The 72,089-nt window shown below is 39.6% G+C and overlaps 1 protein-coding gene and 1 pseudogene across 1 annotated transcript; both read right to left on the reverse strand.

Annotated features, from left to right (window-relative positions):
• Nucleotides 1-6,166: 6,166 nt before the first annotated feature.
• PIK3CG (phosphatidylinositol-4,5-bisphosphate 3-kinase catalytic subunit gamma) lies at nt 6,167-35,912 on the reverse strand. Its single transcript, XM_016204753.2, has 10 exons — nt 33,906-35,912; nt 31,144-31,209; nt 30,810-31,035; nt 29,297-29,400; nt 27,375-27,521; nt 25,531-25,621; nt 24,513-24,643; nt 23,421-23,532; nt 22,043-22,200; nt 6,167-8,423 (listed from the first exon to the last, which is right to left on the reverse strand). The coding sequence occupies exons 1-10, from the start codon at nt 35,898-35,900 to the stop codon at nt 8,145-8,147; spliced, it is 3,309 nt and encodes a 1,102-aa protein (XP_016060239.1). The 5' UTR covers nt 35,901-35,912; the 3' UTR covers nt 6,167-8,144.
• Nucleotides 35,913-46,480: 10,568 nt separating this feature from the next.
• On the reverse strand, nt 46,481-55,725 carry LOC107530831 (glyceraldehyde-3-phosphate dehydrogenase-like; annotated as a pseudogene).
• Between the last annotated feature and the right edge of the window lie 16,364 nt (nt 55,726-72,089).

Below are 72,089 nucleotides of genomic sequence, written 5' to 3' on the forward strand. Positions count from 1 at the left end.
GTTGAGCCTTGGCATCACTGGGAGGAATTGACTTCCAGGCCAATTGGCTGTGAGGACCAGCTGCAACTACAGCTAAAGAGCTGCTGTGCTGGAGACACCCCTATGGAGCAGGATTTACTTCAGTGGAGCTTTGGTGTTCACCAAGTGCACCCCTTGAGTGTGTCACTCATGGATGTAGTAGAGTTGTAATCCAGTGTGGTCGAGTCTGACCACCAGGTGCACTGTGTCTGGGGCCTCCTGGGAGGTGCAAAGTCAGTCTCTGCCAGTGCCTTACCCAGGGCCACCCAGCATGAGCTACATAGCAAATTGTAGTTGTGTCCTACTTGTGCTGGGCTTGACATTGTCCAGGGGAGGCCAAGCTATGAACCAATGCAGGCTGCCACTAGTGCCAGGCCTGGGGACCACTTATTGAGAGGTTTGGGGCATTCTGACACCAGCTGCTGATTGAGAGATTTTAAGAAAGTCCTAAGCATGAGACTCGAGAGGCCACTTGCATAGAAAAGCCACTGGAAATGGCTTGGATGAAATTGCAAGTACGGAGGGGCAAGGGCTCCAGGAATCACCAGGGCAGAGCCAAAGGTGTGAGTCAGGTGCTGGCGATTCAAATATGGCACTTGCCTGCCAACTCTGTTGGGGGAGGGCTCATCAAAGGAGCAATGGCCTCTGCCAGCTCTTCTCTCTGGGAGAAAACTGCCCCTCCATGTCTTGCCCCAATTTCAGGCAAGTTAGTTCCTCCCCAAATGTCTCAGGTTCTTTTGAAGCTGCTGCCCAACACTGGAGCTCACAGGGAGCACATCTGAGTGATTCTGTGCGTCAGCCCTTTCAGAGGAGCTGCCTGGGACTCCTGCAGGTTCTGCATCACTTAGTGACAGTCCCCCTGGTTTTCACAGCCTGAAGTTGTGGGGACTTCTCTTCCTGGCTCTGGAGCCCTGGGCTGGGGGGACTGATGTGGTGCTGGGACCTCGCCCCTGGGAAACCTCCACTGGCGAGATATCCCTCCCTGCTTTAACCTGCAGCACTGGGTGTGAGACCACAGCCTTGTCTTCACAGTTCAGCCCCAATTAGCGTGCCGGTCTCGTTGCTTCTTTAGTTCCCTGGTTGTAGGGCTTCTGTTCAGCTAGATTTCAGGAGATTCTGAGTAATGGTTGTTCTGTACTTTAGTTGTAATTTTGATGTGGTTGTGGGAGGGCAGGTACCACAGTTACCTACACTGCATCTTGTTGTCTCTGTGACTCTGTTGTTGTTAGATTCAACTAATATTGCTAAGTAGCTACTCTGTGCTAGGCACTATACTAAGTTCTTTCACATATATTAATTTCTTTCTCTTTTGAAATCTTCAAAATAACTCTAAAATGTATTACTTTTCTATTGCTACATAACTAATCACTCCAAAACTTTGTGGCTTAAAATCATAACATTCATTGTCTCACAGTGTCCATGGATCAAGAATCTGGGTATGGCTTATGTAGGTCCTCCAGATCTGGGTCTCTCAAAAGGCTGAACTTGAAAAGATACATTTCCCAACTCACTTACTTGGTTGCTGGCAAAATTCAGTTCCTTACATGCTGTTGGTCTGAGACCTTCCCAGATTCCTTGTACCATAGACTTCTTCATAGAGCAGCTCATGACATGGCAAGTGGCTTTACTAAGCTGAGCAGGTGAGAAAGAAAGAGCTAGAGAATGCTAGTTGCTTCCAAAATGAGGAATTGTCTTCTCTGGTTTCCAGAACCATGGGTTGGAGAGAGCAGATAGAGCCTGGGACAGGACAGGGATTTGGGAATGGTTTGTGACCAGAGGATTTCCCCAGTGAAAACCTCACTCCTTACAAGGCCATTTGTTTTGTAGCACAGATGCTTGGTGATCATGGAAGGGAAAGGTACCAGGTGGGAGGTGCTAGGGACCAGTATTGCTTTGGCTACCAAACACATCTGGTGATTAGAGGTGCTATTCAGCCACAAACCTTGCACATGGCTGGAAATAGTGGGGGTAATGGTGGGTGCATCTCTGCAGAGTAGGGACCCATTTGAACTCTGAAGCATAATCAAAAGACTTCTGATTTTGATTCTCTGAGTAGAAAACTCCTTAGATGGCTGTTCATATGCTGTGATATAAGGGAAGCACTGCTGAGATGTTGCAGTGGATTCTCCATTCCTTAGTATGTCCCTGTCCCCATTATTTTCTCCAGGTCAGATCCACAAGTGCTTATGGACCCAGACTCAGAGCCCAGCTCCCAGAAGGAAAAGTTCTTAGCAAAGCAGCAGGCAGTAAGATTTAATCTGTACTAATGAGTGAATACTTAGAAAAAAATCTAACATTCAGTAGAAGTGAAAATGAGGCAGTTTGCACCTTCAAGGGGGATCTTAACTGTCACCACAGGGGCAGTAGGAAGTTTGCAGAGCTAAGAAGAACTGGACCAGGCAGGGATCCCTCAATGGCTGATTAGACAGCAGCCATGGAGGCCCTCCTTCTCCAAAAGCATTGTCATCTTAGGGGACAGATTGGGCCAGCCTCAGGTATAACAGATCACAGTCAGGCAGGGTCAGCTAGAGCAGGAAGCTTTGACACGGTCATTTTTATGCCAAGAAGTTCCAACAATGGCTTTGATGCCAGTACTTGATAATTATTGACTTCATGTGATGAATTTCTTTTTGAGAAACAAAATTTCTGAGCTTTTGAGACTTGTTGGAAGCTAAAGGATACAGTTATCATGCAGACTGCATCCTCCCTTCCCACCCACCCCCATCCAAATAAAAATACTTCATTTTTTCCCTTGGTAAGAAATTCAAATAATAGAAAGTCAAGTGCCCCAAAACCCAGAGAAAAAAATAAATGCAACGTAAAAAATCACTATGAAGAGTTTGGTGTAAATACATTCTCGCAGCCTTTTAATACATATACAAACCTACATTTTAACTTGAGTGTGACTATAATGTAATACTGTCCTGTAAGCACCTTGTGTCACTCCTTGATAGGTCATAGATCTATATGGTTGTCATCACATTTTGATGTGCCTTACCTTACCAAGGGTTTCATTGCAGTTCATGGTATAGATGTGATTTAATTAACCAGTCTCCTATTGAGGGACTTTTAGGCTGTTTCCAAGTTTTAGTTATTACAAAGAATGCTGGTAACTTTTTGCTCATAAGTCTTTGCACTCTTGTCCAATAATCTTTGAGGAAAAATTCTTGAATGTGGACTTGCTGGATTAGAGAATAGATACCTTCTTAATTTTGATAAAATTTGACAAAATGCCATGTATGAATTTACCAATTTGCTCTGCTTTCATTGGTGTATTAGGCTGCTATTTCTCTCAAATTATTACCAACTCTGGAATCACCAATCTTTGCTAACCTGAAGGTGAAAGGAACATAAGTTATTTTAATTAGCATTTCTTAAATCAATAGTGATTTGGGGGTCTGCTGTCATATACTTATTGGCCACATTTTTTTTTTTTTTTTGTGGGAATTCAGTATTCTGATGAGGTATTTCTTTTTCTTACTGAATTATAGAGCTTTTTATATAGTAAGAATATTAGCAGTTTGTCACATATTTTGCATGCAATTAAATCTTTTTGATAACAGCAGAAAATATCAAATAGGTTTACTGACAAAAACTGTGTGATCCCCCAATGCTGCTGCCCCCAAAAGAACCCCACAACACTTTTGGTTATGACACTATATTAATTTCCTAAGGATGCCATAACAAAGTATCACAAACCAGGTGTCTTAAAACAATAAAAATTTGTTCTCTCACAGTTCAGGAGGTTAGAAGTCTGAAAACAAGGTGTTGGTAGGGCTTTGATCCCTTGGAAGTTTTTGGTAAAGATCCTTCCTTCCCTGTTCCAGCTTCTGGTAGCCCCAGGTGTTCTCTATAGACTTGTAGACATCATTATATCTCTACCTCCGTCACATGGCATTCTACATCACTTTCTGTTAAGTATAACAGTTGTATTGGACTGGGGTCCACATCATGATTTCATCTTAGCTTAATTACAGGCATACTTCATAGATATTGTGGGTTCAGTTCCAGACCACCACTATAAATTGAGTTTCCCAATAAAGCAAGACATAATGTTTTAGCTGGTGGAGGGTCTTGCCTTTAATTAGTAAAAAAATGCAGCATCAGCCCTGGCTGGGTGGCTCAGCTGGTTAGAGCATCCTCCTGTAAACCAAAAGGTTATGGGTTTGATCCCTGGTTGGGGCACATACGGGAGGCAACCAATTGATATTACTCTCACATTGATGTTTCTCTCTCTCCCTCTCTCTCTACCATTGATTCAGAATCAATGAAAACATCCTCGGTAAGGATTAAAAAAATGCAACATCTGTGAAACACAGTAAAATGAAGTACATCTGTACATCTCTAGAACCTATTTCCAAATAAGATTACATTCACATATACTATGGGCTAGAATTTCAACATATCTTTTGGGGGTACACAGTTTAATCCACAGCAGCCCGCATTATGAAGTGTCTGCTATCACCAGCAAACTATACTCTAACAACTGGGACTAGGTCAGTCTTGTTCCATATTCTGACCTGCAGCACTTTGACCAATGTCTGGTAGGTAGTGGACCCTCAATAAAGATTCTTAAAAGAAAAAATTTGAGTTTCAGGAGTATCTGGCCTTTCAGACATTAAAAGATGTGTACTAGAGAACACAAGATATCAGATTCTTTCTTTTATTTAAATTTACATTTAATAATTTGTAATTAATATAGAAATGTAAGTGGGGACAATTGGACTGTCCAGAAGAGTGAATGTCTCAGCTTTTTGAATGGGTACTTTAGCCAGGTGTGTGCTTTAGGTTCCCCAGAACCTGTCCTGAAAACAAATCTAAGAATATGCAGACACACTCCCAGACTAGAACCAAATTTATTAGCCAGAATTATTAGGTTGGATTAAATAGAAAATAAGACAGCAGAACCTTTAACAATCTAAATTTATTTTATTTCTTATTCATATTGTAAAATACAATTGACAATTTATTTCATAGTAAAATAGAGCCTAGCTTACCGAATAAAGGTCAGAATTTGCTTCAGAAACTTACTTTCTAAATTATTTAGGACTAACAGCATCCAAATGATGCTGAATTCCTATATGTAACCTTTTAAAAAAAATAATTCATCTCCTGTAAATGATATATATAATAAATTTATTATTATTTATTTATTTATTCATCTTTATTGATTTCAGAGAGGAAGGGGGAGAGAGCGAGAGAGAGAAACATCAATGATAAGAGAGTCATTGATTGGCTGCCTCCTGCATGCCCCCGACTGGGGGTTGAGCCTGCAACCCAGGCATGTGCCCTGACCAGGAATTGTACTGCTATCTCCAGAATCCTAGGTCAATGCTCAACTGCTGAGCCACACCCAGCAAGGCGATAAAGTTAATATTTTAAATTCAAGAGCTTTCTCTAGGAGTTGATACATTTTGACTCTAAATGTCTTCATACTTTCACCAAACTATCACCAGAGCCAGACAAATGCAGTCATAGGGACAAGGTCTAAAAATCTATTTTGCTTTACTTTTACTGGCCATAGTTCCCATCCAAAAGCAATGAGCCAGTGTTTTAGGTCCTGATGCACAGCCATAGAGAAGCAAATTTTGATCCAGGCACTTTATCTGCACTCATATAGATATGGTCTAAATGCAAAACTGAGCACCAAAGTCATTATTTGGATACACACAGAGCCAGCTTCATGGGCTTGTGACCTGTGCAGTGACCCATGCTCTCAGAAGGGCTCTGTGCTTGGTTTAATGTTCTCCTGTTGCCATCATAAATTTCTTACCAATTTTTGAATGACAGGCCTGGCATTTACATTTTCCCCTGGGCTCTGAAACTTATGTAGCCAATTCTAGATATGCATAAAAGCTGCTTTGATCTGAGTCATCTGACTTGTGATTTCTGTTTTCGTTTGGCATTGAAGATAGAGTTGTAGGTAGATTCCCAACATCTCCTCTCAAGAGCAAGAGGGCCCTAGTTCTAGAACACTTTCAAAGGTATAAAAGGTGGGTCATGTGGATCACTGGGAACAATGAAGGAGGCACGCAGGTGATTCTTGTTTATCTGCAAGTGTAAAGAGTTAAAATTATGCCTTCATTGGTAAAATCTGAAGAATTGGTGTACGCGATCTTCAAGTTCATTTGAAGATCACGTACACCAATTAGCTAGATATAAGTACATCCCTCTGTGATTCTTCTGTTATCAAGATAATTAGTTCAGCAATTCAAATAAAAAGTAGAATGCGTGCAAGGTCTAGCTTGGCTATTTTTTGTAAGAACAATGAAAACATCCTCTTCTGAATCAGAAAGCATCACTCTTCCTGTTCATCTTCGAAAGAATGGAAGGAATAGTTGCTCCAAAACTGCCATAAAACATCTACCCTTCATTACCACAGAGGACTATACATTCCATTAGAGGGCATGGCCCTCCGCACAGGGAGATACGGCATGATTTTAAAAGAGGAGTTGTCAAGCAAAAGTGTTTCTAGATACCTTATGAGTCAGGGGAAAGGCTCAGTGGGCAAGGAAGCAGCGCTGCCTATACCTTCAAAGGCCACGCAGGGCTTTCGAGCCCTGTATGTTAGAATCGCCCAGAGTATTTAGAAAAAAACTGATATCTGGGCGTCATCCCAAAAGAATTAACTTATAACCTGAGGTTGGTGCTCAGTCAGTATATTTTTAAAAGTGTCCCTGGTGATTCTTATTTACACCCAGGGTTAAGAACCACTGAGCTACACCAAACCAGGTATCTACTTAGAAAAACTGAAATTTAATATATGTTTATACCTAATATAAATATAGACACTGTTAACAGAGTTATTCCTTTGTAAAGTATTAACTATAGGTAATTTTAAAATATTTTATAAATAACGATCTTTCTCTAAGGTTAAACAACACTTCCAATAAATAGCAAAATAATTAAGAGATGAAAGTAGTTTTTTAAAAAGACATTTCAATTATTTTTAGAAAATCTGCCGAATGTGTCAAAGTTTTAAAATTCTTTAAACTGAGAGGTTGGTAGGGCAAGTAGTGTTCTTCCTAACTTGAGTATTTTTTAGATAGCAAATCCCTTCTTCCATTAAAAAGTAAAGAAAAAGCTGCTCAGACCAAAATTTAAAATTAAAGCACTTGGAAACTAATCCATAATTTCTAGAATGTCTCCTTTAATAATATACTTAAAAAAAAAAACACAAAAAACTCCTCCAAGCATATTTACAAATAAATGCTTAAAATTCTAGTAACCCTAGAGGAGAAATTCTTTTTCAACTAATTTTTGAATCTAGGGTAAAGGGGTCCTTGAAGATTTCACAAGTTTGGGTAAAGAGTTGTGAGAGGGTGGCATGGAGAAAGGGAGGGAGAAAAATATAAAGGCAAAAACGAGTCCTTTTAGTTACTTCTTGTTTCTAAACTGCTGGAAAAGGCTGTAACAGTTGTACTTAATAACTCATCCCGTGGACAGAGTGAGAACACATGGTCTCATCTCTATTTTCCCTATTCATAATCTTGGAACCAGACGAACAGAGAAGGGCCAAGGCACAAAGGTTCAGATTTTCCATTTTGTGTTTGCACGTCTCAGTTGTACACTGTAAAAGAGCCTAATTGCAAAGGACACTGAAAAGAGTAACTCGCTTTCCTTTCTTTCAGCCCATCACTGACATCTGCAGACACCAAGGGGATGTTTGAAAATATTGTTTAAGGTATGAGACAAAGAATGAGTACGTTCTTTTCTGTAAAGAGCTTGAGGAACACAAGCATAACTAAAATTGAGAGTAAACCCAGATGAAAATAGATGTCACCAATTATTCTAAAGAATTTCCAAAAACACTCAATAATAGGATAGTCAAAACATCAGGCACAACAAGCAACTGATTAGTCTGTTTAAACTTAGAATATTCTCCAAAATCACTGAGACAAATGAGAAAGAAGCAAATCTGCAAATAGGCCTGGAACTGAACATTATTTAACCAATCAGACATGCCAATATTTCTCTCCAGTGAAGAATTCAGCTAGGAAAAGAGCTATATTTCTGAAGTGCCAGCTTTCATAATGTCCTATTATAATTTAAACCAAAGATGGATGATTGACATGCTAAATTAAAGCTTTGGAACACTAACTTGTTTAGAATTCTAGCCTAAAGCATTAGGCTGAATGTTTCTCTCCTTGTTTGATGCCAAGAACAAGATGTAGGAACCAGTTAAACTGCACGGTCCATCCTTTGTCTCTGCAAACTTCAATCTGATCAAGAAAATACTTTTTAGCATCCTCCTCATTTTTCCCCACTGTTAGGGCATCCCGAATATATTCAATATCTTCTTTGCTTGTTAACTGCGGCATTCCTGTCATCAGCATCATGGAGAACAAGATGATCAGTAGGTTTGTGTGATGACGAAGGGCTAGATAAGCCTTAGTGCAGACATCCTGGATAAAGAAAAAAATGCTGTTACTGCTGTTACGGTAACTAAATTGGCTGGAGACTACGGGGCTGTACTGAAATTTATATGGCATTATTCTGTCTGTGAGAAGAAACCATCACAAACAAGGGAGGGCTCCTGTCTCAGATGAAAAGTTTGATGAGAACAGAAACTGTTTTTGCAATCTCTTAAGCACTTTAGTGCAGTTGCATATATCCAGGTGTGCTCAGGGTAAACTAATTGATACAGTTAAGGTTCATCTTATTTCTTACTCTACATTTTTACTTCAGTTCTTTCCTAGGAAATTGAGGGTCAAAATTTCTGTAATTTCTGAAGAGTAATGAGTCAGTTTTTGAACACAATACTGGAATCAATTAACTTTATATAAGCATAAATGATCTTTGCCAAGAACTAATGGAATCCAAAGAAATGATGGAAACATAGTGTTTGACATTTATACTGTTCATCTTTAACAATTCATCCTATTCTAAGAGAACTGATGAATTAGCTTTTTATTGTCCAACTCTCAAAATTGTTGAATGAACTTTGGAATTTTAATACACATTCTGAATACTGAGTGAAAGAGAGGGCTTTAAACAATGCTATTGCAAGTGATACAGGTGAGTGAGATGATACAGGTGAGTTAAATCCACTTATTAAGCAACAGGTATGCTTATGCCAATTAAGTTGTTCCAAAGAGTAGAAAAAGATGTAAGTTTCCCAATTTTTAACATTAGAATAACCCAACCTTAATATCATAACTTGGCAAAGATAGAGTATTAAAGAAAACTGAATCTAACAATAAATATATTTCAAATAAAATACTGAATAAAATGTTAAAAGAATGACACACCATAGCCAAACAGCGCTTATTCCAAAATTGCAAGAGTAGTTCATTGCAAATGACTATATTAAAATCCACTTTTGACTTTATGAAAGTAACATGTAACAATATGTAACTAAAATGTAATGATGTGAAGGTCCTGGCCGGTGTGGCTCAGTTGGTTGGAACATCATCCCACACACCAAAAGGTCTCGGGTCTGATTCCCAGTCACGGCACATACCCAGGTTGTGGGTTTTGATCCCCAGTCTGAACGCCTGCAGGAGGCAACCGACTGACATTTTTCTCTCTCTCTCCCTCTCTCTCTTCCTCTCTCTAAAATCAATTTTAAAAATGCAAAAATACTATACTGTTAAAAAAATAAAATGTAATGATGTGAAGAATTATCTGAAATTATCAGTCACAATCATTCTGAATAAGGTGTTTAGGAAAAAGAAATGAAGTATAAAATCAGAAAAGTGAAGGTAAAATTGTTAGTATTTACAAATAACTTAATCATCTTCTTAGAACACTAAAGGAGGAGAAAAACTAAAATACTATTGTAACTGGTTTTTATTAAACTAGACCTTTATAAAATTAACAAATAGAATGCTACATGTAGGAGCTACCAGTTAGAAAGTATAGTGAGAAGACAGATGCTGTGAATAATGGTAATAAAAAGTCATGATTTCTGGCATAAACTCATACACAAAACATACAGAACCCATATTTAGAACTAAAAATTTACTGAGGCACATAAAAGAAAACCTGAACACGTGGAGCAGCAGAGTATGCTCCTCAGAGATGACTGACTGCTTATTTTAAGTTTTAAAGTCTTTTCAGATTAATCTATAAATATAAAGAAATTTCAATAAAAGTTTCTACTGAACATTTAGATTCAGTAATAGTTTTGATTTCATGTGAAACAACTGGGGCCTGAGAGAACATTTTGAAAAAGTATAGTAATGAAAAACAGTGCTTGCCATATTGATTTTTAAAACATATTTTAAAACTATAATATTTTAAACTGTGTGAAACAGTACCTATTCTTTTCCAAAAAGGTAAGAAATGTAGAACAGAATGGAAAGTTCAGAGACATATCTAAGTATATAATAAATATAAGATATAGTAAAGGTGACTTTTCAGATTAGTAGGGAAAAGATCTATTATTTGACAAAAGGGGTTTGGGACAACTGGCTCATCATTTGGGGGGAAACTAAAGTTTATCCCATGTGATATAGCAAAATAAAATCCAGATGAATTAAAAATTTAAATGTAAAATGGGCAAATATTTAAATAATCATGAATGGGAAGGGACTTTATGAAGATGACTTCCAAGTGGAATCTATAAGGAATAGCTGGAAAGATTACAGAAACTTCAAACTTTTGAGAAAATAAGCCATAACAAAATTAAAAGAGGCAAAAAACAAGAGAAAACATATTTGCAACATGACAGATCACTTCTTCACCCCAACCCCCAATAGCTCTTACAAATCAGTAAGCAAGAGATAAATAGTTGGCTTGAAATACAGGCCAAGGATATAAATTAGAATTCATACTATAAGACATAAAACAGAGAAACATATGAAAAATATGCAACCTCATTAATAATCAAATAAATGTAACTTAAAAATTGGAAAATCTTTTTTATTAAAAAAAATTTTAAGGACAATACCCAGTGTTCACCTTTCATAGGCTGATGGTAGATGGGAATGGCTATAATTTTACCAGCAGATAATTTGATAACATGCATCAAAAGCTTTAAAATACTTATAAATGTTATATAAATTAATTGTGGTGGTGTTTATATGTATTTGTCAAACACATGTATTTGTCAAAATTCAAGGACCTGTACACCTAAAATGGTCCAATTCTGCTGTATATAATTACATCTCAGTAAACTTGACTTTAAAAATATCTATATCCTTTTGCCTAGAAATTTCCATGCTGGTAATTTAACTTTTAAAAAAAATTGGCTAATTTTGCAGTGACTTATCTGCAAGAATGTTAATTAGAACAGTGTTTAAAATTGTGGAAACTTGAAAGCAACCTAAATATCCTACCATTGGGGATTGATAAAAAGGATTTATGAAGGTACCTACAACTGCGTTCTTTGTAACTACTAGGATGATATTGTAGAACAATACTTAATCATGTAAAAATGTTTGAATAAAGAGCAGGCATGAAACAACATGTAGTATAATCCCATTTGGGTAATTAAAAACAAAATATTAAAAAAAATAATATAAGTTTACAGGTCAAAATGTTAATAGTGATTTTTCTTTTTGCTTTTAGATGATATTTGCTGTGTCATTTGCATGTGGCAGGGTAACTGCAGTGACAATGGTGGTCATGCCAGTGTCAGTCTGTATGTTAAGGCTGGACTATGTATGTATCACCCTATCCAAAGACAAAAACTCATGGAACATTCTGGCATTTTTAAAGTGAGACAATATGTATATATATAAAATGCCTGGTACAGAGGATGGCACATAGCAAGGGTTCAAGAAATGTTAGTCCTCTCCCTTCCCTAACTGGAGGGTAGATGGGCTCCGTGGGAGGCTCCAAAGACACAAAAGACTGAGCTCTTCCTGCTGCAGCCCAGGCATCACTTGTCCCCTAGAAATGGCCCCAGTGCATTATGCTCTTGCATTCTTAATGATTCCACTTAACCAGGAAATCATCTCTTGCTCATCTATAAGACCCACTGAGGTCTCTCTAATTTTTTGCTAATTACACAGGTTAAGGGCAGACTTCACCCCAGGTAACAGTCTCATTAATTTGCCAACTCGTACAATTTTCACAAGGCATAGGTGAGAGTGCCTTGTGATTTTGAATTAAATTACATTTTGATTTTTAATTATTTTCTATCCTTCTGTACACCAGGGGCTCCAGGCAATCCTCCTCCCCTCGCCCAAACACAACATACTCACTACTGTCTGAGACCACTGTGTGGACAACTCTTTAGCAGAAATTTTTTGAGGAGGAAAATTAATCTGGAGCCAACTTATTATAATACCAATCTATAGGTGTTCAGTAAGTATGTGTTAAGTGCAACACAGTGATTCACCAATTGCCGTAGTACACCAAGAGACGTTACAAAAAGGAACTTTCCTGCTTCTCTTGAAGGCCATCTTACCTAGATAAGGAATTTCTGCTGGCTCTAATTTATCTGGTTAGTTCTGCTTTTTATATACAAGAGTCACTCCTATGAGAAAGAAATGTCATCCCCAAATTTAACCACATGCCCATACTTGTCAGGTGCAATGTCTAAATTCTGACTGGCTGTGCAAACTTATCAATACTTGGTGAAGATTTAATTATGTTTTGTTTAAAGGTACTGTGGAGCAGGTGTTAAAAGCACGGGTTCACACCTCACTTCCTGGATTCAAAGCTGGGCTTTATTACTGACAAGCTGCTTGTCACAGGAGAGGTTACTTAACCTCTCCGGACATCAGTTTCCTCATCTGTGGAATAATAATAATAATACCCCTTTCATACAGTTGTGGTGAGATTTAAGTGCTATGTAAATAGTTGGCTATTATTAATAATGTGAGAAGTTGCATTATTGATCACATACTTCTCACTGCTGAGGGGGTCACCTTCCCATCTAGACCACCTGTACAAAATGTCTCCTCAGACAGTAAGACCTAGGTGGTGAGGCGGGTTGGAGTAGGAGACAAGCCTCACTCCAACCAGTGACAAGGGGGAAGGTTGTGCTCGTGCCAGCCACTGAGGTGGGTAGGGAGATGGGAGCACACGGCACAAAGTACATATGCAGGTGGTTCTCTTGCTATGCGGGGCATAGTGAGTGCTTGCTCCACCCACTCAAGTCCCTGAGGTTTCGTTTCTGCTCTTTGTGCTCAGCCATCATTCTGTGAGAGCGTCCTGACCATGCTGCCTCAGCCCAGAGGCCTGTGGTTTGAGGGACTGTGAGGGCGTGGCTTGGGGAGCTCAGGGGAAAGCAAGAACACAGAAGTTACTGGCTGTCGCAACGGACTTTTTCCTTCTGCCTGAGCTGCTGAGCACTGACTTCAAACAGCTTCCTTTCTGTCCTTCTCAGATGCCTGCTGAAGGCTTTCTGTTACTGAGTGGAAAAGAAGGGGTAAGGGAAGAATCTGACTGCAGGGATTTGGTCACCGTACTTGTTAATGGGTGTGAGCGTGGGGAACACTGTCGTGTTTGAGTGTCATTAGCTGGAACACTGTCCTTTTGTAGCTAATAGATAGATTGAGCCTACATAGTATATTTGCTCTTAATTTCATAGTTGATTCAACTGCCTTAATAATAGCATATAGTACCAAAGGAATGATTGCTTTTACAAAACTACCATGTCCATCCTTCTTGGGACCAAAGGCATTCGTTACCATTTCAGGGTCAAAACTTTGACTTCATTTGTTAACTGGCTCAACTTATCAGTCCACTAAACTAAAAAGAAACTAAACATTGAGAGATTGTACTTTTTATGTACAATCTACTCATTTCCTAACCACCAATGAGCTATGGCTGCTTTAGCCTGTCCAAGGTCATGTAGAATAGGTCTACTTTTTCTTTTTTTTTTTTTTTGGCCTACTTTTTCTTTAAACTCCTCCATCCTCATCTCAAAACAAATTACTGTATATATGCACAAAAATGAGGAAGTAATCTCAAAACCATAAAACAGAAACTCCCGGAGCAGAATCTAGGGCTGAAGTGAGCGAGAAGAAAAACAATTATTCATCAATAAAAGAAATGTTCTCACCCACTGACTTTTCCTAAATAATTGTGTTGCCTCTGTCTGCTAGAGGAAGGAGAGAGTGGAGAAAAATAATATTTCAGTCAAAGACAGGATTTTATTTTGTTTTCATAAAAATCAATGAATTGGCTAGGCAGTGTCTTTAGAAGTTATTTTGGCAAAACAGAATAGGTCACTATTAGTAGACCTAAGGATGCAGGAAGAAACATTTTTTGATAAACCTGAAGCAAGAGTGTGTCCAACACTTGGCCATGCATTTGTTCAGTTAGAATTAGGATTCTTATCTTTAAAGACTTCTTAAAAATGATGCTCAGACCAGCTCTGTCTACTAGAGGAAGGGCTATACTGCCATCTTCTCAAATATTTAGCTAGAGGCTCATTATAAAGGTAAAGGTTACAATTAAACTGTTCTATTTTAGTAAAATATTCTAACTAGACTAGACTTTTTGTAGAGGTGTGTTATTTATCTTCTAGCCTTGTTCCAAAAGGGATTGAAGATGGACTGTTTTGATACACCAAAGTCAAAACAACATTAATTAGAAGTGGGTAGGAAAAGGAAAGGGACTTTCAAAGGAAATGACCCACAATGAGTCTGGGAAAGAGAACAAGCCTGCATATCACAAATCCTATACACTTGCTATGAGTGGTCTTTAAATATATCTGTAGCCAAAAGGAAACTTGAATGTGTTACTTTATCCAATGTACAGAAGATTTTAAAAAGCTATTTGTTTAGGAGAAACACAGCTTTTCTAGAAACTAAGACCTGAGAGAAATTTCACAAGAGGATCTTCAAAAGAGTACACTTTGTACTGTGGTGAATAGTGTCCTCAATAATATTCTTATGGTAGACAAAACAATTATCTCAAAGAAACTAAACATTGAGAGAATGATGCCAGTTGGAAAGTTATTCTCGATAAGTGTTTAAAAGTAACAGGGGTCTAATATCTTAGGCACTGACACTGCATGATGGTGGATCAACACATAACCAGACCAAGGCCATCATTCAGTGGTATTTTTGTCTTTCCAGAAAAGTGATAAAACTCAGCAAGCTCATCCAAGTCCTAACAATTCTACAACCACACACAAGTCTGCATCAGGTGAGATGTCACATAAACATATTTGAACTCCTACACACGGCTGATGCTGGATCCTTGTCTGAACACATCTTCTAATGGTAGCACAGACAGACAGTGAAGTACTGAGAGTCTCAGACCTGGATAGAGAAGGCTGGGCTCAACCTCATTAGTGGGCCAGGGTACAAATCCCAAGAGAGAATCCTTTATCAAGTCAGTATGTTATAGGCATTTTGACAAATAAACTCGTCATCTCCCTGTTGACCTGTAATAGGCCTTTATTACAATAACTTGTGATTAATTAATTGAGCTCCAAAGAACTTCTTCACTTTGTTCTCTAACCCCCCCCCCCCCCCAAATACAGCCCAGGCACTGCTTCAAATTGGACCCACATTTCCTTTCTTGACTCAAATTCCACTACACACTCCCTTGTATGCCTATGTTCCATCCACACTGGACAACTGTGCTTTTGTTCCTTAATATTAATACTAAATACTAACTTCATGCCCTTGTTCATGTTACTGTCATGATCCAGAGCTGGGAAGGAACATCCAGGCAGAAAGAATAACATGAGCAAGGGCATGAAGTTAGGACATGTGGTATATACCTATAGTATGCATTCAATATAGGACAAAATAAAACTGAACTCAGCTCTTAAGGCCTAATATAACACTTCTTGCACTCCACAGCCCTTTTCTATGCCCCAGGATTTAACTGCTTCCTCTACATACCATTGTTGAAATCTTTAGTATGAAGTTGTATATGTATCTCTTCTGCTGGGCCCTGGGGCTGTGCCTCTGCTTTGTGTCACCTGAGCCCAGCATAGTGTCTGGCACACTGTAGACAGTGTGCAGAATGCTTAAAGTGCAGAAGCCAAGTACAGTGTTGGGAAAGATTCATTGCTTTAAAATCACTATGAATTAGGGAACAATCATACTTGAGAAGGATTAAATTGTGAAGACATCTTGCCTTGCTAAGAGCAGTACTTGAGCCTTCTTTGTGCCTGCACAGTATCTGAAATGTTGTGTGTATTTAATAAGTGTGTGTTGAATATGTGTATTATCTTGGATATGGAAGAACAGGGCGTGGTGACTATAACAGGATGGAGTAGGAGGCTGAGATAGCCCGCCTGGTAGGTTACAGGTATAAACAGTTAAGGTGTAGACAAGTGCAGGGGATACCACACAAGGACAGGGAACCAGAGAACAGGAATGGGGAATAATGGGAGTGTCGGGTCGTGAGGTCTTGGCCTTGGTGGTCCCTGTGGCTAGGCTTAAGAAGAGTGCTTGAGTCTCCAGCAAGACAGATGGCAGGAGGGAGTGGGGCCCCAGTGCTAGAAGCAGGTTAACAGGCAGGGCCCTGGTGGAGAAACTGAGGCAGAAGTAGTTAAAACAACCTGGGGTCTGAGATGAGAGCTAAATGAAAACAGAGATGGACTTTGAATAAAGAAAGATTCTTAAAAACCCAAGCCAGAACTCTGTACAGAGGCTGGGACCAGGGCTGGGCCTGTAGGTTGAGGGGCCTGGGTATGCCCTGGGCATGGGGACAACACAGCCAGGAGTGGAAACCCAGCAAGAACTGATAAAACTGGCATTCTAGATTAACATAACATACAGAATAAATGGATTCGACTTCTCTCCTATAAACGCTTCTTAAGAGTGACATCTAGGGGCAAGGGCCTTTTCAGTACATGCATCAAGCTGCCTGCTGTGCACAGATGAGCAGGTGAAGATGCTCCCTTGACTTCTTCAGCTTTAGCTGACATACATTTGCTTAGTGCCTACTATGTGAAAGAACATCTTCAAAATGCTTGGCCTATACAAGGCCAAGTTGTTTATGTTCCTTGGAAACTGTTCTATATTGAAGGTATATATACCATAGGTCTTACCCTCTTGGCATGGACTACTGCTCTGACTGAGAAAAAACATGTAATGTTTATATCAGTAAAGAAATCTTCACAAAAATGTGAATGGGCACCATATGACCCATATTTGTATTATTTAATATTAGATGTCATAATTAGGTTTACTTCTTCTCATGTACAGATGCTTAACCTGCACCTTGAAGGCTTATTAGTGCTCCTGTGATGGCAGTTTGGCAATCTTTTGCCTCAGTTACTACTTCATAAATTCATGTAATACAGTGTATTATAGGGAAGGAAGAAACCAAGAGTCTCTCTAGTCTCATCCACGTCCCACGGATGCAGGAATTGCCCCTCCACTATTCACTTCTTCACTTCCTAAATAACCTCTTGAGTGCTTAGTGTTTATATGTCGCAGGCCCCATGTGAGGGATGCAGGTCAGAGGTGGCCCTGTTGCACAGAATTTACTCTGGAAAGGGAGAGGCAAAGAGCAGGCTAGTACAAATAATTATATGCTGTGATAGATGCTATGAAAGCAACATGCAGGGGCTTTGGCAAAGAGTAACACGAGGGGCCTAATTTAGAAGACTGCTCTGATGAATAACATTTAAGCTGGGCCCTTAAGGGCAGTGAGGGCACTCCAGGGAGAAGGTTCGTGGTGGAACTGCGGGATGGGGAAGATGTGCTGGAAGGCCACTGCAACCCGCGTGAATGCAGGGAGGTGCCATGGCGCACAGCCCTGTAGGGCAAGATTAGATACTTAGATTTTACTTCAAGTGAGATAAGAAGTCACTGACCAGTTTACAGCAAGGGAGTAACATGGTATCTATTTCTCAAGTTCAGTTTTTAACCAAATTCTGATTAATGTACAACCTTCTAAAACACCAAATACTTAATAGAATGAAAGAAAAACACTAAAATGTTGCCAGTGTTATTTTTGGAAGGAGGGATCATGGTTTTTCTTTTTGTTTGTTTGTTTGTTTTTAAATATCCTCCTGATATTTTCAATCTTGTGCAGGGTTTGGGTTTTTTTTGTTTTTTTGTGTGTTTTTTTAAAGAAGCAGTTACTACTTTTAAAATTAGAAAACCCCCCACATTCTTATATAAAAATAAATGGGAAGCTAAATTTTATTTGCCAATGATATAAATGTATTTGTAATGTAATATGTGTTCTATAACTGTTCAGTGAAATTTAAAACAAAATGGTTCTAAAATAAATTACCAGTGGGTAAAACATTGTTTTCTTTTCTCTCTTTTTTTTTCTTTTCTTTTCTCTCCTTTCCTCTCCTTTCCTTTCCTCTCCTCTCCTCTTTTCTTTTCCCTTTCCTTCCCTTTCCCTTTCCCTTTCCCTTTCCCTTTCCCTTTCCCTTTCCCTTTCCCTTTCCCTTTCCCTTTCCTTTCCACTTCAGTAAGGGAGATATTTTTCTAAGGAGAATTTATTTTTTCAAAATTGTCATTAATTGAATTATATCTATTTAGCACCCTGTATGTAGGCTGCTGCTCCAAACGCTAACAGACATTCTTTGGTTCAAACAGTAGGCCTTGTTTTTGTGTCTTTTTGTATGAATATTATAGTTGTTCCTGAACTCTCCACTATTCTGGAAATAACTTATGAATATGGTCCTCGGCCAAACTGGCTACCTTGGAAAGAAGAAGTGAAATAAAGGAGCACCTTCATCTGTCAGCTCCCCTGACTTCCACCCTCTGGCCACTTGCTAGGTATATTTTTAAGACTTTGTGGAGAAGGTTCCCCTCACCCTTAACAAAAAGTGGGTCAACTATTTTCCACCCTCTCTAACAGGTTATTCAAATGTGCTGCATGCATTAATAAATCCTGTCAATTCAAAATTAGTGATTCAATGGAAATGAGGACACCTTTAATTCAAATGTAAATATATACAGCATTTCCCAGCTTACCTAAAAATGGCAACTTTATTATACAAGGTCCTAAGATGCTATTTAGAGAGTTTAGAAATGTGCTTCCTGAGCTTGAAGGACCTCATCTCAAAAGGGAACACCAAACTAAGAAACAGAAAATCTTCTGAAAGGCTTAGTAGTATGTAAAACAACAACAAAAAACTGTCAAAGGGTCTGAGTTAAATGATGAAAAAACTTGCTGCTCATCTTTGCCAGGCTGGAAACTTTAGAAATTCTGCATATGTATAACTCTACACATACACAGGGAGGGGCAAAAGTAGGTTTACAGTTTGAGTATGTAAAACACAGAGTTTATTCTTCTGTTAATATTTAATAATTATTGTATTATTTTTCATATGAGCAACTGTAAACCTACTTTTGCCCCACCCTGTATGTGTATGGGTTCAGCTTTTTTCCTATTGTGAGTGAGGATGGTGGGGACAAGTGCACAGAGGAGGAGCAGGCAAGGGGGCAGGCAGAACTTGGACCCTCACTTGCTCTTTAACCAGAACAATGCTACTTTTTCAAGTTTTATATATGTCATTTCAGAAAGGGCTTAACTTGAAAGTGTTCAAAGTGTGAAGACCTGTTGTGATGTGTTTGAGTTCCTTCTATAGTCTAGGCACTAGGCTAAGCATTCTACACACTTCTTTTAAATAATCCCTAAAAAATAGCGTGATGTAGGTCCTAGTCTTCCCACTTTACAGATGAGAAAATGGAGGTTCTGAAAGGATAATTTGTATCACGTATATAGCTATTAAGTAGCAGGGCCAGGATTCAAACTCAAGTTTGTCTGCTCTAAAGCCCATACTTTCAACCACAATGCCATACTGGATCTGTGTTTAAGGCTCAAAGTGCATGTATGCACAGGCACTTAAATAGTATGTCAGTACTCCAAAGCACAGATCTCTCTATACAAGTACAATAAACTTATGAAGGTGTGTTTTCAGTGGTGCACACTGCCTCGATATCACTTTAGTTAAAGAGGTTTTAATGGCTTAAGAAACAAGCTTTGGCCACAAGGATGGAGACATGCTTCCAGACTCAGAAGGTAGCTGGTGCAAAGTCTCCCTGCAGAGATTTCTTGCTTTGTGTGGAAGCTGCCTGGAGGGGAGGCAACCTCTCCTGGCCTCCCCATACTCCAAATCTTTTCATTAAATAATATTTTAAAACTTAAAACAACAATGCAGAAGACTAAAAGAGAAGTTCTCCTGGGATTTTTAGGGTTGACATGGACACTTCCGGATCTATGGAATGTTGTCAGCAACAGGACAGACAGATGGACAGTCATTCTGGGGGAAACCACTAGCAAAAAGGGAGAGAACGTATACACAGGAACAAGGAAAGCCTGTTAGTGAGCTCATATTCCTTGTGTCTGATTCTTTAAATGGCACTATTGCTGCTTTGTTTGTTCAAAGCTAGTCAGATGAACCTCTTCCAGGAGAGGAGAACTGAGTGTTTTCCCTCCTTTAAATGGTAAAATTCTTCCAGGTGTTTTTTCTTTTCTTTGTTTTATGTGTGTGTGTGTGACCATTTTTTTCTCTTCTAGGAAGTTGTCAAAACATATGATTTTTTAACTTTAAAGAAAAACAGGACTGAAATGTGTCAAATCCCTGGAAATAGTCTGAAACCCAGCTGAGTTTACACAGAAAAACACACACTAAAACTCCTAAGATCATATGGCCACAGAGATCTCAGTTTCTCTGATGACGCTGCTAGAGCTGTAAGAGGGCAAGTCCTGTGATGACTGAAGTGAAAATCAGGCAGGAGAACAAACAAGGACAGACAGGTTTCAAAACAACACATTCTAGTTCCTGTTCTACTGAGCTTCAGACCATGTCACCTCCCAAGGAGAACATGGGACTGGAGGAAACTTGTTCCTAAATGCCAAGTATAGATCAAGCCACGTTTAAGAGGCACTAAGGGAGGGGGCTATTTAAAGGGAACCCAAGGAAAATGCACCTATAAAGTGATCACTCCTTGCCTCTATTGGTCTGTTTTGTGTTTGTATGGCTATAAAATTGGTATATTACAGTAGTAATTACAATTTCTCTGAGTTACATTCATTCACAGTTATTAAATTTGCAAGCATGAAAATTTTACTTCTCATGTATTTACAATATTTGATAGTCAAATGTGGATGTAGACCAGGAAGGAGTAGAAAAGAAGGTAGAATATGAGTGCTCCCAGGGAGCTGGGCAGACCCATGCAGGAGCTTGTTTATAGGTCAGCAGGACAAGCCAGAGCTCTTTGCAGAAACTGTAGTCAAGTTGACAGGATTTCAAATGAGAGAAGGGACTATCTTTTATAAAAATGAGATAAGTACACTGTGGTGCAACAGGAATTCTTATGTTAGTAATTTGATAAATATTCACATGTAGTAAAAATCAAGAGAAGTCCACAATCGCCCTGGCTGGGTAGCTCAGTTGGTTAGAGCATCGTCCCCATACATGAAGATTGCAGGTTTGATCCCCAGTCAGTGCACATACAAGAATCAACTAATGGCCCTGGCTGGTGTGGCTCATTTGGTTGAGTGTTGTCCCATGCACTGAAAGACTGCCAGTTCGATTCTCAGTCAGGGCACATGCCCAGGCGGGAGGTTTGGTCCCCAGGTCCAGGTGCATATGAGAGGCAACTGATTGATGTTTCTCTTTCACATTGATGTCTCTCTTTTCCTCTCCCTTCCTCTATCTAAAATCTATAAAAACATTACAAACAAAAACAGCCAATGGATGCATGAATGCATAAATACGTGGAACAACAAATCGATGTTTCTCCCTTTTTCTCTCTCTAAAAAAATCAATAAATTAAAAAGAAAGAGAAGCCCACAATCATTTTGAGAGTCCTGAAAAATCTATGTAAAATTTGGATCTTCTAGGCAATAAGTCTTGGATAGATAAATATTCAAAAGCTAAACCTGCTTGCCAGGTGCTCTTTCTTAAAGCCCCCTCTTCAGTTCCCGTGTTACCCTGATGTTCTAGAATTGCCGGTCCAGTGATTGTGGAATACTTTCACTTGCTGTTTGGTTTTAGGTACGAGGATTACTGAGAAGCATCATTTTGCACTTGGGGAATGAATGGAGGAGGTGGGGTTTCATGCCAGAAGGGGGTGGGCAGAGGAGAGGAGCCTTAAAATGGAGGAAGAGGTGAGAGCAGCTGTGTACTGCAGGCACCACCTGGTTGGTGTTCACAGTAGGTGATCATCATGAGGTCAATTACCTGAAATTTCTGGAAGTGTAGGCTTGTCTTCTTTCCAGAAGTTCCCATCACGAACAGGAAGTCTGGGGTTAGCACAAATGGCACTCTCTCTTTATTAATGCCCAGGAAACTTTTGTAATTCCCAAGAATATGCCCAAAGTCAATATGAAATAGATTTCCTTAAAAGAAGAAAATGTCTGACATCATTACACTGGCATAAGTGCTTATAATAATACTCTGGTTTGTTTATTTCTTGAAACATTTTTTTAAGTTGTCTGACAATGAACTCTCTTGGGTGACAGCTATTTTTACCCTGTTTCATCAGCTGGTGATATTTTTCGTTTTAGCAGGTGTGTGTAGTAATAACCACAAAGCACTCTTTGAACCACATGTGTTTTCTATATCCTTCCAGTGTTCTTTACATGAGAGTCAAATGTCATTAAAAAATTCTCGCCTCAGAATTATTCTTAGAAATAGAAATAAAAACTCTGGCTCATATGTCATCATTATACCCTAGACTCTCTTATGCCCTTTCTGTAACTCAAGATAGACTGTTTTAGTCTGTTTGGGTGAGGGGCATTTATCTTTTACCTTTGAGTAGCACAATAGAAATAAATCATTTGAATCTCCTTTGGGTCAATTTCTACCATTGTCACCATCACCACCACAGTTACTACCCTCTCTTCTCATTTGTACAGCTCTTTTTCATATGTGTGGTCTATAAATGCATTATCTCTTTTGATTCTCATAGAGAGTAAAGTGTTTTACCCAAATATGCTATTTTTCCAGACTCTACTCTTAAATAGGTCCAAATTTCTTAGACAAAAATGTCTTGGCATGGTAGCCAATACTGACCACTGTCAGAGTGGACAGCGAACCAGTGAGGAGGGTAGGTTAGGAAGGCACAACATTTCAGATTTAAAGATCGATATCTGTGAGTTCTTTTTGTTGCTTTTCTATAACATGACACTGTTGATCATGCCCACCTTCACTAGCTTCTGGGATTTGATCCTATCCTAGCTTTTGGCTACTCTCTGATTTATGCTTCTTAAGTCTCATTTCCTACATCATCTTCCATTACTCACTCCTGGGTGATCCAGGGTGATCACAGAATCTGTGTCCCTATGTAATAATGACTTCTAGATATGTGGTTCAGCCTTGAACTCCATTTAAAAATTACTCTGTTCTGGGTGAGGAAAAGTTATGCTCAATGGGTACAGAGTTTCAGTTGGGGAACATGAAAAAGTTTGGGAAATGAATGGTGGTGATGGCTACACAACAATGTGAATGTACTTAATGCCACTGAACTATACATTTATAACTGGTTAAAAGGGTAAATTTTATGTTATGTGTATTTTTCCACAATAATAAAAAATCACTCTACGATAAATAAACTCACCTGTCTCTGTAATCATAATGTTGTCATTGTGCCGGTCACCTATTCCAAGAACAAAGGTTGCCACACAGTAGCCGGCACAGGAATAAACAAATCTCTCCACTGCAGCCTGAAACTAATTAAAATGCATCTGAATATTAGTTGTTTTCTAACTACAAAGGGCAGCATGAATCTATGACAAATGGCTTTCAAAAAGACCTTATTCTGGGAACCATTTTCAGAGAACAAATTAGTTGTGTGTGGTTCCATTAACATTATATCTGTTCAGTGCCAACTTTCTCATTGCTCTACTTACATTTTGGGCAAAGATTCAGTGAATCACAATAGCAGGAGGAGGAAACAAGAGTCAAAGGGCAACATCAATTTAATCAAAGGGTTCACTTTCCCTCCATGTGTCACTTACCAACAACTATACAGAACCCATGATAATTTCTTCGTCATTGGTGAACATGTGTTTTGCTTGTGACCACTTAAAATGTGATGGGGTCACAATCCACATGTGTAACAGACTTATAAATGCTACTAATTATATTGCCTCCCCAAAAGGCTGCTAACCATGTAAATGAGAAGTGCTAATCCTGTGCAGAACTTTAAATGACAGCCCACAGCTTGTGAAGGATTCAGCAAGTATACTTTAGGAGGATGGTGAAACTGACATTTTCAGCATCCATAATTTACCATTTAGATTAGAGGGAAGTGGTAAATGAGAAATTACTATACAGGGTATGTGGTGTTTCCCAGGTAGGAAGAAACTTATACATGGTAACTAAATTTTTCTGCTGAACAACAAAGATAGACCGTCATAAAAAGTGCTAACAAATTATTTCCCAGAACCAAATTTTATGCAAAGCATGCCTGATAATCAAAAGAGAAGCAAATGCTCATGGAGTTCTGAACTGAGCACCTCTGTTTTACAGAAATGCTAGGTCTCCACAGGAAGGTGCCTAAAACCCTCATAATTTGATGAATAAAGGGCTTCCCCAAATACATCAGGAAGCATGGCATTGGTAGACAGCTTGAAAATGTGAAACCGATATTACAATGTAAATGACAACTATTAAGGAACCTTGGGAGTGGGGAAAAGCAGGAGCTCACCTTCTCTTCAATAGGGCATTTTTCTTTGAGCCAGTGATTCAGTACTTCATCTTTAAATGCACCTGTGTTGCCCACTGTGCTTTGCTGAATTTTGGCAATTGTTGTGGCATCTTTCACAATCTCGATCATTCCTGCAGGAGGATGCACACAGTTTGATGTAGATTGGGGCCTAGTGCCTAACCCAGGGCAGGAATGGTTATGCCTTTGTTGAGTGGAGGGCAGAAAGCTATTTTTCAGGTTCATGCTGTTGGTTGTCTTAGGAGTAAGAGAAACAAAAGAGGAGAATATGGAAGTTGTGTGGGACATGCTTTCAATATCTCTGAATGAAAAGAGGAAACTTTTTTGTTTTTGTTTTTAAAAAAATATCTTCTATTGATTTCAGAGAGAGTAAGGGAGAGGGAGAGAGAAATAGAAACATCAATGATGAGAGAGTCTCATTGGCTGCCTCGTGCACATCCCCTGCTGGGGATCGAGCCCGAAACCCAGGCATGTGCCCTGACTGGCAATCGAACTGCCATCTCCTGGATCCTAGGTCGATGCTGAACTGCTGAGCCATGCCCAGCTGGGCATGAGGGTTGGTTTTGAAAGGTAATCGATGTTTCTCTCTGTCTTTCTCACCCTTCCAGGCTCTTGAAAAGCAATGGAAAAAATCTCCTCAGGTGAGGATTAACAAAAAATAATAAAATAAAATAAAATAAAATAAAATGTTATTTGTGAGGGACAAGTTTAATGTGCAATGAAAGAGTTAAAGTTTAGAGATGGAAAAGTAAAGAGGAGGGAACAAGTTGTTACTAGAATGATTTCCATGTATAGTAACGAGGATTTGAATCATGCATTCACTTATCTTCAACATATTCATATTAAATTGGGAGTCACATTCACCAGCCTTGGAACATTTTCCTCCTTTTTATACAGATTATGATTGTAATTTGTCAGTTAGTCAATGCCTACACTGAGGGAATAATGATCCTGTAAAACTAACTGAGTGGTATATCTATCTTCTGAGGTAACCACATACCTATTTTGTCACCAGTTGAAATGCAACCGTATGGCAGGAGGCATAGATCCAAAGATTCAGTTTCCCAAATGGACTCCATGATTCGTAGAATCTGGGCATTAAAACACAAAATGTTTCCATTATAAATGTATATATTTCTTCTTCTGAAAAAAATCTAATCTGGTAACAAAATATATAAGAAAACATAAAATATATAACTAACAACTATACTTTTATTTATCAACTTGATACTCTAAAGTTTCAAATCCTTGGAAACCTGTCAATTTTGGTCCCTGAGACTGACCTTGGGGAAGAAGATAAATGAATTTATTTTGAGATAGGTTTTAGCCATGATTCATCTATTCCACTCTAGTTATGTATACTTTACCACAATAAAAAAAGTTCCACTCTATCATCCTTACAAATTTTTATCCATAAGTCACTCGGGGGCTGCAACCAAGACAACAATAGCAACGATCATAATGATAGCTAACCAACATTTACTGAGTGCTGTTTTATGTTGATCCTTTGCATTTACCCTATGGTGTGGCTATAATTATCACATTCTGCAGGTGAAGGGACTAAGGCTTAGAGAGCTTAAAGAACTTGTCTTTATCTGACAAGCAAAGTGCCTTAACAACAAAACAAAGTACATAAAGGTCAAGTGCAAACTTTCCCTCAAAATGAAAGGGAAATGAATGATGTTTTGTGTTTTCCAATTATATCTTCAAATAATTCAAAAGAGTTTACAGAGTTATTGGAAATTAAATGAACTTTCAAAAGTTTGAAGGACTTTTTTTTATAAAAAATTATTTCCAGGAAAATACATGCTTGAAAAGAGAGCAAAGGGTATTATTGTTTCCAGATTATATTAGAAATAAGCAAAAACAGAAACATAGAGGGAACTGAAAACATGACCTTGCTTTTATTTTTATTTTATTATTGTAATTTTTAAGAATATATCTTTATTGATTTCAGAGAGAGGAAAGGAGAGGGAGAGAGAGAGAGAGAAGCATCAATGATGAGAGTCATTGATAGAGCCCGCAACCCCGAGCATGTGCCCTGACCAGGAATCCAACCCTGATCGCCTGGATCCCAGGTCGACACTCAACCGCTGAGCCACGCCCGGCCGGGCATGACCTTGTTTTTAAATAGTCTACATTTACAGCACTGTGGTTTGTCTATGTTAATAAAATCATATTAAATATTAGAAATTATGTTATCTCTACAATGTTGAACAACTAGAATATAGAGAGTATCACTTTATGGATTTGTGAAGCTAAAGTTTATCTAGAGATGTTAGAAAATAGGAAAATGATTTAACATTGATACCTTCACCATTCACCTGCTGTAGTAATCCATTCACTCTTGTTATTTAACTGTATGACTTCTTCAATCACCTACCTGTTCATCTTTTCTCTCCTTCCTATCAAATCATTCTCTTGGGTTTGTATTATGTGGATATATATCAAAGGTTATGTATTTAAGAAGAGCACCTGTGGGTGTGTAGCTATGTCTATGAATATGAATGAAAGTGAATGCTTGGGGTACATACGTCTATGCTCTACGTTACCATACTAGAAATGGGATACATAAAACAGAGGTTAGGTGAGAGAAGTATATCTGGCTATATAGGACTGTTGGATTTGCATCCTCTCCTGAATGGACAGAACCATGATGTTCACTAGATTGCATACCTAATGGTCCACAGCCATACTCTCCCAGTGAAAACTCTCTATTATATAATCTTTGATCACTGTTCATCATACAAGATAGAAGAATGGGAATAGAAGGCATTTTTTTAAGATCTAATATCCCATAATTATTTTTTCAGATAATGAAAAAATTCCTTCATAGTAGCACACCTGTAAAATAAGCATGTCTTGGCGCAGATCATCACCATGTTTAAAAATAATTCCAATTGTTTCATTCGATAGAGCTGTAGGGTCGGCACATTTAAACTCAAGCCACAGGGGTTTTTTCTTGGAGGCCATCACTTTACATTTTTCAACCTGGAAAGAAACAGTCAGATGTTTTTATACATAATGAATACACATTGTGGAGACACACATCTTCTTGCAAAGTATTACTAAAAATAACCAGGACAAACTCCTAGTTGGAAAATGATTTTCAATGATTTGGGTAAAAATACAGAAAGTGCTCTCACCAAACCTGAAAATACTAGTAAGGGCAATTCACAACACTTAAACCAATGGTTCTCAAAGTATGTTCCAAGGAACCCTAAGAGTCTGTGAAGATGCCTAAGATCTCATTTTCTGCACATCCCATAGGATTCTGGTACAGAGCAACTTTGTTTATATATTTGGCCTTCCACTAAGATTTAACTTGAAAAAAAGAATTCTACTGCTACCACAATATCTAAAAACTATTACTGCAGCCTGGCTGGGTGTGGCTCAGTGGTTGAGCATTGACCTAGGATCCAGAAGATCATGGTTCGATTCCTGGTCAGGGCACATGCCTGGGTTGCAGGCTCAATCCCCAGTCAGGGGTGAGCAGGAGGAATCAATGACGACTCTCTCATCATTGATGTTTCAACTCTCTCTCCTCCTCTCCCTTCCTCTCTATGAAATCAATAAAGATATATTTAAAAATAAATAGATAAATAAATAAATAAATAAAAACTATTATTGCAGAATCAGAAGCAGTAGGCCAAATATAATAAGATAAAATTTAACTGCAGTAAACAGAAATCTAGCACTCAGGTACAGCACCTCCTCCCTCTAAAAAAACTCCCATACATCTAAGTAAACTCAAGGAATTTTGTGGGAAATGTGGCTTAGCAGCCACTCACTTCAAAATAAAAAAATCTTAGGAGTGAATTCAATATGCATAAAAAATGTGATGTGATCTTTAAAAAAAAAAAGCAAACCCAATCTGAAACTATATTAATATGTTATTATTCCTACCAATGTGTAGGAAGGCAAAACACATTAAAAATGAACTAAAGATGTAAACAGAAACTTCTCAAGAGAAGATGAAAAATAGGCACACGAGATGTTTAACATTAGGGAAATGCAAATAAAAACGAAAATGAGATACCACTTCTCACCATTTCAATGGCTATCATCAGTCTTTTGAAAAGACTGATGATAACAAGTGTTGGATAGGATGTGGAACAGTTGGAACTCACATATATTGCTGGTGGGAATATAAAATGAATGGCATAGTCACTTAACAAGAAGTTTGGCAGTATCTTATAAAATTACATACACATGTACCATCTGACCCAACTAGCCCACTGTTAAATATTTAATCAAGAAATGAATGGAAAACAAATTGTAACATAGCTATACAAGGAAATACTACTCAGTTATAAAAAGGAACAGTCTAGTGATACACATATCAGCACGGATGTATCTTAAAAGCATTATGCTAAGTAAAAGAATCCAGATACAAAAACTACATACCGTATGATTCCACTTCATGAAATTCTAGAAAAGGCAAAATTACATAATAGAAAGCAGATCTGTTGTCTGGGATGGGCATGGAAGGAGGAAAGGACTAACTAAACAAGGGATATGAAAGAACTTCTTCTATATCGTTTCTATAGAAACGTTCTGTATCTTATTGTGGTGATGGATGAAATGCACACTTAAGTGGACAAATTTTTATGGCATGTAAATGATTCCTCATGAAAGCTGATTTAAAACAAAATGGGTGGGAGATTGCCTGGTGTTGAGGCTTTTAGTATCTAGTGTTTACAGAAGGACTTGACAGACATTTTCAAGACATAAAGGCCACGTGGAGACATCAAGGTGATACCTACCACCAGTGCTCCTGCTTTTAGTCCAGGATCATATGGAACTCTAAAGCTCTTGGGGAGATTCGAATTCTGTAGGTTTTCAAGCTTTTGCTTAAGTTGTGAAATAACTGTAATTGTCAAAAGCACACAAGAGTTATATGAGTTCAAGAAATTACCAATATCATGTGTAACATTTCTTGAGGCCATTTGGTCTGGTGTGGATACGAGAAAAGGGTATCTGTCTTTGAGGAACTATCCATTTGAGGGGGCAAGGTAAGTCAGGCTTTCTGGAAGTAAAACCACCATGTATACATACTACAACAGGGGATAGAAACAGGGGAATAGATATGGGATATCAAGACAACCAGGTAGAGAAGGCTGTTTTAAAGATAATGCTAAGGAATTGATACTGTAGTTTTCTTTCTAACATGTGAAACTTTAAACTGCCATCTGATTTGGGGAACAGACACTCGAAGACCATATTAAATAGAATTCAGTTAAGGTTCTGTAAAATCTTTTCAAAAGAGTAACTTAGGCTCTGTGGAGATGATGTAACAGCTTCAAAACTGTAAAGGCAAAATACATAAATTAAAAATTACTCCCTGTATAACAGACTGGAGGCCAGTACAAATATTCCCCTTTCTTACTTACAAGAAAAATAAAAGTAAGATCATCATTACCACTATTATTTTTAGGACAGAGAATTATTGGTGTATTAGAAAGGAATCAAAGGGAAAAAGTGGAAATTCTAAATATTCAGAAGTTTAAAATACTGGCTGACTATATTAGTGAGTGTCCATTATGAGCCATACCGCTGGTTGTGGGTATACAAAGAATAAGAGATATTTCCTAGCTTCAAAGCTCATATAGTTTAGCAGACCAGGACGATGAATAGATGACTATAATTTAATGCAATATCAACCAAAAACTATGAGAATACAGAGAAAGTGATTAATTTTCCTAGGGCAGGGACAGGATTTCTTAGGGATAAGAAGACAATATGGAAAATGCCTTTATAGAAGAGGTGATATACATTTTTTTATTTGAAGTACTCAGATATATATATAATATATACCTATGAGGTATATATATATGTATACATATTTATGCCAAAAATTTTAAATAGCTTCCCAATAACTCATTACTTTAAAAGACTGAAAATCTGAAAATTATATGCATACATTGAAAGATAGGGAGAAAAAAGTAAATATTTGAAAAGAATTAATCTTTGTGTATATGTGCACAATTGTTCTTAAAAATAGATGTTACATCTGCATAATGCTTTAAAAATGTTCAGAGTTTAATATCTATCATAAACCCATCATTAAAAATATATATAGTTTTAAAAATATATTAACTTGTAAAGGGAGAATTTTAAATTTGCTTGTTCCATGAAGACAGAAGATTAAAAACATTTGTTCTTTGCTGCCTTTAGAAGGTTCAAATTGTCTTCCAGAAGGAAGAAGAATCATAGGGATGATGGCATTTGGAGATGAAGGCATTTGGAAAGAGAACCAAGAAAATACTGCTACCATACCTTGGGAACTGACGTCATACTTTTCAGCAGAAAGAGATTTAATATCAATGGTAACTTTCTGTAACATCTCAATTACTTGGACTTGCTGGGTAAAGTCGTGCAGCATGGCAGTGCCACAGCCCCTCAGGTAGGCTTCCAGGATCACAGCGAACCTCTGCTGATAGTGCCTGGACTGGGCTATCTCACTTCTCAAGAACCAAAACAAGAAGTGACCAATTCTTTTGTTCTGAGAGTGGGAACAAAATGGTTGAAATGATTGTGACTAATGCTCTAGATCTATCAGTCAATTCCCATAACTTTTAAAATGTCACACTACTATTAAAGAAGTACTTACTCTTAGACCACGCTTCAGTAGAAATCTGGCAAGGGCACTGTCATGGTAAGGTTCAAATTTCACAGCCTAAAGGAAGAACACATCGGCATTTGTAGGCCTGCATTCTATGTTGGTTAATCAGGGAAAAGGAAATGGAGAAAACTGGTGTTCTGCCTTGGTGGGCTTTTATGGCTAGGGTGATGAGAACCTTACCAGTTACGTCAGTCCTTTCTTTTCAAGGACACTTTGGGCCAGAGTGAACTACTTGCTTAAGGACCAGGAGTAGAAGCCAGAACTCTTGACTCACAGTCATGTGCTTTTGATAACGTCAAAGGCGAAGAGGGGAGGGCTTTTGCTCCCATTAAGGGCTTACTTGATTGATTGGAAGGATAGAAGGGAAAGGTGGAGATGGCTATAACAAATCTGTGAAAGTGGAAGGTAAGTGAGGTTGTTGGAAAGAAAACAGACAGTGGAGATGCAGTACATGTAAGGGGAAAAATATTTGTCAGATGTGAAGAACCTAAAAATCTTATTGCTGCTCTTCTGCTCAAGACGTGTGTCTGGCACCTCACTGGCAAATCTGAGCTGCCTCACACTTTCTTACTGCAAGTAAACAGCAGGCCTGGATCAATCCATACGGAATGATTACTACTCCTTGCCAGCTGTGGTGTATACAGAGCTTTTTGTCTGAAAAATCTCTTATTTTATATGCTTCCTTAGGTTTTGTAGTGTTTAGTAGTTTTCATATCACTTGGTTAATACAGAGATACTGACTTAGATGATAGCTCTATGACTCAAGAAAAAGAACCAATAAAATGTGAAAAATAATTAAATCCTGGTGGGTGCATGATATCTGTTATATCATTCTCTGTACTTTTCTATAAATCTGTGATAGTCCATAATTTTAAAAGCAGCCAGACTAACAAATATTGTTTGATTATTATAGATGCATATATAAAGCCAAAGGGTAGATATCATGCATAAACACGATAAGAGGAGGCTTAAAATTAAATATCTCAGAGGTTTTTTTTAATAAATAGACACAGTCTGTCCTTTTTTCAGATGGAACAGAAGACATTCCCATTCTACTTTATGTTTTAGGGTCTGGGGCTTTTGGGATGATTTCGACTTCTTTCTCTGGTTTTCCAGCTTGGAAGTGATCAATACTGACTTGATAATATTTCAATTATCTCCATACTTTCAAAGATGCTTTCCATGGGTGTGGTCAAATATATGCCATTGTAGCTCCAGCTGAGAATGTAGTTATTTCACTACCAGTACTTACTTCAGAAATGTTTTAATTTTCTAACCCTAATGTGAGTCTTTTCAACCTGTTTTAATCAAAATGAGTCATTTGGCCATATCTTAAAATGTCTCAAATAATTTTACAAATGACTACTCTTCTTCAAATTTATGACCACGAATTCAATGCTAGTATTACTTATTGACCTTTTTCATTTAAATACTTCCAAGAAAACCATTTATTTTCCAATTCTGCAAAGTTTACTTGTGAAAATGACACTGTAAAATAATTCATGGTTGCCTTGGGACTTGGAACACATCTCATGCAAACTTGTTTTATGTTCTATTTGTTATGGAGAGCTAGAAGGCTGAAGATACTTGGATTATTCTAAAGTGTTCATTAGCGTTATGCTAGTATCTGCACTCATAGGCAGAGAAAAATATTGGATATATCTGATAGAAGAAGGCAAAGGCCAAATATAATGTTTCAAGTATCTGCCTAATGGAAGATAAAGATTCAGAGTTAAAGTGGAAAGTATCCAAAATGTTCATCAGAAAACCCCAGGGCCTTCCTGTCAATACAAATAATAATTAGACAATTTAGTGTCCAGCACTTAGCCTGGACAATCTTAATGATCTCAGGTCAGGCATCACCTATTCAGAACTGTCCTGGCTTCTTCAATCTAAAGTAAGTGTTCCCAGGACCCCCTAACTATTTTCTCATACTACTCTGTAGTTTTCCCCTCAAAGCATTCACCATAATTTGTTATTAAATATCTGCTTGTATATGTATCATTTAATGTCAGTCTTCTCTATGTACTGCAAGCTACAGCAGGGGAGAGAGGGGCTCTGTTTTCATCACTGCTCTATTATCCAGCGTCCAGAACAGTGGAAACTCTATGTACATGTTGTTGCATTAATGGACACTTCTGCACTCTAAAACAGAATTTCTATTCCAATTTCTTTACTTCCTCATCCTTGTCAAGCAGCACCATCTAATCTGAGACTGGCTACAGTGAGCAGGAGAACTGTTCCTCCGTTCTTTAACTTCCTAAGAAAACGTAGCCTCTCTTGACCCCAGGGAAAGTATGTCACCTTGGGTATATGAGTTAGCCTCTCTTTGCCTCAGTTTCCTTATAATTAAAATATTAATTTGACTTCCATCATAGTTACTGAGAGAGTTAAATGTGATAATACACAAAAAGCATGTATATAACTTGGAGCCTTGGCAGAAGGGAGCATTCCATAAATCGGATCTATCATTAATACAATAAATAAGAACAAAGTATTCCCACAGGGCCAGTCCTCCTAAAATGTGGAAATGTTAACATTTTCAAAATGCTTGTCAGAAAACCCTCAAAGACAACAACAAAATAAATGGAACAGTTTGGTACTTTTTGAGGTGGTTTCTTCAGATCTGCTTTGACAGATCATGATGCTCTGGACAAAGGGCATCTGATGACAATTGACTGGGGCACCTGTGAAAATGCAAATAAATTCCTTGAGAAGAGTGCTCTGTAAATAACACTGGCATCCCCTACCTGGACCAGCTGTAGCAGGTAATGCAGAACATCATCATCCTCCAGGCCCTCCAGTTTCTGAACTGCAATGGCTCTTACATTTTCATCTGAAAAGTTGCAGTCCAAGAGTTGCATTGTCAGCCCAACATCCAAAGCACTTTGATCCCAGACCTCCCTTCTGGCTAGCAATTGGTATGTTTTGGCCACAATTTCTTGCTGTCCCCATTTCACTGAGCTAAATAGCTTAGGATATGCTTTTGGATGCTTAAGGCTTTCATATCTGAAATGCCAGAGCAATTCTTTGTCTTCGGCTGTGAGAGGGTTAAGTGGATCAGTGGCTATGATCGCCTCCAGTTGCTTCCGAAGCTGGTTGGGCATTTCCGCTCGAACCCGGTCCCCTTCGGGGTCAGGGGTGGGCCGATGCTTAGGCAAGGCTATGGGGTGACAGTAATTGTCCAGAAGAATGCAGATGGACATTGAATTCTCCTTGTCTGGGTTGGTTGCTGACGTGAGCTTGTCAGCATTGAAGCTCTCTTGGTCTTCTCCCTTCCCAGATATTTGCCACATGTGGAGCACGTATTCCCCGTGGCGCAGGAGGAACCGGTGGTCTATGAGCAGCAAGTTCACATAATAGAGAAGCTGAGCTTTGCCTCTGGATTCAGAACTGGGAGTCTCTGCAGAGGCCTTACCAGACAGCGCTGGGGCTTTGCCGCAGTAGATCTGGAGGTTCAGTAGAGCCCCTTTGGGTAAGTCTTTGATTTTGATGCTGAACTCGAGCCACACGTTCCAGAGCACCTCCTCCGTGAAGGGTTTGGGGCTGGTTCTCCTTTGGCAAAGGACCTGCTGCCCGTGCTGGATGTTTGCCTCCACGAACACCGTGAGGTCAGCGTTTCGGGGCAGGACGGGGATATCAATGCCTCTGATTTTGACCCTGAACTTCCGGTCACAGTCCCACAAGGACACGGTGAACACGCTCTCGTGGTCCTTCCCGTGGATGGTCAGTTGCTCATGGTAGCCGGTGACCCCTGTGCAGTCATCCACCAGCGGCCACTCTTCCCTCCTCACCTCGTCCTGGGCCGGGTCCGGAGGCGTGTCCAGCACCAGGTGGATCTCCTCGCCGTTCTTGAGGCAGTGCCTCACCCACTGGAAGTTCTTGATGGGCGTCTCACCCACCAGGTACTCATCGCGGCCACACACGCGCAGCACGAAGTCCCGTTCGTTTTGGCTTTCGGGGATGTCCATGAGGGACTTCTTCTTCGCCATCTTGGTGAAGAAGCTCTGGAGGATGGTGGCTGGGGTGTCATCGGCCAAGACCTTGACGGTCTGGCTGGTGGTGCTGCGGTGAATGACGATGAAGATGCAGTTGTTGGTAATCTTCTTCAGCAGGTACTCCGGGAGCGGCTTGGACGTCACCCAGGGGTGCATGGCGTAGAGCTTGGGGTCGCGGCCGGCCACCTCCGCCATGCGCGGGGTCAGCAGGCGGCGGCGCGTGAACTCCAGCTCGTCGTCGTGCACGTTGCTGACGTCGGTGACGTCGTAGCCCATGAGCGCCGTGAGCTGCCGCTGGAAGGCCAGCGTGTCCTCCAGGGGCGGGCGGCGCTGCACCACGTGGATCTGCCCCGGGCTCTTGTGCAGCACCTTCCAGTAGCGCAGGCAGTCCAGCGTCTGCACCACCTGGTACTTGTCGTAGATCTCGTACCACTGCCCCTTCTTCTGGTAGAGCAGCAGGAACTGGTCCGGGCTGAGCCGCTGGTAGAAGTCGGCCGCCGCGCTCGTCTCCAGCGCGCGGAGCCACACCTGCGCCTTCATCTGCTCCACGTTCCCGTGGCCGGCCACGTGCAGCAGCACGGTCTCCGGCGTCTTGCTGCTGCGCTGGCTGGTGGGCAGCACGAACTCGACGGCGATGAGCTCCATGGAGGGCAGGCTGGCGGCCGAGCCGCGCGGCTTCATCCTGCGGCGCCGGCGGCGGTTGTCCTCCCTCAGAACCACGGGCTGGTCACGGCTGCCCAGCTCCATGCCCCGCGCGACCTGCGGCGGAGAAGCGGGGGGCTCTGTCACGCCGACGGCCCTGACGGCTGCGTTTTGCTGTGAGGCAGGAGAAGGGGTGAAGAGCGACAGTGAGGTGGGCACGAGGATGCGGGGGCTGAGGCGGGGCCCGCCCGGCGCGCCCCGCGTGTCTGCTGACGGGAACTGGAGGAATGGCCTCCGAGCCCGTTCCCGTCTGTCGGGCGGAGCGGAGCCGAGAACTAAGCAGGGTAGTACGTACACGGTTCGCCACGGACGATGGGTCTGCGAGGGCTCAGAATCATTCTCGCTACTACCATTATGTGCGGAAGTTTAGTTTAGTAGAGGGGACACGTAAAGCACTCGTCTGGCACGGTGCCTCACACGGAACGCCCGGGGTACCTGTCCTTAAGCGTGCTGAAACGCACGGGCGAGTACAGCAAGCCAGTTACAGGACCGAGCCCCGGTTTGCAAGGTGCACTGTGAAACGCTGCGACGCCCGCCTGGGAAGACGGGCCTCCCACTGACTTCCTCTTCGTCAGCCTCGCTCGGGACCCGGACACCTTGCCTAGCCTCGCTTTACGTTCTCTGTTCACACCGACTGGCTCAGGAATCCACTCCCCAGTCAACTTCCTGTCTTTCTTTTCACCCCCCCCCCCCTTTCTAGTTAAGAAAGGTAATCATTTTATTAACAAAACTCAAAACTATCAGAATCGGTAGTTTCAGCCAAGAATATGTGCAGACATTAAACATTTTGAATCATGCAGTTCTGGTTCATTGCTATGTTAGGGCACTGTCTGAGGGGAGTCACTCAAAGCTGAACTCTCTTAATGGGAACATTCAGGTAATTTTAACTTTGTTCCAGTTTATTCCATCTTCCTCTGCACTAGACCGTGGAGAAGCCATAGGATGGAAGGAAGGGTTTCTGGGCTCCAGTAACCTGCTGTTTGAATCCCAATTCATTATTTAACTTCTTTTTTGTTCTAATATTTTCATCTCTGTAATGAAAATTTACAAGTTTCTTTTCATCAATTTATCCACTTTTTCTATAAATACAGGGTGTCCCAATAAATGTATACACACTTAACAATTGATAGCTCAATTTTGAAACTGAAATGTAGTTTAATAAACACTGCCTTTATAATTATTCAAAGTGTGTGTATACTTTTTGGGGACACACTGTGTTTAATGAGTACCTACCCTTCACAAAGCATTTAAGTATAAATTTGACATACTGCAGTAAGAAACTGCAAATAATGATCAAAATGCTAAAAATATGAAAATTGAAATATAACTAAGCTATTTTATTTTAATATTTAATATCATGTTGTAAAATATTTTAAATAAGAAACAACTATTGACACAAAAATTAATGTTTCAGAAAATATCATTTACTCACTTAAATTACTGGTAATGAGACTCACAATTACTTATTTCCTTAAGAAATAGTGGAGCATTTGACACACACCAAAAAGAAGAGTTTGATTAAAAGATAAGAAAGACGAGTTTCATTAGAGCGAAACTTCTGTTCAAATCTTGGCTTAAAGTTACTTTTATTTTTTAATTATTTTTTATTTATTTATTTTTTTAAAGTTACTTTTAGAGTCAATATTCCCTCTCATAAAAAATTATGAAGTTCTAATTAGTAAATATATGAATCTAACTGTCCCAAAGCACTGTCCCTTGCAGCTTAAAATACTATTTGGTTTGTAATGTTGCTACAATATAGAATAACAAAGAAGAAAACTGTAAGATATATTCATACTGACACTTGAAATAAAATAGGTCTGAATTTAGGCAACGTACAAGTACACAGCAATAACTTCTGTCTCAGTTCAGATCCCAAACAATCTTACAAAATACAAGATGCAGAAGAAAACAGTCAGACTAATACTCACTGCTTTCCTTCATGGTCGAGGTTATGAAGCATTCGCCTTTTAGAGAAGACATTAGAAACACTGATGAGTACAATAATGGCTAGGCATGCACTTTTAAGAATGTGAAGCCTGCCTGACACAGGCTCCTGTGCCCTCCCTTTTCCTCCCAAACAAAAACAAAAAAAGGCCAATGCACCTGCAAAACTATTGCTGCAACTTTATGGATATCTACACATACAGATTGGACTAGACAATGAAGCAGAGACCTTCTGTGGTAGTATCATTTCAAGAACCGACAACAGTTCCAGATAAAAAATATTCTAGCTGAGAAGGAAGTGTAACTATTCCGAGTCAGGCCCAACAAAGGGCAAAAAATAGAAAGGGCAAAAAATACCTGATAAAGCAGTGGCGGCGATGCTGCTGAAGGATCATTTGTTTGGTTTTTGAAAACAATAAATTCGAACCTACCCAGTGTGCCTCTAAACTCTTCCGCTTTTCTGGGTCTCCCTTCGTATCCAGATGCAGAGGAAGTGTTGCAGTTACCAGGAAGGAAGTTTTAACCAAGTTGATTATACGTGTGATTGCTCATTTTAAAAGTGTCAGAAATGCATTTCCTGTTAATAGCACAGGGAGTGAAGCATGAGAGTGAACAGTGTTTACCATATTTTATACTCTTTGAACTAATTTTTTAATAATTGTGAGAGACTAAAACAAATTAAAATTACAAGATCCAAACAAAAAATACACATTCATGAGACATAAATACATGAAATATTTTCTAGCTAGTTCTAAGCAGAAGAAAAGACTTAATAGTCACAACATTAGAGAAACAGCCTGGTAGGAAGATTTTAAAGAGCCAAATTAAATCCATTAGTCCTGCAAAGCACATTCAATTAATTTTCCCTCATGGGAATTCAAATGATCCCTTGTTCAAACACTGTAACTGAGGGTGGGGGAAGAGAAAATAGTGATCTAGGGGACTGAGTTATCAAGCTGAACATTTTTAAAGATGAGGTTTGGGAGCTTACTTCCTTAGCTTGGTGAGATAGTTCTCTATTTTTTCAGAGCATGTAGAGTCCAAAATATCACTGGCTGAAACAGAAAGTACAGTGTGTGTGTGTGTGTGTGTGTGTTGGGGTGGACACTTACTGTGTGCAATGAGTGCAGACAAAATAGGAGGTTTTTGGTTTCATGGTAGAATTAGGGAGCTGAGCACTGTCACACCATCAGTCACTGGGAGATGGCTCCTGATTGTCATGAGAGTAGAGAATCCATTGAAAAACCATCCTAAATCATTTTTAGAGTAATTCTCTATCTTTCAGGTGACCTCAATTTCTTCTAGAACCCCCAAACACACTCAGATCCTGAACCAGTGCCCCCTTTCCTCCATCCCAGGGTTCCTATACCAGAGTTCATCCTCCCACCTGGGTTATCATGGACACTAGTTGAACCCCAAGGACAACAGGTAGGATGGCGTTGACCTCACAGGTTTCTTGGAGGTATATAATTAAAAGTTCTCTGAATCACTCTGACATCAAGATAAATGATTGATATGATCTATCTCCTTTTACATAGGCCCCGTGGGTCTTAGCTTTCCACAAGTTGTACTATAATAGTTGACATCAGCAGTCAAACTATTAAATTCAAAAGCTGTGTCCCAAATACTTAGCACCTCAAAATATATTCCTGCATAGGAATACTTCCTTAGGAGGCTGGCAGCTTTAGAAGCCTCAAAGCTGGCTCTCTTGGTTGGTTCTGAAGGAGGGACCAAGGAGTCGCACAGCAGGAGTTTGCCAAGCTGTGCTTCATACAGAGTGTGTGGAAGGGTTCATGGGGGTAGGTGGCCTAGATGGGAATTTGTGGTTAGTAGGACTGACCACAGAGGGACCATGAGTTTGGCCAGCTCTGTTCTCCAGACCAATCAATAGATTCTGTCCCTCAACAGATTCTTTCCCTGTCCTGGCTCAGTGACATCCAGGAGCCAATCCTCATCTGATGACAACACACACACACACACACACACACACACAACACACACACACACACACACACACGTTATTTCAGAAATGATAGACTATGGCTCTTGGGTCCCCTTGCCTCTGCAGGAACTACTCAGCTAAGTAGAATTATGCAAAGTTGACTGTTCTATGACTAAACTTGCAAATACTTCAGGCTTTATTAGTGATTAGAGAATAAAAGTACCCTGCTCTTCCCCAAATCCTAATATAGCTACTAAAATTTGACTACATGTAGTAAATGTTCCAAGGGAGAAATAATGGCCAGTGTCTCCTTCCTCTATGTGTATACTTCCTCCAGGCAGAGGAATGCTTTACTAGTTAGGGCCTCTTTAGTCTCCAGATTTTTAGGTTAGAAAACCCCTAGATCTTATCATTCTCCTGTTTTATCAATGTGTTTCTCTCTTTTCTCCCTTTTTTTCTCTTCTGTGAATCTCCATGTTTTACATAGAGTAGTCTAGTACTACTACACTACATTGGAGTTGGAAAAGAATACAATCAAATAGTCTGAACTTCTATATCACATCCAGCTATCACAGGAACAAGAAGGTAGAACAAATTAGAAGATAAAGGCACAGTAAGGTGTCAATGGTCAATAAACAAATTAAGAATGAATTATTTTCTATGAGAAAGATCTTTGTGATGACCTTCAAAGAGATTGTGGTCTAGTTAGACAAGACACACAGATGAAAAAATAAGATGCACAATATGATAGTGTGTATATGCCAAGTGGTTTAAGTATATAATATTTGTTATATACTACAACAATTTACTAGAGGAGGTCACTTTGAGTGTAATAAAATTTTTTTAAAATTATACAGGGAGAGACCCTGGATTTAAGGAAAGAGGAATCAATCATAGGGGAGGTCTTCAAGCCAAAAAATGTGAACAAACAAAACAGTTCAAGAAACAGTGAATGGACCTGTTTGTTGAAATGGAGGGTTTGTAAAAGACAGCAGTGGAAGATATGGGAAAAAAATGAAAAGATAGGCATGTGTTTCCCAAACTTATTTCATGTCTTGGCACATGTAAATAGTGACAACATTTGCATGGGACACTGGGTGCAATGAACTGTTTGTCCTCCAGGCCCATTCATATATTGAAATCCTAATCCCCAGTGTAGTGATATTAGTAGGTGGGATCTTTGGGAGATAATCAGGCCTTGAGGGTGGAGCCTAATGAATGAGATTCCTGCCTTCATAAAAGGGACCTCAGATAGCTCCCTTGCCCTCTTTCTGCCATGCGATGGTACAAATATAGCTGTCTGCAACCCAGAGGAGAGCCCTCACTAGAACCTGACACATGCTTGTACTCTGATCTCAGACTTCCAGTCTTCAGAACTATGATAAAGAAATTTCTGTTGTTTATATGCCATTTCGTCTGTGGCACTTCTGTTATAGCAGCAGAACTGACTATGACACTGGGGTAAAGTGAAGAGTTTCCTCAAAGCTGGAGATAATGCCCGCATCCCCAAGGGCTCTGAACCCTTTTGGGGCACACATCTTGGGAAGCTGTGTTATTGGCTATTGTTTCTAGGTAGGGTAGCTGTCTGACTCAGACATGTGTATCTATCAGCTTGAAAAGCACTGGAATCCATCTTTTCATGTTTTTTTAGTTTAATCTCAGATGGCCTATGCACTGTGAACAAAAATGCTAAAAGGCATTTTAATCTACTCCAACAATTTAGTTGACCTTCATGCCTTGCTTTGTTGTCTGGGCATGAATGCCAGTCTTTATGAAGCTTTTAGGTCTGTATCTGGTATGATGAAAGAGAAAAATCCTGGTATTATGGAAGCACCAGCAATCATTAGACCTGGGTTTATTTCTGTTCATTCTCTAGGCCTAATATATATGCTAATTCATCTCTTTAAGTTTCTTAATCTACCAAAGGGATAACAACCATCCTACTTATCTCATAGGAAGTTGTCATAAATCTTCAATTTTTAATGAAAAGTAAACTAATCTAACTATATTCTATGCAAGTTATTGTGTTGGATAAGCTAGAGGACATGCAATTCCAGGTGTCACATACCAGCACAACATTCAGAGGAAGAAGAGGCAGAGTGTTTCTTTTTTACCCTGTGTGTTTCTTTTTCTGAGAAAGGGAAACTTTCTTGGAAGCCTCTAGGTCCCCTCATGTCCCTGGCCAGAACTGGGACAAGTGCCCATCTATCTCTCAGCCACTTACTGGGAAGGGAGAAAGAATTACGTGAGTGGTTTGAGCTAATCAGGATTTCCCCCTTTGAGTTCTTGGATGGCAGAGAAGGATGGACACCAGAACAAAATGTTAGGGCTCTGACAGTAAGGACAAAGGGGTACCCAGAGGACAGCAGGAGAGTTTGTCGCACTCTTGAATGCCATTAGGGAGGTAGGCTATTATCATGCCCTGTGAGTAGAGAGGAGCCACTCCAGGTTCAGAGACCAGAAGGTATAGGAAATCAGTGACAGTCACCGCTCCAGGGATCTATAGCCAGATCCAGGTGCCTGTAGGACATTCCACACATTCTCCATTCTTATTATCAGAAGTTGGCCATTGAGGACCCTTTTCTAAATTTCCCTGCTCAGCTAAACTTTGTTGATACAGCTGAGTAAGTACTTCCCAAATTTCTGGAAAAGTTTTTTTCTATAAATGGACTTTTAAACATCCAAATTCCTTAGCATGATACAACAGACCCTTTATGATCTATCCTTAACTCTTGGCCTCTTCCAAATTACCTTCGCACTTGAGTTAAACTGACTTCTGCTCTATCACTTGCTGTGCTCTCCAGACCTCTGTGCTGCCCTAGAAGTGCTATGACAAGGGCCACTTACCAGCAGTGGGACCAGGGGCAAGTCACTTGACTTCTCTGTGCTGTACTTTCATCATCTGTAAATAGGCATGATAGGAGTGTGGTGGGCAGTTAGACAGACATGAGCAGAGCAAGGATGATGGGCCAGGCACAGAAGGGTTCCTGGGTAGGGAAGCTGTCTGACTCAGACCTGTATATCTTGCTCCATCTCTTCCCCTTATTCTTTTCTCTCCTCTTCCTCCCCCATTCCCTCCTCCCTTCAGCCATTTGGCCAAATCTCCTTCTATTCAGTTTGTGTAACCTCCTCTGGGAGGGCTTTCTGGTTTAGGGAATCACAGGGTTAGGGGAACTTTCCTCCATTAGTCACCACCACCAAGAGCAAACTCTTCTATAGCACTAGCTATGTGTCTCACATTGTTCTGAGCACTTTAATACATTAATTTATTTAATCCTCACAATGTCCCAAGGAGAGGGGCACTACTGTTATAGGCAATGGGAATGGCACCCGATTTCTAACTGGTGGGGTCAGACCAGCCCTGGGTCCAGCAACTTCCATACTTGAGTTCTGGCTAGGAAAGAATTCAGAGCCAAGACTCTGGCTATAAGAGAACATTTATTTGTAAAATCACAGAGGTAGGAAAAGTAATTCCTAGAAGAAATGGGCTGAGGAAACAAGTTATAGAGGTAAAGGAAGGGCCCTTGGAACTTAGGAGTGAGGAGACTAATGGTAACACGCCTGGGGGGAGGGAGTGGGGTAAAGGGAAAGGCTGGAGGTGTGTCCCCTGTGCCCCTGGGAGGGAGAGCATGCTGAGTCCTCTGTCCTAAGGGTTTTAAGGGTGGAGGTTTTAGGGGAGGTCCCAAGGGAAGATCTTAATAGAATATTCATCAACTTTCCAGGTGTATCCTTTCAGGGTCTCCACTGATTGATTGGCTGGCATTAGGACAGGGGGTCATTATTCAATGCAGCCGGTCCTGAGAGCAGCCTTGGTGTAGCTTGTTTGGTTTTGCTGTTTTTTTGGGCCTGGGGCTGAAATACAACTGAGGCTTAAATGTTATCTCTAGGGAGCAAAGGTCAGGGGGTCCAAACCATATGACCAGAGATATGCTAGGGGAGGAAAGGCCACCTTGGGGGTGAAGTTCTACCCTACAATTGTCCGTTGCTAGGGACCTGGGGCTTTCTGCCCTGTTGACCTTCTGTACCTGGTCCATCATCCTTGCTCTGCTCATGTCTGTCTAACTGCCCACCACACTACTCTCATGCCCATTTACAGATGATGCAAGTCCCACTGCTGGTAAGTGGCTGTTGTCATAACACGTCTCCCAGGGAAGAACAGCTGTTTACTAGGCTGCCTCCTCCTCCAGACTGTGTGAATGCTTGGGGACAGTGACTGCTCTGCTCATCACTGAATTCCCCGAGGCCTGACATGGTGCTTGCCATGCACAAAGTGAGGGCCTCAGCAAACATTTGTGAAATTGATAGCTTGTATAGATTATCTCTTTTTTTGAAAATCCCTTACATTTATAGGAAGCAACAGGAATATTGGGTGATACTCCTGAAGGCTGAGATCAACCCAAACCCAGGTATCCCCATCCTCTCACCTAACCACCAAACCCAAATCCCTGCAACCTGCCTCCTCTTGAAACCTTAAAACAGGAAACTTGGAAGGGAAATTGTGTGCAGTGTGGAGCTTGGGAAGGAACCCAGTTTGATTAGCATTAAAAGGAACTATGTAAGGAACAAAGACTATACCACACCTTTGTGATCAAAAACTCTTCCATATAATGGACACCCAGACTCATCCCCTGAACCCTGCCTTTAGAATGATCTGCCGACTGTCAAGTATTTTTATCTAGCTACCTACCTACACAGCTACCTAATCACCTACTTGTCTCACCTGTCACTATCTACCTCTTATACACATACCATGATCCTGACAAAACTGTTTGCAATAGGTAGTTTCCAAATCAAAGATGGGATTCATCTGTGGGATTTTTTCCTGTTCAAGGGCATAGTAGAGGGTCCTAGGGGAGAGGAAGCCTTAGACCTCTTGAATGGAGCCTGCTCTCACAGCCTTGGTCCTGAGGCCCTGGGGGTGACATAAGAATAGAAGCTACTTCTTAGGTCTTTATATGGAACATTGTCTTTCCAAAGCCCTGGGTTCTTGGCTTAGAGTCTGACAAGAGTCACATCCCACTAAAAGGAAGCCAAGAGGATGCCCTGCCTCTCCAAGTTTAAAAAAAGCGTGCAGGAATGTAAACTGGAGGTAGGTAGGGTGGTGGGGGTGCTGGCCCTGAGCCAAGCTCTTCCTTTGCTCCAGATTCAGTGAGGCCACAGCCCTGCAGGACCTTCTTTTGTGGCTTGAGGGAACCTTTCCAGAGGAACCCAGGCCTCCTCGTAGGCTGCCCACAGGGCCAGGGGAAGTGGTGGAGGGGCTCAGTGGGATCTGAGGGAGGGCGGGACCAGTGGCCTGGGCCTAGGGCTGTGCCTACCTTTCTTTGCACCTAGTAGGAATCCTCTTCTCCCCTAAAACTGCAATACCCATTTCATGGGTCTGCTTTTTTTTTTTTTTTTAATTGTAGTTGACATACAATATTATATTAGTTTCAGGCATTCAACATAGTGATTTGACATTTATGTTCCTTACCATGTGGTCATCACAATAAGTCTAGTAACTATCTGTCACCATACAAAGTTATTACAATAATATTGACTTTTCTTATGCTATATATTACATCCCTGTGACTTATTCCTTTTTTTATAACTGGGGGTTTGTACTCCTTATTCCCCTTCACCTGAGAATTTTCTGCAGATAGGGTGTGTCTCAGTAAAGGCAAGTAACTCTGGAGTCTGCTCCACCCTTTGCCAGGGCAAGAAGCATTCTGTAGCAGTTTTTAAACAATTAGGAACAGGGTAGTAGGGTGGGAGTAGGGGTGGGGTTTAAATAATCTATAGAGATGGACTTTCTTTTTAGATTAACAGCTCTATTGAAGTGTACCCTACATACCATTCCCTTCAGTTTTAACCTTTCAAAGAGTTGTCTGGTGCACATGCAACAGTCCTAATGTGTTCATTAGGGCATGCTGTATTAATCATTATAACAAAATATCAGTGATTTATATCTTTCTCACATCATAGTCCCAAGCTGGCTGGGTGGGGTTGTGCTGTTTTAAGCATTTATTCAGGACCCAGCTGCTTCCAAATAGTGGTTCTGCTCTCCCCATTGGCCTTGAGTCCTCCAAAGGGCAGCTGGAAAATACAGCCTATCTGTGTGTCCAGGGGAAAAGAAAATAGGTTTTGCAAAGCCATAATATTATGTTTGCCACAACATATTAGAGATGATAGGGCTTTGATGACCGTGATAAAATTTAAGTACTATTATATATCTAATTTCATACATTATGAATTATTTCTATCACGAGACACTTAAAATATGGCCTGTCAACCTTAGGCAGTCTTGACATTATGATTACATCTTGTTTCTATGGTGAGTGGTTAATGATAAGTAAAGGGTTTTACAAAACCAGAAGCTGGCAGTACTCCCTGTTGACTTCTCCAATCTCCTCTACAGTAACGCAGTTCTTCCTTCACTTGCTGGAAAATTCTTTCCTAATCAAGCAGAGCAGTAATCCAGAGAATACGCATAAGAGAATGGAGAGAAATTAGTAAAAGCTAAGGAATTACACACTTGAAGGCCAACCAAAATACTTTTTGGGGGAACTGATACAGCGAACTTTATTGATGGTACATGACAAGGTAGAGCTCCCTAAACCCCTCCCCTCCTTCAGGGGATCTGGGATGAAAATTGTGGAGGTCAGGGGATTCTCAATGTGTTGGGGGTTGATTTGGGGTAAAGACTCTGGCAGCTGAGGGCCTTTTTTCCTCTCACTAGGAATGGTGGTCTAGGGGGCTCTTAATCCTTGGAGGCCATGTGGACCATAAGGTCCACCACCCTGTTGCTGTGGCCAAATTCATTGTCATACCAGGAAATGGGCTTGATAAAGTGGTCATTGAAAGCAATGCCAGCTCCAACATTGAAGGTGGAATAGTGTCACTGTTAAAGTCACAGGAGACAACCTGGTCCTCAGTATAGCCCAAGATGCCCTTGAGGGGGCTCTCTAACATCTGCTTCACTACCTTCTTGATGTCATCATATTTTTCAGCTTTCTTCAGGTGGCAGGTCAGATCCACAACTGACACATTGTGGGTGGAGACTCAAGGCCAACTCAAGCTCAAGGCCATCCCAGTAAGCATCCCTATGACCTTACCACAGCCTCAGCAGCACTGGTAGAAGCAGGGATGATATTCTAGGCAGCCCTTCAGCCATCATGCCACAGCTTTCCAGGGGGTCACCCATGGTCTTCTGGGAGACAGTGATGGCATGGACTGTGGTCATGAGTCCCTCCATGATGCCAAAGTTGTCATGGATGACCTTGGCCAAGGAGGCCAAGCAGTTGGTGGTGCAAGAGGCACTGCTGACAATCTTGAGGGAGTTGTCATACTTGTCATGGCTCACACCCATCACAAACATGGGGACATCCACAGGGGTAGGGATGATGACCCTCTTGGCTCCACCCTTCAAGAGAGCTCCAGCCTTCTTCAAGGTAATGAAGACACCAGTGGACTCAAAACATATTCAGCACCAGCATCACCCTATTTTGATGCTGGCAGGAGCTAGCTCCTGAAAGATGGAGATGGACTTTCCATTGATGAAAAACTTCCTGTTCTCAGCCTTGACTGTGCCTTTGAACTTGTCATGAGTAGTCGAGGTCAATGAAGGGGTCATTGATGGTGACAGTACCCACTTTGCCAGAGTTAAAAGCACCTCTGGTGACCCATCATGTCACAGGGTTGTGGCTATCACTATGTAGGAAGACATGGCTGTCTGATGAACAGGAGGCCCAACCAAAATATTTTTTTAAATTTACACCTTTGGAGTGTTTTTTCTGTTTATTCTAATTACTCTCATCACTATTAAAGTTTATTTATCATAATAAAAGTTTATTTATATAAATTTAAAAAATAAAACTATTTTTAATAAAAAACTTTATGTATATCCTTAGCAGGGTAGAGAAATGGTGGAAGGTCTGGGTAATATAGTCATCTGGAGACCAGACAGTCAGAGGCTCTGTCGTCTTCAAAATATGGCTTTCTAGGTTGCTTCAGGAATCAACATCCAGCTAGAAGATGAGAGTGGGAGGAGATTTTTATGGACTGGACCTGAAAGTGGTGAATGGCATTTCCATCTACATTACATTGGCCTGAGCTCACTCATGTAACCAGACCTATTGGAAAGGCCTGAGAATATCTCATGCTGCAGCTCAACAACAACTCTAACCTATGACAGTAGTGGGGAGAGTCATCAATATTTGGTGAACAACTTGTCATCTCTGCCATAGTGAGACTACCAATTTCTCTTTTCTTGAAACTTATATACAGTTTCTGGCTCTGCCAAAATGAGATGTACTAAGAGTGTTGGTTTTAAGAAAAAAAAGATCTTTCTTTAATATGAAGGTTTAAAAGAATAAAATATTTTCTTAGTGTTTGATAATATAAGTTTGTTGGATTGACAGTATAAGTTTCAAATAAGGGGATAGGTAGTGTGGATTGTTATATGATGCAAAGTCCAAAGAAGATAAAAAGCAAAAGCAAATGTGATGGCCAATAAGGCTGGTGACATATACTCCAGCTCTCCTAGAAGGTGGTAGTAAGATGACAGTCCTCCACCCCTTTGAAGATAGGAGTGATCTGATCATTGATTTGTTTTGAACAACGAAATGTGAGCAGAAGTGTGTCATAGTTGCCGCATTTCCTTCCTTCTTCTGTGGGTAACTTGGAAGCACATGTTGAGACAGGATCTTGTCAACCTGGCCCCTGGAAGACTGGGATCAGCAGAACTGCCCAGTTTGTTCATGTTGAGCATGTATATGGGCAGGAAAAGCACCTTTGGTGGGTCAAGGTATTGAAATCTTGGAGTTGTTTGTAATTGCAGTTCTGATTGCTACATCAGGTAAAAGTTCTTAATGAAAAAATAGGCTGACATAATATTTGGATCATATTTTAAAAGGTTAAATTTTACTCTATGGGATTTGAAATGTAAAGCTACTTTGGGTGGGAGATTTTTGTTAACATCAACTTTAAGTGGTATAAACCAATCCTATTTATTCATTAAAATACAATATTCAATTTAAAAATGCTAAAAAGTGCCCGGCCGGGTGTGGCTCAGCGGTTGAGCATAGACCTAGGATCCAGGAGATCGGGGTTCAATTCCCGGTCAGGGCTCATGCCCGGGTTGTGGGCTAAGCAACTGATCAATGACTCTCTCATCATTGATGTTTTTCTTTCCCCTTCTTTTTCTCTCTCTGAAATCAATAAAGATATGTTAAAAAAAAAAAAATTTAGCCCAGCCGGGCGTGGCTCAGTGGTTGAGCGTTGACCTAGGATCCAGGAGATCAGGGTTTGATTCCTGGTCAGGGCATATGCCCGGGTTGCAGGCTGCAGCCGATCAATGACTCTCTCATCATTGATGTTTCTCTCTCTCTCTCCCTCTCCTTTCCTCTCTCTGAAATCAATAAATATATATTAAAAAATAAATAAATAAAATGTTTTTAAAAAAATTTTTAAATGCTAAAAAGTGATGTTAAAAGCATTTTTGTTATATAAAATTTCAGAGAAACAGCAAACAGCTTATCTAATGTTTAAGGTATACAATTACCGAAAAATAATAGATACTTTCTTTTTTTAGGATTTTTAAAATGAGATATAATTTTCAGAGTTTTAGATGTAGATTTTAGTAAAACTAAATTACATATATATATATATTTGTCTTCATAAAAATATAAAAATTGTTCCTCTTTCCCCACAGGGATTTTTGTGTGGCTTTTCTTAGAACCTCCTCCCTCTTAATGGTATTGAAATAACTGGAATTAATGCCAGAGGATCTTTTTGTTTCTTCAGTTCTGCTTTAAAAATTTTATGATTATCGTATATATTTTTAAATTTATCTTTATGGTTAAAAGTATTACAGATGTCCCCTATTTTTCCCCATTGACCCTTCCTACCCTGCACCCATCCCCACTCCAAACCTTCACCACACTATTGTCTATGTCCAAGGGTTATGCGTATATGCATATAAATTCTTTGGTTGATCTCTCCCCACCCATCCACCTGCTCCCTCCTTCCCTCCGAGATTCATCAGTCTGTTCTGTGCTTCTATGCCACTGGGTCTATTTTGTTCATCAGTTTATTTTGTTCTTTAGATTCCACATATAAGTAAGATCATGTGTTATTTGTCTTTCTCTGCCTGGCTTATTTCATTTAGCATAATATTCTATAGATCCATCCATGGTGTCCCAAAGGGTAAGAGATCCTTTTTCTTTACAGCTTCTTTAAATGTCCCACAACTTTTTTATCTACTCATCTACTGATGGGCAATTGGGCTGTTTCCAGATCTTAGCTATTGTAAATTGTGCTGCAATGAACATAGGGGTGCATATATTCTTTCTGATTGGTGTTTCAGGATTCTTAGGATATATTCCCAGAAGTGGGATCACTGGGTTAAAAGGCAGTTCCATTTTTTTATGTTTTGAGGAAACTCCATACTGTTTTCCATGGTGGTTGTACCAGTCTGCATTCCCACCAGCAGTGTACTAGGGTTCTCCTTTCTCCACACCCTCACCAGCACAAGTCGTTTGTTGATTTGTTGCTGGTAGCCATTCTGACAGGTGTGAAGTGATACCTCATTGTGGTTTTAATTTGCATCTCTCTGATGATTAGGAATGTTGAACATTTTTTCATATGTGACTTGGCCATCTGTATGTCCTCTTTGGAGAAGTGTCGATTCATGTCCTTTGCCCATTTTTAAATTGGATTGTTTGTCTACCTCTTGATTGTATGAGTTCCTTGTATATTTTGGAAATTAGCCCCTTATCAGTTACATCCTTGGCAAATATGTTCTCCCATACAGTGGGGTTCCTTTTCATTTTGTTGATGGTTTCTTTTGCTGTGCAGAAGCTTTTTAGTTTGATGTAGTCCCATTTGTTTATTTTCTCTTTTGTTTCTCTTGCCCTAGGAGATGTATAGGTGAGATGTCTGACTATATTGCCTATGTTTTCTTCCAGGATTTTTATGGTTTCATGACTTACATTTAAGTCTTTTATCCATTTTGAATTTATTCTGTGTATGGAGTAAGTTGGTGATCTAGTTTCATTTTTTTGCATGTACCTGTCTAATTTTCCCAGCATCATTTATTGAAGAGACTGGTATTTAAATTGCACTATTAGTGTATTTGCCACCAAAGAAGAGATTCACTGTGGATACCTTATATCCTCTGCCCTAATATTCCTCACAATGAATAAAGATGACAGCAACATTAATGGGAGACAGTAGGTTATGAGTCTTTCCTCTTTTGCTGTACAGCAGGAACTTCCAAGCTTGCTAGGAAACAAGCTGATGTTTTCCAAATGTCAGGCTTTGGCCTAGCTACATAAGAACACTCTGACAGACTAGCTAAAAACATAGCTGTTTAGTTTTAATCCCTTCTCCCTGAATCAAAAGGACCTGGGACTCTGCATTTATAACAATCTCTCCAGTCCATTCTGGTGGACAGCTGGGTGCATGACAGCAAAGAGCATAGAGGACCCCAAGAGGACAGCACACTGGGCCTCGTGCCCTCCTCGCCCTTCCTTGGTCATGAGGACATGTGCGATTGCCTCTGTGTCCATAGACCACCCTGGGGTGCGAGAGAGAGAGAGACCCTTTGAGAAGGGAGAAACTCTCTTATAGAGAGGTTGAACTTTAAATTAACTAAGTATTTACCCAAAAGAGACTTTTTACAATTGATAAGATAGAGGAACTTTTAATTGGCAAGTTAATTTTTCCCTGTTGGTAGGAAGAGGCTCAAGAGCAAGATAAATCAGCTATAGAAAATAAATACATTTTCCCTTTGTCCAACAGAATCATGGTGTGTACAATATACCACTCTACTCTTTAAGTAATTCAGCATTTCCAAAATTTGACATTAAAATGGTTTCCAAATAAAATCTGTTAAAATCCTGTGAAAATTATTCCCCAGAATACATTTGGGGACATGTTGCCCCAGCTGATGATGATGCTTTTTCTCCTCCTCTTCCTCTTCTTTTCCTCTCTTGTTCTCTTTCTCTTTTTCCATGTGTATTTATGCAATCTTACGGTGCTGTTTTGCACAACTGGTGGCTTCCCCAAATTGCACTGTTAGACGGCTGCTGTGGGGAGTATGATGCCATGAGGACTTGAAGACTGCAGCTTTAGAAACTGAAATGTAGAAGTGAGCAAACTTGGAATGGAAGGTTCAGCATCTCAGTTTATGTTTCTCCAAAATGGCAGTCTCCAAAAACGAAACATTAAATCCCAGAGCATTACAGTTGCAAGAAAGGAACTCAGCAGTCTTTTAGGTCAGTAGTTTATCTGTGGAGGCTACTGGCACGGTGGAGAGGGGCAGTGGTGGAGCTGTAGCCTCTGGTTCCTTTTCATGCTTTAATCTGAGTGGCTCTACTTTAATCTGGTTTATATTTTGGGCTGCTTATGTTTGCAAATCACTCCTCAAGACCAGTATAGTCATTTTACAATAGAAGAAACCAAAGCCGAGATCCTCGGCTGGGTTTTAATATGACAGGAAATAGAAAGCTTTTGAACGCTCTTAAACTTGGGCAGTCACAGAATCATACAAAAGATTCACCTGGTGAGAAATAACTGAAGCAGTGAGAGATTGGGAGTAGGAGGACCGTAAAGAAGCCATTTCATTCGTCATGTTGAGGTACTTATGGCTTAGACCAGACAGTGACTCTGAAAATAGAGAAAAAGAGAGTAATAATTGTAGATAGGCCTGAGATAAGTAAGAGTGGACAGAGGCAAAGGAATCTCTAAGTTGTCAAGCCTGTGAATGAGGAAAATAATGGCACTTTTGGCAGAAATGGAAAGCTGGAAAAGGAGTCCATCTGAAGAGTCAACATATTTAACATCACTTACTGTATTGGGGGCTCAAGTTTATTTTTAACTGGGCCTGACTGATTTCATCCATTCCTCCACAACTTTAAACAAACACATGTTTTACTTTAGCTCAAGGATTTGCTGACAGCAGGTGTCAGGGTAAACCTAGTATTTGATAGAATGACTGAACATTTGGTAATACTGTTAATGTATAATTTATACTTTAGATGCTAAAAGATTTATTTAAAACTATAGTTTTAAAGCTTGCAGACAAAAGATAAAATTTAAATATGTAGCAACATAAGCATATGTAATATTAAATGAATTAAATTCTTATTAAAGAAAAGAGAAATAATAATGAACTCTCTCTTAAAAAAAATCTTTATTGATTTCAGAGAAAGGAAGGGAGAAAGAGAGAGAAATAGAAACATCAATGATGAGAGAGTCATCATTGATTGGCTGCCTCCTGCATGCCCCCGACTGGCGATTAAGTCAGCAACCCCAGCATGTGCCCTGACTGGGAATCGAAGCACAATCTCCTGGATCCATGGTCGATGCTCAACTGCTGAGCCACGTCCGGCTGTACAATAATGAACTCTTAACCTCTATGATAAGTTCTATTGTAGAAAGCTTTAATTAGCTTCGATATAACTTCCTTTTTAATGTATGCAAATTAGCACCTGGCATAGTGCCCCAAATTTAGCTATTTAATTTATATAGCTTCCTCTCTGAGTTAGTGTTTTCCCTTCATAAATTTTTTTAAAAAATCTCTCAATTACAGTTGATATTCAGTATTACTTTATATTAGCTTCAGGTGTACAGCATAGTGGTTAGACATTTATATAATTTACGAAGTGATCACCTTGATAATTCTAGTACCCACTTGGCACCATACATAGTTAAAACAATATTATTGACTATATTCCCTATGCTGTACTTTACATCACTGTGACTATTTTGTAACTACCAATTTGTACTTAATCCCTTCTCCTTTTCACACAGTCCTCCAAATCTCCTTCACTCTGGCAACCATTAGTCTGATCTTTGTATCTATAAGCTGTTTATATTTTGTTTGTTTATTTTGCTCTGTAGATTCCACAAATAAATGAAATCATATATTTGTCTTTCTCTGACTTATGTCACTTAGCATAATACCCCTTTGCATAATGCTGTTGCAAATGGTAAGATTTCATTCTTTTTTTATGTCCGAGTAATAGTCCATTGTATATATGTACCACTAATTTTTATCCACCCATCTATCATGGGCACTTAAGTTGCTTCCATATCTTGGCTTTTGTAAATAAAGCTGCAATAAACAGGGCTGAATACAGATTAGTGTTTTGGGTTTCTTCAAATATATACCAAGAAGTGGAATTGCTGGGTATAAGGCTGTTGTGTTTTTAATTTTTTGAGGAACCTTCATACTGTTTTCCATAGTGGCTGCATTAATCTGTGTTCCCACCAACAGTGGACAGGGGCTTTCTTTTCTCCACATCTTTGCCAACACTTGTTGTTTGTTGATCCATTGATGATAGCCATTTTGACAGGTGTCTAGTGATATATCTCATTGTGGTTTTAATTTGCATTTCTCTGATGATCAGTGATGTTGAGCATATTTTCATATATGTCTATTGGCCATCTGTATGTCCTCTTTGGAGATGTGTTTACTGCCTTTGTTTTCTTCTAGTTTTTATGGTTTCAGGTCTTACATTTAAGTCCTTAACCCATTTTGAGTTTATTCCTGTATATGGTGTAAGAAGGTGGTTTAGTGTCATTTTTAGCATGCATCTGTTCATTTTTTAAACACCATTTATTGAATAAACTATCTTTACCCCACTGTACATTATTCCCTCATTTGTCATGTATTAATTGACTGTACAGATGTTGGTATATTTCTGGGCTTTGAATTATGTTTCATTGATCTATACAACTCTTTTTATGCCAGTACCATGCTGTTTTGATTGCTATGGCCTTGTAGTATAGTTTCATATCAGGTATCATGATACCTCCAACTTTGTTCTTTCTCAAGATTGCTGATTTCAAATAAATTTTTGGATTATTTGTTCTAGTTCTATAAAAAATGCCATTGGTATTTTGATAGGGATTGCATTGAACCTATAGATTTTTTTGGGTGGTATGGACATTTTAAAAATGTTAATTCTTTCTATCTCTGAACACAATATATGCCTCCATTTATTTGTATCTTCATTTTCTTTCTTCAGTGTCTTATAATTTTCCAAGTACAGGTCTTCACTTCCTTGGTTAACTTTATTCCTAAGTATTTTTTTTAAAATCCTCACCCAAGGATATGTTCCTTATTGATTTTAGAGAGAGGAGAAGAGTGAGAGAGAGAGTGAAAGAGAGAGAGAAAGAGAGAGGGAGAGAGATGTGAGAGAGAAACATTGATTCATAAATTGGCTGCCTTCCATATGCACCCAGAATGGGGATTGAACCCACTACCTAGTATGCTCCCTGACTAGGAATCAAACCCACCACATTTTGGTTTATGATCCAACCAACCTAGCCACACTAGCCAGGGTGTATTCCTAGGTATTTTTTTGATGTAATTGTAAATGGGATTGCTTTCTTAATTTTTAATAGTTTATTATTGGTATATAAAAATGGAACCAATTTCTGAATATTAATTTCATTCTTCAGTTCTAATTGTTTTTGGTGGAATCTTTAGGGTTCTCTCTATATAGTATCAGGTCATCAGCCAGCTGCCAACTGCCTGGGGCCTGTGTATTTTTTTGTTGGGATGGGATCTTAGGGTGGAGTCAGTGGAGCTCACCAGACTGATGCAGATTCAGATTTGGCCATTTGTATGTGTGGGAGTTCAACACAGTAAAGATGGTGACTGCCTTCTGGCTGCATTGGCAGAGGGCTCATCACAGAGACACTGGTGGCCATCCCTCCAGCCTTCGTCCTGAAGCCACACAATTCAGTATCTCCTTGTATGTCTTTGGCACTTTCTGAGCCTCTGTCCCTAAGCTGGAGCTCATGGTGAGTACCTGTGAGAAGGAGTCAGTGTATGGGCCCTTTAAGAGCATGCCTAGGTTTCTAGCAGCTTTTTGTCTCACCCAAATGGATGGAATACTGGTTGATTTTCACAACCAGATGTTCTTTGGGCTCATCTTCGTAACACTGGTGCTCCAGTCTGGGGAACTTGGCATGGGGCTTGGACCCCCTCATTCCTCAGTGGGGATCTCTTCAGCTTAGGTATCCCTCCTGCTTCTCAGTCATCATACTCCTCCTATTAATCTTGATGTGACTTCTTCTTTATATTTTTAATTTTAGGACTTCTGTTCAGTTAGTCTTTAGATGGTTCTCCAGGTTGATTGTTCTATAATTTAGTTGTAATTTTGATGTGGTCATAAGAGAAGGCTATCACAGTGTCCACTTACTGTGTCATCTAAACAGGAACACTCCGAGTTAGTGTTTTCTGGATTAAACTAGTTAAGTCCTTAATCTGAATTATACTCTGCCCAACCTCATCCTTAGACAAGTCTCAGATATTCTCTCTCAAAATGTTTTTAAAGAATAATATATCCTAAGTCAGAATATTTTCTTTGACTCCAATATAAAAAGATTATCTAAACCAATTACTTACTTAAATTGGCAGCATTCTTACCAATACAATTTATATAATATTTTGTCTATAACTGCATATGTTAATGTTCTGTATAATCACACTATTCAAAGAAAACATAAGACCATTTAAAAACTAGGAGAACAGAGAAGTAGAGGAGACAAGGATGAGTGTAGTAAAGGACTGAAGAATAAAGACTGAATTTTAGGCAACAAATATAGTTAGGAGGAGAAAAAGAAAAACCTAGCATTCAAAGAAATAAAGAAAAAATATATAGATTTGTTGGAGTGACATCAGAGGAATGGTGGCATGAGAGGTCCCCTTGGTCTCTCCACCTGAAGTTTCAACAATTTTAACAGCTATAATTAAATAATGGATTCCCTGCTCAATACACTCATATGTCTGAGAGATCCACAAATTGAGTCATCTGAAGGTGAGCAAATGGGAGTGAACCAGGGAGGTGAGAAGGGAAAAGATCTGAGACAGTACCAAGGATGTAGCCTGGAGCTCGCAGCCCAGAAGGGGAGAAATCAAGTTGCTGCTGGCACTCCCTTCATTCTGGAGGAGCAGAGAGATACAGTGAGCATTCCTGTAGGAGTGATCAGTACACCCTGTGACTGAACCCAGTGATCACGGTTGCCTGGCAGTAGCCATACCAAGAAGAGAAACAAAACCACAGAGCCTGGCAGCCTCCCCTCACACTCCCAGAGCTAGTAGTGGGCCCCAGAAGAAGCTGTAGCAGTAAGTATTGGATTGCAGAGTTAATTATCTGCAAACCTGAGAACCGGTACAACAGAAACATTTTTTCCCTGAGTGACAAGTACACTCTGCAACTAATCCTGGGATCAAGTGGAGATACAGAGGAGAAGCTCCTGAGATTTGCCAGTCACCATTATGGGGAGGACAAAGCAACAATGGTAGGGGCCAGCATCCTCCAGCTTACCCCACCCTCACCCATTGTGGCCGCACCACCAGCAGCATCTGGCTGCATGGGACAGCACTGCGATTTCATAGATTTGGAACTCCACCCCCTACTACATTCCCCCACAGGGATTTGTTTCTTTGGACCAAAGTGACCTGAACACAGAAGAGGTACCTTCCCAGGAAGCACAGGACATTTTCCACCACCCCACAGAGATCTGAAAAGCCAGAACATATAAGAGAACTAAAAAACTTGTGCTTCAGCACCACCTACTAGAAAACAGTACAAAGTCTCCTTCTTATTAATTACTAGAGAAGTGCCACTCATCCATAGATATCTAGACAGAGAAGGAATCTATCAAATACCAAAAATAAGCAAGGAAACCAGGCATATCAGAAAGAAAAAAATATCCAGAAAATAAACTTAAATACATGGAAATCTGTGATTTAATTGACAGAGATTTCAAGATTGCACTTCTGATAAAAAGTCGTTACAAGAAAACACAGATAGGCAGTTTAATAAACTCAGAAATAAAATCAGTGAACAAAAGGAGCACTTTATGAAAGAGATTGAAACCTTGAAAGAAGACCAAATAGAAAATCTGGAGATTAAGAGCTCAATAAAAGAGATAAAGAATGAGCTAGAGAGCTTAGGAAGTAAAACTGACCAGATAGAGGAAAGGATTAGTGATAGTGAAGATAGAAATCTAGAAATGATGCAGAGGGAAGAAGAGAGAGACTTGGGCAAAAAAATTGAAAGAACTTTATAAGAACTACCTGGCTCTATCAGAAAGAGCAATATAAGAATAACAGGCACAGAGGTAGAAGGGAACGAAGAGCCTATTCAAACAAAAAGTTGATGAGAACTTTCTAAACCTACTGAAATAGTTAGATCCTCAAATTCTCTCCAAGGAACACTGTATTAAAAACTGTCAATAATTAATGACAAAAACAGAATTCTCAAGGCAGCCAGGGAAAAGAAGACAGTAACCTGTAAGAAAATCCCATTACATTATCACTGAATTTCTCAGCAGAAACCCTGTAGCTAGGAGAGAGTGAAAACAAATATTCAAACTACTGAAAGAGAGAAATTACCAGCCAAGAATAATATATCCAGCAAAGTTATCCTTTAGATATGAAGAAAAAATAAAGACTTTTCCAGACATACAGAAGCCAGGGGAATCTACCACCAGAAGACCTCCATTTCAAGAAATACTCAAAGGGGTTATTCTATCTGAAACAAAGAACAAAAAGTAACAAAACTATGAGTAAGATCAGTAGGCAGACAGAATCAGGATATTACAACCTTTTTTAAGAATAGGGTACAAGAGGAAATTCCAAGGTGCCAGCAGATTAAGTGGAAGCTACACTGACATTCTTCCAAGACCAAACTGGAATTACAACTAAAATATAGAAAAAAAACCATCCTGAATAATTAGCTGACTAGCTGGAGAGAACCCTTATAACCAAGGACACAAAGTGGAGACCACATAGACTGGCAAGGAGCTCGAAGGCATGAGAGAGCTGGCAGGGCCCACAGACAGCAGGTGAAGTTCTGGAGAGATATCTCAGCTGTGGGGGGTTGTCACTGAGAACTCTGGGGCCTAAACCCCAAGCTGGGCTTTTCAGCCCAGAGCACTAGAACTGAGAAAGGTGCCCACATAACATCTGGTTGTGAAAAACTGTGGGGTTTCTGTCTGCCAAGGAGAGAAGGCAGGAAATGCAGGCACTCTCTCAAAGGGCCAACACAAAATTTCTGTGCAGCCACTTACCTTGGGCTCTGGAAGAGGGAGCACAGAGTGGACTAGTACTGTGTGAAGAGAATAGAGGGTTGGGAGCCCTGGGGATAAAGCTCAGATTCCTGTGCTGAGTGATTACTCCATATGGCAGAAGACATCTTTCTCAGGCAGACCTTTACTATCCAGGCAGCTTTTGTCTGGGGGTGGGGAGGGGAAGCAATTTCCCTACTTTGTAGGGAAACTTTTTGCCCCAATCTGTGGACTTTACACCTTGCTGTGGTCTACAGGCTGAGGCTCATTAAGAGACTAACAATCAGCCTGCAGGCAAAGGTGGATCTCCAAACTGCAGAGGACATCTTTCTCAGGCACACAATATGCTGCATTTGTCTGGAGGGGGAAGCAATTGCCCCACCCTGCTGGAAAACCTCTCACTCTACCCAGATGAGTTTCTACAGTCTCAGACCCATTAAGAGACTCATAACAACCAGCAGCCCCACCTTGTGGAGGTTCTAAGGCCTGAGGCTCATTAAGAGAATTAGAATAATCAGCCTGCCTGTAGGCAGAGGCAGACCTCAGAGTGCTTTGAGTTTTTGCTTGATATGTTTCTGAACCTGGGCCTTGGAAAATCAGACTTTGGTGTGCATCTTGGTTTTGTTTAACTTCACCCACCCCCAGCAGAGGACACCTCAAGCCCAGGGTTGTGGATAGCTTCAAACAGGGTACACAGGGACAGTCACAAACTGCGTCTCACATTGGCCTGCACCAGAGACCCTCCAAAAAGACTAAGAGTCCTAGCAGATATACATAATACATAAAAGCAAACCCAAATAGGCAGCCAAAATGGGGAGACAAAAAGCAAGCCCCAAATGAAAGAACATGAGAAGTGTCCAGAAAAAGAGCTAAATGAAATGGAGATAAGCAATCTATCAGATATAGAGTTCAGCATATTGATTGTAAAGATGCTCAACAGCATGAAGAAAGACTTGGAAACTATGAAGGAAATGAAGAATTACATAGCAGAAATAAAGAATACATTGGAAGGAATAAACAGCAGATTAGAGGAAGCTGAAGATCAGATCAGATTAGAAGACAGGGTAAAAAAAATAACTCAATCAGAGTTCCATAAAGAGAAAAACAATTAAAAACAGGAAGAGAGTCTAAGGGAGCTGTGGAACAACATGAAATGTAACAATATTCACATCATAGGAGTGCCAGAGGAGGTTTAAAGTAATCAAGAGTTAGAGAGCCTGTTTGAAGAAATAATTACAGAGAACTTCCTTAACCTGGTCAAGGAAAAATGTCACACAAGTTCAGGAGGCACAGAGAGCCCCAACCAAGAATCCAAAGAGGCCCACACCCAGACACATAATTAAAATGCCAAGAATTTAAGACAAAGAGAGAATCTTAAAGGCAGCAAGAAAAAAGAAATCTGTTACCTACAAAGAAGCTCCCATAAGGCTGTCAGCTGACTTCTCATCAGAAACTCTTCAGGCCAGAAGAGAATGGCATAAAATATTCAAAGTAATGCAAAACAAGGGTCTAAATCCAAGACTACCCTATACAGCAAGACTATCATTCAAGATAGATGGTGAAATCAAGAGCTTCCCAGACAAAAAAGGCTCAAGTAGTTTATTACCACCAAACCAGCATTGCAGGAAATGTTAAAGGAACTGCTGTAATTAGAAGTAGAAATAGAGAGAAAGAGAAGCATAGCCATAAAGAATTAAAATGACAATAGATAAGTATCTATCATACTGACCTTAAATGTAAATGGATTAAGTACTCCAATAAAAAGACATAGGGTGCCTGAATGGATAAGAAACATGACCCAATATATTCTGTCTTCAAGAGAGCCACCTCAAAATAAAAACTCACACAGGGTGAGAGTGAAGGGGTGGAAAAAAATTTTCCATGCAAATGAAAATGAAAAAAAACCCCTGAAGCAGCAATACACATATCTGACAAAATAGACTTCAAAATGAAGACCATAATGAGAGATAAGAAAGGTCTCTACATAATACTAAAAGGATTGATCTAACAAGAGGATATAACCCTGCCCAGCCAGGTGTGGCTCAGCGGTTGAGCGTCGGCCCAGGATCCAGGCAATCCGGGTTCGATTCCCGGTCAGGCCACATGCCCAGGTTGTGGGCTCGATCAATGACTCTTTCATCATTGATGTTTCTGTCTGTCTGTCTCTCTCTCCTTTCCTCTCTCTGAAGTCAATAAAGATATATTAAAAAAAAAAAAAAATAGGATATAACCCTGATAAACATATATGTACCCAAAATAAGAGCACCTAAATTTATAAAATAAAACTTCTAGAGGACTTTAAGGGAAGATCGACAGCAAGACAGTCATACTAAGGGACTTTAGCACCCCACTGATTTTACTGGATAGGTCCTGTAGACAAAAAAATCACCAAGGAAACAATGACCCTAAATGACACCCTAGATCAGGTGTCATTTACAGAAAATTCCATCCCAAAGCTGTATGATATACATTCTTCTCAAGTGCACATCAGTAGATGAGTAGATAAAAAAGCTGTGGTACATTTATATCTTGGAATACTATGCAGCTATAAAAAAGAAAGACCACTTATCCTTTGGGACAGCATGGAGGGAACTGGAGAGTGTTATGCTTAGCAAAATAAGCCAGTCAGAGAAAGACAAGTACCACATTATCTCACTCATATGTGGAATCTAATGAACAAAATGAACTAAAGAACAAAATAGATCCAGAGACATAGAAGCATGGAACAGATTGAGGAATCTTAGAGGGAAGGCAGGGGTTGGAAAGTGAGTGGAGAGAGATTAATCAAAGAATTTATATGCATATATGCATAACCCATGGACACAGACAACAGTGTGGAGATGGCCTGGCGGTGTGAGGGTTGGGAGGATGTGTGGTAGAGGGGATCAATGGGGGGAGGGGGAAATGAGAAGTATCTGGAATACTTTCAAGAATAAAGATTGATTTTTAAAAATGGAGTAATTAAATATCACATAAAGATTAAAGGAAGTAATAGCATTAAAAAAGAAGACAATAGCTATTGCAATTCATAAATTAGTTCACAGCATAAATAGGGATCATTTGTATCAACAAAGGTATAAAAGGGGAAGGGTAAAGGTCTGAATTTGCAAAGGGAGATGGAAATTAGATGCATTCAGAAGAAAAAGAACTACTGTATATAAGAAACTTTCTTTTGCATAAACCTAGTGCCCAAAACTAAGATATGTAACTTGAAAAACGAGGAAACAGAAGAAAAAATTATAGAACACCACACACACACACACAAACAGACAGAAACACAAAGGAAAAGAACCAATGGAGGCACAGAGCTACCATAAAACAAAAGATAAAATGGCTATAAGACATACTAACACATCAATAATCACCCTAAATGTAATGGTCTGAATTCACCAGTAAAAAGGTAGAGAGTAGCAGAGTGGATCAAAAAGAAAAACCCAACCATATGCTGCCTTCAAGAGACTAAAGGTGCAATACAAATATAGACTCAAGTGAAAAGGTAAACAAATGGCACCCACTGAAATGCAGGTGTAGCCCATAGGTTTCAAGATAACAAAGGTTACAAGAGACAAAGATGAACATTTTATAATAATAAAGGGGATACTACATCAAGGAGACATAACACTTCTCAATATATGTGCACCCAATCAGGAAGCACCAAAATATATAAAACAACTACTCACAGAACTAAAGGGAGAAACTGATAAGAACACAATCATAGTAGGGGACCTAAATACTCCATTGACAGCTATAGGTAAATTATCCAGACAGAAAATCAGTAAAGAAATATGGGCCTTGTCTGGCTGTGCGTGGCTCAGTGGTTGAGCATCGACCTAGGATCCAGGAGATACGTCGCAATTTGATTCCTGGTCAGGGCACATGCCTGGCTGTGGGCTCAATCCCCAGTCGGGGGTGTGCAGGAGGAAGCCGATCAATGACTCTCTCATCATTGATGTTTCTATCTCTCTCTCTCCCTCTCCTTTCCTCTCTCTGAAATCAATAAAGATGCATTAAAAAAAAAAAATGAAATGAAAGAGAAGTTACCACAAATATCACAGAAATACAAAGGATCATACAAGAATACTATGAAAGAGATGGAAAGAACTGAAGTGTCCTTCGGTAGATGACTGGATAAAAAAGTTGTGGTACATATATACAGTGGAATACTACTTAGCCATAAGAAAAGATGAAACACTGTCTTCTACGACAACATGGATGGATCCTGAGAATATCATATTACATGAAGTAAGTCAAACAGAAAAAGTTAAGAACCATATGATTTCACTCATATGGGGAATAGAAAACTGAAAGCAACAAATGAACAAGAAAAAAACAAAAACTCACAGACACAGAAACAGTATGGTGATTACCAGAGGGAATGGAGGTAGGTGGGGTAGTAAAGGGTAAAGGGGATCAAATATATGGTGATGGAAGATTTGACTTTGGGTGGTGGTCACACAATGCAATATACAGCTGATGTATCATAGAACTGTACACTTGAAACCTATACATTTTATTAACCAATACCACCCCAATAAATTTAATTAAATAAAAAACAAACAACAAAAAAGAAGAAATATATAGAGAAACAAAAGAACCAGAAGAGCCTGGTATCAAAGAAACCAAAGGAGAAGAGCTTTCCAAGAGAGAGTGAAGACAGGTGGTGACCAATCAGGTGAGAAGCTGCAGATGAAAGTGCTAGATAGATCATTGAACTCAGTCAGGAAGTGTTTGATCCTGATATGGAGAGAAGAGTTTCAGGAGGTGATAGACATCATATTGAGATGAGAGTGGATCTGAGAGAACAAAGAAGAGGGAATAAAATCATAGACTGAGATTCAGAGAAAATTTTATAATCTTTAGCCAAGAGTTCACTGCTGGCTCCCTTGAAAAATGCCTCATTTACTTTAATTAATGATTGAAACAAATCTATTAGTGTCTGTAATTCATACTCAAAACAATGACTTTATATTTGATCAGCCCATGTATTTGTAGTTGTGGTGTTATTAAAATGAGTTGGATTATATGAGTGTGTCCCAATCTGCATAGTACCTTTGGGTTTGCCCCTCAGCTATTTTCTAGAAAAGAGGGACTCTGGCAAATAAGCAACCTCCCTGAGGCATACACTGCAGGAGTACTCCCAAGAGGCAATGTGACATCCTTGCTGCTTCTGGGAGAACAGATCTTTGCAATCTGGGGAAATAAACTCTCCTCAAACCACATTCTTCTCAAAATAAATCTGGAAGTCTAGCCACAAACCTATTCTGAGGCAAAGACACATAGAACCAGTTAGTATGGGAGAGGGAAAGGGGAAAACAGAGAGGGAACACAAACAAACAAAAACTGACTTGGATTAATATCTCATTTACCATAGATTTATCTGGTCATAGAGACAACAGAGACTGTCAACTATAGAAATAGAATTTTGGTCTTTAGATCTAGGAATCTTATTTTTCTAAAGCTGGCAGGAAATTTTTAAAAAGGAAATAGGTCATAAAAGTTACAGCAAATTGTATATATTATAAACAATGTTAAACAGTAAGAGTTGCGTTGGAACATTTTAGGAACTTTTTGTGGTTTCTCACTAGTCCTATCACAAGTCTTCTGCTGGACCTGACTTTGTTGACTATTCTCTTTCTAGAAAATACAATATTTCTCCCTTATTTTTTGTTTCACTTTTCACAGTCTCAGTTACCCGAGGTCAATCATGGTCAGAAAGTATTAAAATGGAAAATCTAGAAATAAACAATTCATAAATTTTACATTGTGAGCCATACTGAGTTGAGTGATGACATCTTGCCATATCCTGCTCCATCCCTCCCAGGATGTGAATCATCCCTTTGCCCAATGTCTCCAGGCTGTTGACGTTCCCCACCTGTTAATCACTTCATGGCCAACATCTTGGTTATTAGATCGACTGTTGTGGTACCACAGTGCTTGTGTTCAAGTAACCCTTATTTTACTTAATAATTGCCCTAATGTGCAAGAGTAGTGATGTTGGCAATTTGAGTATATCGAAGAGAAGCCCTAAAGTGCTTCCTTTGAGTGAAAAGGTGAGTACAGTACAATAAGATATTTTGAGAAAGTGAGACCACATTCACATAACTTTTATTACAGTATATTGTCATAATTGTTCTATTAGTTATTGTTGCTAATCTCTTATTATGCCCAATTTATAAATTAAATTTTATAATAGGTTTGTATGTAAAGGAAAAAAACAGCATATATAAGGTTTGTTACTGTCCATGGTTTCAGGTACCCACTGGTAACCTTGGAACATATCCCCATGGATAAGGGAGGACTACCATACACTATCTTGGTTCACTTGGCACCAACTTTTCTTTGTTTCTCTTCTTCTCTGACTGTCCCCTAAGTCTCCTTGATACCTTTTTCTTTGCCAGTCCCTTAAAGAGTATCTTCTTTTCCTAGATACAGTCACCAGCTCTCTTCTTATTTTATGGCTTTTCTTGGAAAATTTCACATCTTCTCATGGTATCACCTATCACCTATAGGCACATGATCTCAAATCTAGACACCCAATTCCTTTCTCCTGATGTTTGTATCCATATCCCCAGGTGCCTATTGAACAGCTCCTCTGTTCAAGTACCTACAGGCTCCTTGAACTCAGTAAGTCTAAAACCAAATTTGCAGTCTCCCCACCCAATGCCTCATTCCCCACCAAACTTGTTCTCCTTCCCTTAGTCATTGGCATCAACCTCTACCCAGGCGACTGAGCTAGAAATCTTAGAGTGATCCTCAGTGCTTTTCCCTTCTCACTTCCCACATCCAATTTGTCTCTGAATTATGGACACTCTGCTCTTTGATTATTTTCTTTTCATTTGTTCATTCATTCATTCATTCATTCATTCATTCATTCATTCATTCAGCCAATATGTTTATTCTGTGCCAGACCCTGAGGTAATGTCAATAAACAAAACAAATAAAGTCCATGCCCTTGTAACTTAGATCTAATAGGGGGACATAGGCAGTGGACAAATAACTATGTAATGGTAGCTGGTATTAGTGCTAAGAGGAAAAACGAAGCAGAGCAAAAGAACAAAGAGTAAAAGAAGGGAGTTGCCCTTTTAGATACATTGATTAGAGAAGACATTTCTGATGAGGTCACAAATGAAAAGACATCCGAGGAGGTGAGAGAATGGAGTGTCTAAACAAAACCCTGCTTCTGCATTGTCGCTGGCCCTGCCTAGGTCATCTCCATCACTGTTTTCCCAAGAGATTTTTGGCTCCAAGCTTCAAACTTCACATTGCTTGGTCTCATATGACCTCTCATTCCTTTCACGCCCTGGAGTATCCACCACATTGTTCAGTACACTGAACTCTTCATAGTTCTGTGAACATACCACACTTTGCATTTCCTTAGACATGTTTTCTGTGTATTGTTCCTTTTGCCCGGAATGTCTCTTTCTGAATGCCACTGCTGGGTGATCAATAGGTATTTTTTCCATATCCTTGTGAACTGCCTTAAATATTTTCTCAAACAGGGCAAATTGGAATGTCACTGAATAAAATTCAGTCTAAATTTTACTGTTTTTGTGACATCTCCTTTGAAATACCATAACAATTTAATTTTTCCATCCTCAATACTGCCAAAACATTTTTTACTAGCATCTATTGCAAGGGTCAGTGAACTTTTTCTCTAGTGGACCAGAAAGTAAATATTTTAGGCTTTGTGGGCCATATGGTATCTGTCGCTACTACTCAGCTCTGCCACTGTAGTGTGAAAGTAGTCATAGACAGCATGTAACGAGTGAGCATGACCGTGTTCCAGGAAAGTTTATTTACAAAAACAGGAGGCAAGGCACAGTTTGCAATCTCTGATCTATTGCCATCTTGTGTTGCATTCTGATTATTAGTTTATTTTTCTGCTTCCACAACCAATGAATTCTTTGAGGATAAGAACCCAGCGACCTTATATTATTCACTTTTGTGTGGCAGATAGTTTTTTCAAAGATGGCCATGATGACATCTCCCACTCCCTCTGCTCTTCTGCAATGTGATCTGCCTCTGCCCTTCTAGAGGTAAGGTCTAACTTCCCTCCCTTGAATCTGGGATGACCTGTAATTCCCTTGTCACCGTAGAACATTGGAGAAGTGAGGCTGTGTGATTTCTGAACCTAGGTTGTGCTCTTTTGTTCTCTTGTAACACTCTCTCTGGGGATGCTTTCTCTGGGAACCCAGCCACCATTCTGTCAGAAGCCCCAAATACATGGAGGGGCCATGAATAGATGCTCAGACCAACAGTTCCAGCTAAACTGTATTTGAGTCACTCCAGTTGTGGTATCAGACAGGTTTGTCAGGAGCCTTCCCTTTATTCCAGTCCCAACCCCTTATCCTGTTGTTCCAAGTTCCTCAGCTGAGGCCCCAGGGGGGAGTTGAACCAGAGAGGAGTTGCTGCCCCCAACTAGCCATGGCCAAATTGTACACCTGTGAACAAAGCAAATGATGATTATTGCTGTATTGCTTCATTGTTGTTGTTTTTCCTGAGGTATAATTGACATACAACATTGTGCAAGTTTAAAGTGTACAATGTGTTGCTTTGATACACTTATATGTTGCAAATGATTACCACCATAACTGATGGCTAAGACCACTACTACATCACATAATTACTGTTTCCTTTTTGTAGTGAGAATATTTAAGATCTACTCTCTTAAAAACTTTCAGGTATATATACAGTATTATTAACTATAATTGCCATGCTATATATTAGATACCATTAAGTTTTGAGATGGTTTGTTACATAGTAAAAGATAACTGAAATATAGCCCATGTTATGAGATGTTGGTTTTATTTTTAACATCAAAGCAACAACAAAAATAAAAATCTTAATGTCATATTCTCCATGTGTGATTTCTACTTTAAAATACTTTAGTATGTGATAAGCATGGACATAATTTAACAATAATCTAAGTCCTAGGGGCCTTTAAACTAACATTTTGAGATGCTTTAACCAGGAATACATCTTCTAGGAAGAACTGGTTAATCAGCACTTAAGCTCTCTAAAAATCCACATTCCAAAGATGTGAGCACTAGTATTGTAAATATAGGCATCTAAGTCTGCACCATAGGGATTGTTAATTATTAGCATAAGGAATGTTAGCAATAATATTTCATTGGTGAAATTAATAGTTTTAAAAATATGTGGTAAATTAGAAAGATTTGGTGTGCTCTACCTCCCTTGAATAAATAAACCATAGGAATAAGCAGGCACAGCAACAGCACACATTTGGAGTTAGGAACAAGGTCTAGAACTCCATTTAGTTCTGCATCCCCTGCTCAGTGAAGGACCAGTCCACCTAATCCCATCTAATGAAACTGAAAGATTTGCTGATTCTGTTCTCAAAATATCATTCATCTGTCTCAGAGGGAACTCTTCTTGCAAGGTGATTGTTAGAGTATTTTGTCTAGGACAGAGAGTAGGGAATTCTCTTCGAGTAAGCAGGTTTTGTTCTGATTACTACTAAATTCTTATACATGGCAAGATTTGTTCTAAGGTTTCTACTGCAACATCCACCTAGTAGTGGGTTTGTAGAGGTGACATTACTTTTAATCTGCCAATGTGTTGATTGATCAAATTAGCTTAGGTTGGCTTGCAACACTGAAATATTAATATCCCTGCCCTATAAAGATGATCACAATATTTTTCAGCTTACACTGGGTTTTAATTTCAGGGAAAAAGGAGATCTTTTTGTCAGGCAATGTGTCAAGTGGGGGTAGTTGCTTCTGAAGATGTGATAGACAATACACTTCAAAGAGTTTATTAATCAGCATCATGCTAAATTGTTTCTGTGATTTCTCCTGGAAGGTAACACAAGCACCACCTAGCACAGAGTTTAGAATTTTGGACTGAGTGAGGTAGATTGGTTAATGAACAATGACAAAGACACACCCTGTGAGATTCACAAATAGCATCACTTAACGTGGAATAAGCACTAGTGCACCTTTGAATGCCATTTTGTTTTGCTGTACATGTTACTGAAAGACAAGTGTTGATTGCAGACACTAATGTGTATGGAACTGGCATTTAACTTTCTAGATGTGCTATTTGCTTGAGAGCAATGTAAGTAAAAAGTGCTACAGAGTGTGTTAATACTCTACAGCCACTCTAAAGGAGATGCATGCCTCCCCTGTAATGTACTTGATTACCAACCAGTCAGCCTATCTTTAAGAGGCCTCCCTGGCTGCAGAGAACAAAGAGCTGCATAGTTTGTCACTCTGGCACAGCTGGCTGCTTTCTCTTCTGATTTTCAGCTATGTTCTTCACATCTGCTGAGATGTCCCACAGGCATCTAAAAGCCAATGGTCCAAAACTGAACACATCATTCCCTTCTTCCTATGCTCCCCATTTCAGTAAATGCCACCACCATCTGCCTAGATGCACAAGTCAGAAGCCTGTGCATCTCTTTGACCTTTCTCATAAGCTTCATTCAACCAACCTCAGATTCTGTTGATTCTTACTTCAAAACAATGCTCAGAACACATCCATGTCACTCTGCCCTACAGCCATAACCGAGTCATGATGTCATACTGAGTTCTACCTGATCTACTATACCCTCTTGCAGTAGGCTATCTGTTGAGATAAAAAACATATTTATTTTATTCCTGTATTTTTTATTTCCTTTTCCCCATTAAGCATGTACAGTAATATCAACAGTAAATATCTACCATAAAGAATGGGACTAGCAGGATCTAAAATATTTAATAATAAACCATGGAATTGTATTATTTTATGAGTAGTGGAATGCCTGGGGTGAGTCTGCATAGCTAACTGGCCAGGAATTCCATGGGTCTATCTGGGTTATCCTGACAGTAGTGGTTTACTACAGCTTATATATCTATGGGGACCATTCTGAGCCCTGTGCCCAAATAGGATTTTCAGTACTATAATGGGGATTGCAGAAAATTCCAGGTTGTTGGCAAAATCTACCCTCCTCCTTGCTCTCTGATCTGGGGTTTCCTCCAGTCTTCCCATTCAGTCTTGCTTTTACTTGTTTCCATTTCATTCCCCAACTCTTCTCAGGAAGTTATCATGATTACCCTACCCTTGTTTGAGAATGAGAACTGCGCGGAGGACTTGAGTTAATGTAGTCATGTTACGGAAGAAGTATGATGTCAGAGAGCATGTTATAAATTTTTGTTTTGTGCTCATTGGTTAGTAAAGAGATATAGAAGATAAGAGAACAAAAATTCTTGATTTTGTTCTCATAATTTTATCAATGGATCTCGAAGTGGATTATGAAGAAGACAACTTATCTAGGTCAGAAATAATAGCAGAAAAGGCTTCACCCAAAACTGAAAATACAACTTCCCATTCCTTCCCAACCCCAATGTTTGGTGAGAAGAGTGTCAGAGGTGAGTAGACTACAAGGACCTAGACTCAGCTTTCTGACGCACCCAGGCAGGCAATAGGACCCCAAACTAAAATTGCTCAGGATATATTCAGGCAGAGGGAGCACAAGCACCCTCTCAAAGGTTTCCAGGCCAGTCATGATCTTTGGGAAGAGGCCAATAAACTCAGTTCTACTGGTTCGTAAATAACAGAAGGTCTCAAATATTTTACCTCTCTAAGGGAGATTTTTACTGTCAGGGAAACCAGTCTTTAGCCTCAGAATTTTAGGCTTGAAGGTGAGGCAGAGGAAGAGGAGACTATAAAGGGCTTTCTTGGTTCTCCAAAGCCTGCTTCACCAATTGATAAGCTCCGCTATCTATGCTGTCAGCATGGGCAGGTAAGTTTTGGTACAGTTCCATAGCACAGAGCCTTTTCTTTTCTCTGTGGTGTGTTAGGCACTGTTACTATTAAGTTTGTTAGGAATTGAGGACAATCTGATTTTTAAAAAATTTTAATGGCACCAGGGCTTAATATTTTTACTGTCATTTCAGAATAGACATGGTTCTTTTTACTCTTCAATAGAGCTGAAGTAAATTTGGTTGTGATATTATTATATCCATCTTACACGAGACTAATTCACACAGAGACCAAATTGGCCATTTGGAGATTTATTAGCCAGAGACTGCGAGCGGGCTCCTGCCCAAAACAAAACTTGCAGGCTCGAACAGTCTTCACAGGGAGAATATAAAGGCAAAAACTACATTTCATTTGGCTAAGGGGGGCAGGAGGCTAAGGTGGGGGACTAGTGAAGCAGTAGACAGAAATTAAGATCTGCATTAATTAATCTTCCTGGTTAACTATTCCTTGGAATTTTATGGGTGGAAATCTTTTTCAAAGTTTACAAAGAGCCAGGGGAGGGGTAGAGGTCATTGTTTCTACCAAATTTTGTTGCTCTTGCTTATCTTCAAAGTAGCGGTTGTAAGGGTGGAAAATAGGAGTGCTAAGATGGGAGTACTATACCTCAATATAAACTATTTTCAGTTAGTATGTGTCAAATCATGGGAATAGTGAATAAAAACAAATCACATAGTCATTCTTTGATTTGTGATCTGAGTAGCCAATTTCCTGACCACCCCAACTCTTAGATCTATATGCCTAATAATTTGTAAAAATCTTACCTTGCTGACTGACTATGTCGAGCCAGAACTCACCTGTGTGGCCGGCTACTTTTCCATCATGACCGGTCAGCAAAGTGTTTAAAATTACTTAAATTAATGTAAGTGCAGACACCAGTTATCTCGTGACTGGTCAAAAAGGTGTTTAATCTTATTAGGTAAGATTACCCACAGGTGTGAAATAAATTAATTATAAAGTTGATTCTTGCTTACTAATAATTTGTATGTATGCAATACATATACACACTTTAGTATATATATGCCAATCATTTTTAGGTAAATTTAATTTCTGCAGTGATGAGAAAACTAAGTATGTAGCTACAACTGTAAACTTATTAAGTATGTGCTATTGTAAACATTTCCTTACAAAACCACTTTCTTTTGTGGTTGAGTCCCAAGTACCATGAAACTGCTAATCTATTTTATTTAAGTTCTTGTTTTAACAAAAGTTCCAATGATTGCATTATGTTCCTCCAAGGTTGGCCTGATCATAGGGATTTCCCTGAGCCTCAGTGAAGTTGACTACACTATGTCTCTGGGTTAAATATCTCAGTGTGAACATCAGATAGGGTGTAGTTCTTTCCAGAAGAAGTGAAGTCCCACTAGGATGAAAAAAAACAAGTAAAGATCTCTAGATAAATTTAAACTAAACATTGTGAATTGGATATGGATCTGTGAGTCATGCATATCAGGAAAAGTCTTTACTGAAATGAAAGGCAGCATTTTGCTTCTCACATTACAAGTATGATTTCGATC

The sequence above is a fragment of the Miniopterus natalensis genome, chromosome 10 (assembly GCF_054644295.1).
Source record: "Miniopterus natalensis isolate mMinNat1 chromosome 10, mMinNat1.hap1, whole genome shotgun sequence".
NCBI classification, from domain to species: Eukaryota; Metazoa; Chordata; class Mammalia; order Chiroptera; family Miniopteridae; genus Miniopterus; species Miniopterus natalensis.

Excerpts from the sequence above, each read along its gene's own strand:
- PIK3CG (XM_016204753.2), bottom strand. The coding sequence starts at position 35,900 with ATGGAGCTGGGCAGCCGTGACCAGCCCGTGGTTCTGAGGGAGGACAAC. Across the intron at positions 31,036-31,143 it reads TACTGAAGCGTGGTCTAAGA|AACAAAAGAATTGGTCACTT; the intron begins GTAAGTACTTCT and ends TCCCACTCTCAG. Across the intron at positions 22,201-23,420 it reads CATTATGATTACAGAGACAG|GAAATCTATTTCATATTGAC; the intron begins GTGAGTTTATTT and ends TCTTCTTTTAAG.